This window comes from Loxodonta africana, chromosome 7 (genome assembly GCF_030014295.1).
Source record: "Loxodonta africana isolate mLoxAfr1 chromosome 7, mLoxAfr1.hap2, whole genome shotgun sequence".
NCBI lineage: Eukaryota > Metazoa > Chordata > Mammalia > Proboscidea > Elephantidae > Loxodonta > Loxodonta africana.
Genome location: NC_087348.1, coordinates 6,180,117 through 6,251,058, shown reverse-complemented (window position 1 = coordinate 6,251,058; position 70,942 = coordinate 6,180,117). Strand labels below are relative to the sequence as shown.

At 49.6% G+C, this 70,942-nt stretch overlaps 3 protein-coding genes across 4 annotated transcripts in view; all 3 read right to left on the bottom strand.

The window, feature by feature from the left end:
* Positions 1 to 5,040: 5,040 nt before the first annotated feature.
* Positions 5,041 to 8,419, bottom strand: LOC135231779 (mas-related G-protein coupled receptor member D-like). The gene is made up of 2 exons (XM_064288949.1): positions 7,229 to 8,419; positions 5,041 to 5,271 (listed from the first exon to the last, which is right to left on the bottom strand). The coding sequence occupies exons 1-2, from the start codon at positions 8,186 to 8,188 to the stop codon at positions 5,041 to 5,043; spliced, it is 1,191 nt and encodes a 396-aa protein (XP_064145019.1). The 5' UTR covers positions 8,189 to 8,419.
* A 2,154-nt stretch (positions 8,420 to 10,573) lies between these two features.
* Positions 10,574 to 49,233, bottom strand: LOC100665357 (mas-related G-protein coupled receptor member D). The gene is given in 4 exon segments (XM_064288948.1): positions 10,574 to 10,735; positions 10,837 to 11,007; positions 48,218 to 49,203; positions 49,206 to 49,233. Coding segments are annotated over 4 exon segments (1,347 nt in total).
* Positions 49,234 to 68,938: 19,705 nt separating this feature from the next.
* Positions 68,939 to 70,942, bottom strand: part of MRGPRF (MAS related GPR family member F) — a 10,242-nt gene continuing 8,238 nt past the window's right edge. For both annotated transcript variants that reach the window (XM_010598986.2, XM_010598985.2), the window contains one exon: positions 68,939 to 70,793. In XM_010598986.2, the coding sequence (XP_010597288.2) occupies positions 69,810 to 70,793 (984 nt within the window). In that variant the 3' untranslated portion in view covers positions 68,939 to 69,809. The remainder of the gene's footprint in view (positions 70,794 to 70,942) is intronic.

Below are 70,942 nucleotides of genomic sequence, written 5' to 3'. Positions count from 1 at the left end.
GTCATTCCCAAGAGCCAAAAGTGGAAACAACCCAAGTGTCCATCAACAGACAAATGGATAAACACAGTGTGGTCCATCCATACAATGGGATTTTATTCAGCCATGAAGAGAATGAAGTCCTGATACAAGCTACGAGATGGATGAATCTGGAAAACACGCTGCGTGAAATAAGTTAGACACAAAAGGACAGGGTATGAACCCACGTATATGAAATATTCAGAACAGGCAAATTCATAGAAACAGAAAGTAGAATAGGGGTCATCCCACGAGCTAGGGTCGTGGGGAGAACGGGGAATGAAAAACAAAAAAAAAAGAATTTCACTGATTGTTTAATTGAAAGAAATAAAGATAAAAATGACTCATTATCCACGATCCAGCGCAGCTATTTTAATGGTTTGCAGATTGCCTCCAAATGCTTGCATAATTTCACACAGTTGCTGTTGAAATGCTCACACCGTCATGTGTTCTGTCATTTTTCCCTCAGGGTGTCAATTATTTCCCCCGTTTTCTCGTATTTGTCATGACTGTCATTTTTAGTGGCCTCATGGCATGGCTACTCAGGCTTCCCATACTTCACCAACTCATTTTCGTAATATTTGTTGTTCGGGTCAAAGGTTGGCAAACTATAGCCCAAACCTGGCCGGCTGCCTGTTTTCGTATGGCCTGCAGGTGAAGGGTGGAGCAGTGGTTAGGCACTCAGCTGCTAACCTAAAGGTCGGTGGTTTGAACCCACCAGCCGCTTCCTGGGAGACAGATGTGGTAGTCTGCTTCAGCAAAGATTACAGCCTTGGAAATCCTATGGGAAGTTCTACTGCATCCTATAGATAGGGTCGCGATGAGTCAGAATCGGCTCACCAGCAACGCGCTTTTTTTTGGTTTTGGTGTTGAGAATGGGTTTTGTATTTTTAAATAGTTGAAAAGAAAAATCAAGAGAAGTATATGATTTCGTGACATGACAATTACACGAAATTAAAATGTCAGTGTCATGAAAAAAAACCATACCCGTTTGACTCGTAACGACCCTATAGGACAGATTTCAGCACCTGGTGAATTTGAACTGCTGACCTTTTGGTTAGCAGCCGTAGCTCTCAACCACTGCGCCACCAGGGTTAATGCAGTTTTATTGGTACGTGGCTGTGTCTGCTCTGGCCTCTGTATGGTCTATGGCTGCTTTCTGGCTTAACAGCAGAACTGAGAAGCCGGACAGAGACCCACAAAGTTGAACATATTTACTCTCTGTTCCTTTACGGAAAAAGTTTGCCTACCCCGATTAAGATGGTGTACAATGGCTTGTTTTGGTTCTTTATCTCTCCCGCATGTTTTGTTCAGTGCCAGGCGCCGTGCCAGGCTCCGGCATCCCCTGGGGCATGGGGTGAACTGAGCACGCAGGGACTCTGAACTCCTGCGGCTGGTGTGTTCTAGAGGCGGGTGGGGGGAGAGCGACAGTGAAATAAGGTCTCCTCAGGGAGTGGTGGGGGAAGGTTGTGGGAGTCTGGGAAGGTCTCCGAGGAGGTGATGCCTGAGGTGGTCACCTTGGGACAGAACTGGATGCTGAAGGACGTTCTGGTAGAGAGAAGAGTGAGTCAGGAAGGAGAGGTCTCTGGCTGTTGACAAGGTGAGTGTGTGGGGGCCCAGAGTGAGAGGGAAGGGGGCCGTGCTTTCTTCTGGACTGGTGGGAAAATATTCCTGAGCATGAAAGCCCCCTCTTTCTCCCCAGACTAAAGGACAGCTGCGAGAGATGTCATCATTCTTTGTAGATGTCATCTGCCCAGGCTCTGGTCTGCAGGGAGAGCAGGCGGGAGCTGTGCACCTGGATTGGTCACCCTATCCCTTGCGTGTCCCTGGTCGCTGACGCCTTCCATCGGAGGCCCTGGGATCAGGCCCCCTTCTGCAGTTGGGTGCCCGTCCTGGACAGCGGCGGTCCTAGAGGGCACCAGGGCAGTGGGCGGGCCTAGAACCGGCCTGGCCCCCGGTGAGCGCTGAACAGCTCACGACTGGGTCCGCACACCTCTGGAGTCTATTCTGTCCTGGCACTCGGCTGAGCCCTTTACCTGCAGGACCCCACGTCATCTTCACCGCAACCTCGTGGGGTATCTGTCGTGAAGTCACCGGAAGAGGGCTCTAGTACTGGGTCACTTTAGCGGCTCACCATGGCCGGTTCTCAGTGCAGTGGGGTCGTCACCCAGCGCGGCCCTCCCCTGTGCGCCTGGGGCGGGGCAGGGGACTCAGGGGTCGCTGGGATCCGAGGCCCGGGGGCCACGGAGGGAGCGGGGCAGGGATGGGCCCTGCGCCTGAGGGCGTCCTCAGCTTGGGGCGGAGCTCTTGTGGCTGCTTTTGGGCTGGAGGGCCCCTGCTGAAGTCTCCTTCCGCCCCAGCCAGGCCCTGCTGGCTCCTTTCCCTGGACAGACAGACAGGCCGAGCTGCTGAGCGTCAACCCCAAAGTCCTTCTCACTTCATGGCCAGTCCTCTTTTGGGAGGTGGAGGAGGGGCGAGTGGCCGGGCTGGGGCGAGGGTGAGCGGTGGTGGGTGGGGCGGGAGATGGGGTGGGGCTGGAGGAAGGGGTGGGGTGAGGGCGGGGCTGGAGGTGCTGCGAAGTGGTAGGTGGGGCGGGGCTAAAGGTGGGGCTGGAGGAAGGGGCGGGGGAGGGCAGGGCTGGAGGTGCTGGGAGGTGGTGAGTGGGGCGGGAGATGGGGCGGGACTAGAGGAAGGCGCGGGGTAACGGTGGGGCTGGAGGTGATGGGTGGGGTGGGAGATGGGGTGGGGCTAGAGGAAGGGGTGGGGTGAGGGCGGGTCTGGAGGTGCTGGGAGGTGGAGGATGGGGCAGGAGATGGGCGGGGCTAAAGGTGGGGCTGGAGGAAGGGGTGGGGGGAGGGCGGGGCTGGAGGAAGGGGCAGGGGAGGGCGGGGTTGGAAGTGGTGGTGGAGCAGGAGATGGGGCGGGGCTAAAGTTGGGGTGCGGAGGGGCGGGGTGAGGGCGGGGCTGGAGGTGGGCGGGCGGGCTTGGGGGCGGGGCCTGAGCATGCAGTGGGGGTGGGGTGGAATCGAGAGCTCGGGGGGGCCGGGAGGGTGGAGGGCGATGGGAGGTGATGGACGGGGTGCGGTAAGGTTAGGGTGGTAATTGACGGTGGCCCGGGGGCTGGGCTGGGGTGGGAGGTAGTGGATAGGGCGGGAGGTGGTGCGTGAAATGGGGCCGGGCTGGGGTGGGAGTTGAGGGTGGGCAGGGGCGAGGCCGAGGTGAGCGGTGCTTGCACCTGGTCAGGCTTCACCTCTCTTCACGGTTACAGTGTTGTGTTTACGCGCAAGGGGTGCAGGCCGATTCGTTGGAGCGCCAGCTTCCAACAGCCCGGTCCCCCAAAGTGGTCCCCGCGGGAGGCCCGAGCCCCCTTTCGTGGGTCAGGAGAGCCGCATCTGGCCCCCACTCCTGACTGAGGAGTTTCTGGCCTTTCTCGAGAGGCCCCTGTTCTCAGCCCCTAGATCTCTGCTGATGAGGGAGGAGCGGGGTAGAGGAGGGGGCTGCCTCTGGGATTTGGGCCGCTCCAGCCTCTCTGTGCGAGCCCCTCTTCTGGGCTCCCGGCTCCTCCCACACAGGGAGCTGGCCTGGACCACAGCGACCCGGAGGAGGGGCGGCGGGGCGGCCTGGCTGGAGCAGAGGCTGAGGGCAGCACCGGCCCGGGTCACGGCTCAGGTCACCGCCCAGGTCACTGTCCTGGTTCTCTCTGGCGGGAGCGAACCCAGACTGCCCCAGTTGGAAGTGGAATTCTCGAGAAAAGTGTGGTGTTTGGCTATAACTCGAGAAATGAGGTGTAGTTTGCCAGAGCAGGCCTAGGTGAGGCCTTATTCAGGCAAGAGTTCTTCCTCTGAGAGCCTGCATGTCCCCTGGGAGTTTGACATCTTTTAACTGAACCTTGGGGACCCAGGGACGTTGTGGAGGGGCCAGATGTCTCAGGCAGGGCTGGGCTGATGAGGAACGGGCAGCTCTGGCCTGGTGCTGACCCCTGGGTGTGCACCCAGACAGTACCCCACCACAGGCCTGCAGGGCTGGAAGAGCCCGCATGTCACCTCAGGTGACACTTCTCAGCGCCCAGCGATGGATGGAGGCAGGGACCGTCCCATCTCTTCTTCACACCCCTCTGCACAGCAGAAGGTAGGCTGATTGTCCCCACTTTACAGATGAGAAGACAGAGGCCCCCACCAACGGCACCCAGAGAGGCGATGGTGGAGCCTGGACCCAAACCCAGAGTTGGGCCCCTTCCCTCAATTGCTGTAGCCTCTCAGGTGAGGGCCTGGCCTTCCCACCTGGTAACCTGCAATCCGAGAGAGCTGACGCACACCCAGGTAGCTCTCACCTGACTTGGGGGACTCACGACACACAGGCTCGTTCACTGCAGCGGTGGATTTATTTCTCAGTTTTGCAGCTCAACTCAGTTCTGGGTCATTTTACGAGTGATCCATCTAACACTTGAGGACACAGACATGTTGAAAGTTAAAGGAAGGAGAAGATACCCCATGCAAGCATCAACCAAGAGAAAGCTGGTGGAGTTATGTTTATCTCAGACAAAAGAGACTGTAAGGAAAATAACGTGAACCAGAATTAAGAAGGTAACTTCATAATTTATCACTAAAGGTCCAATTTCCCAGAAAGCTAGAACAATTCTAAATACGTATGCTCCTAATAACATAGCCTTGAAACACGTAAAGCAAATTGCAGCTCATGTACAGCTCGCTTTTCATTCTGGAAGCCGGATCTTGTTGATGGATCGCAGTCTTTGCCATCAGTCTTGGACAGGGTCAAAGAGAGTCAGGCCTTCCTCTGGGGAAGAAAAAAAACACGGACATGAGAAACAGATGGAGACCAGTGGCAGGTACCAGGTGAGGAAGGTGAGAGTCTATATATGTAGATACACACACCCACACCCACAGATGCACACCAACCAGCAGCTCATTCACACCCTTGCTCACTCACGTGCAGGTTCAAGGGGGCCCACATGGAATTGAGCCTTGATGTATTCAGGTGAGAGATGCCTGGGTTTCCACCCCCACTCTACTCCCGTGGCTGCTGTCCCTTCTCCTGCCTGGACTCCCAGGCCTGCTTGCAGAGTGGGTAAGGGCTCCAGAGATGTTCCCAAGCAGCACCCTCCCCCACAGGCTCTGCGTCCCTCTCTGCCCTTCCCTCCACCACTGCATCGGACAGTGGCCCCTCCATGCTGGGGTCCATGTCAGTCTGCTGGTGGGCTATTTCCACCCCCAAGTGCAGGTGGGGGTATTTCCCTTTCTGCAGGCCCCAAGGCTCTGGCGAGGTGGGTCCAGGCCAGGGCTGGGGCAGGAAACCTTGTGTGTTCCCTAGGCAACCTGGGAAACTGGACATTACACCTCCTATGTGCAGGTTACAGATGTCCCCAAGAGACCCAGATTCCTGGGACAACTGGTCCTTGTCCCATGGTGACCATCTGCTTGACCAAGGGTATACATGTGTGCGTGCACATGCGTGTGTGTGCATGTACGTGTTACATTCTTTCATACAAGAGGGTCAGGAAAGGCCTCCTACAGAGGCAGCATTTAGCAGTGACTGGAAGGCAGTGGGGAGAGCTCTGTATATGATGGGGGAAGAGCATTCTGGGTAGAGGGAACAGCATGTGCAAAGGCCCTGAGGCAGGCACATGGTGAAGTGGAGTGAGTGTCGGGGAGTGGCAGGAAAGGATGGCAGGGGGTGGGGAGACTGATAACGTGAGGCTGAAGGCACGACCAGTCCTGCCCAAGGTCCGTGCAGGAGGACGTGGGAAAACTCCCCTGAGAGGAAGAAATGAAGTCACAGTGTGTGTGAAATGTGGTGCTATAAACCGCCAGGCCCAATACAAGGAGAGTTATTCTTACTTGATCAATCACTCATTAAATACCCACTGTATGCGTGGTCTGTGAGCACTCATTAATCACCCACAGCCTTGGAAGCCCTGTGGGCTTGCTATGAGTTAGAATTGACTTGAAGGCAGTGGGCTTGGTTTTTGGTTTGCTATGCATGGTGCCTGCAGGGTACCTGGTGTCCATGGGTTTAGGCTATGGCTAAGCAGAAACCACCCCGTGTCTCCTGGAGGCACTGACCAAGTAGGGCGACAGCAACTTGGAGGACCTTGTGCCCTCAGCTGTCCTGCTCCTGGTGTGCAGGCCTCTGGGTGAGCAGGGCTGGCACAGAAACCTGTAGTCCTGATGGGTCCACGTGGTCCCCGAAAGCCCCCTCCCATTTTTCCTGGCCAGGTCTCCTCACCTATTGCCACGCCCACTGCAGGCTGTTGCTAAGGGACCGAAGCTTCCTGGCCTCCTTCCCCCTACGCTCCCCTCTCAGGCCATCTGTGTAGCTCAGATGGCTGACTGCACTCTGCCAGCTTTCGACTCAGGCGCGTCGCTGGCATTCAGCTGGCGCAGGTACAGGAAAGCTGCAGTTGCTATTACCTGATGCTGAGTGAGCCCCATGCACAACAGAACGAAACACTGTCCTTTCCTGCACCATCCCCACCATCAGTTGTGCACCAGGTCGGACCTTTGCCATCCACAGGCTTTTCATTGGCTGGCTTTTGGAAGGAGATCACCAGGCCTTTCTCCCTAGTTTGTCTTAGTCTGGAAGCTCTGCTGAAACCTGTCCAGCACCCTAGCAACACCCAAGCCTCCACTGACAGACGGGTGGTGGCTGCCCATGAGGTGCACTGGGGGGGAATCGAACCTGGGTCTCCCGCATGGGAGGGGCGAATTCTACCACTGAACCAGCACCGCCTCGGACAGTACGTTGTTGAAGCTGCTAACGCAATGAACCCTCTCTGTACCTGTTGCTAACTGGCCATTGCCCTGAGCCCCTTAGAGCCCCCCCATTGCCCTGGTTGCCCCAGCCTCTCCCCTGGGCCCCTGGACCTCTCTCTCAGTGATCTAGCACCCCAGGGGCTCCTCCCTTCCCCCTTCCCTCTCCCTCCCAGGATATGGAGCATCTGTTCTGAGTACTCAGGGACCATGCTTATGGGTTGTTAATGTTTTCTTTTTTTTTTTTTAACATAAGTGTGTCTTCCTCACTGTGATAGTTCTAGTCCCCGCCCCACCTCAGTGCCTGGCCACATTAGTTGTTTGCCAGTTGATTGACTACTGGGCCCCATGGTTAGGAAGGGCAGGTGGCCAGGCAGGGTCATACATGGCTTGCCTTGGACTTGGGCCTCGGCTGAAGGTAGCTCAGGGCAGGCTCTGAGCCCCACCTTGTCGGTGCCCATGGAGGACGTCTCTCTTCCCTCCTGCCTGGGGTCCTCCTGCAGCACCCTACTGAGCACAGCCCCCAGGGGCTCCTGCAGGCTGTGACACCCCTGACTGCCCACCAGGAAGTAGACGAAGGGGTTGGCACTGCTGTTCACAGACAAGGTGAGGTGTCCAAAGGTACTGAGCAGAGTCTGCGTCCGCTGTGGCAGGGACACCCAGTAGAGGATGAAGCTGGCGATGCTGAGGGGCAGGGTGCAGACCAGAAACACCAGGATCAAGGCCAGGATGCCCACGAGCAGTCTCCAGGGCTGCCGGCGCCACTGTTGGGGGTTTCTGTAGACGTGGACGAGGAAGACACTGGACAGGACCATCCCAGGCGTGAAGCTCATCAGCGTGAGGATATGGAAGATGGTGTCCACCCTGGCACCCTCCTTCGAGTCGGCATTCCAAGGCTCGTTGTAGAAGTACAAGATCAGCGTGGTCAGCAGGAAGGACAGCACCCAGAGCAGGGTGCTAACCAGGGCTGACAGGTGTCGGGGCCGGTGACACCTGTACCAGATGGGGAAGAGGATAGAGAAGCAGTGCTGGGTGGTAAGGGCCACCAGCAGGCTCAGGCTCGCTGTGTACGCCAAGTACTTGGCACTCCTGGTGGCCAGGAGGACCAAGGGGCTCACGAAGGACTTCCAGGCACTAGCACGCAGGACCGTCAGTACCGCCATGCACAGCAAGAAGAGCAGGTCGGCCACTGCCCGGTTGAGGACATAGACACCGACCGGGCCCCTCTGCAGGCAGAAGCTCAAAAGCCAGATGACCACGCCGTTGCCCACCATACCCCACAGGCAGGTGAACGTGGTTAGGGCGCTGACCACTTCCCGGGCCGTGTGTGTAGGGTCCTCCATGGAGCTGGTTGCACTGGGGCCACTACTCTTGTTGCTACTGCCATTGAATGGGGTGTCTGCCATCCCTAAGGGAAGAGGGAGAAAGATGTCAAGTCCTCAGTGGACCACGTCACAGATCTTAGGCTCCCCCCATGTGGCCCACATCCCAGGGCCTCTTTCTAGGAGACTGGACCCAGAGCTGCACCCTTGCTTCAGCCTCCACCCTGCTGCCCACTCCGAAGTCCAGCACAGCCCTGGTTCCCACATGAGTCACTATGCGAGGATAGGAGGGCTTTCAAACACAGCCCTGTACAGCTAATGAACCAGCTATCTAAGTGACTAAGTACTATCTAATGAACAAATGATCTAAGTAACTTATGTATGTGGTTTTTGTCTTGTGATCGGCTTAAATCTTGGTCAGATCCTTTCCCTGGGACTGTCCCCCTTTTTTCTTTGAATCACAAGATGGTGAAAATAACCAAGCAGCCCCTTACCCCGATGCTCTGCTCTGGGCAGCCACTCAGTGTCTTGCTCTAACTAAACCGACCCCACCTCTGAGCATCCTGCCCAGCTGCAGCCTGCTGGACTGGTGCTTGGTTTCCCAAGCACGGCCCTCCTGCCTCTGGGTTGGAAGGTGGAGTGCGCCCCACTCCTCCTTGTGCCTTGCAGAGCACTCTCCAGCTCTGACTTTCAGAGCACCCATTTTACCACCCATCACTCTTTATTGCAGTCACTGGCCACCCCCAGGCCACTTTCCCCATTCCTTGTTCTGGTTACATGCTCAAGGCTTCGGAGTGCTCCCGGGCTGACTTTCCTTCCCGAGCATGGGAGAGAGGGTTTCCTGAGCATCTGCCGCTGACCCAGCCCTGTAGGCCCGGCTGTCAGTGCCTGGTGGAGGCCTGGCCATGTCCTGCAGAGGGCTGGTCCCTCAGAGCTTGGTTTACCCGGCTTTGGGCCCCACAATGGTAGCGTGGATGGGGAGGGTGACCATGAATGATTAGTTACTGTGGGACACCCTCTGTGTGGCTGAGCTGGGTGGTAGACTCTGCCCTCCTTAGCTGGGTGCCCCGAGCCCAGCTCCTTACACCCTGGCTCAGTGTCTCCTCCCTAGGGGAGGCTCACAGTGTCCTCCCACTTCACAGGGTGGTGAGGATAGATGTCACGTGCTTAGCATAGCATCTGGCACTTAGCAAGCTCTCGGCAATGACCCAGTGGGCAACTGGGTCCCCACCCATGTCAGGCACTGTGCGCACCGGTGGGCAGCATGGACCCTGCTGTAGCTACTGCTGGGCTTGCCGCTGCCCCGTTTCCCCAGCCAGTCCAGAAGGCCCTGGGCCATGCTCTGCCATTGCTGCCCACTGACCACTCTGCCTGCTACAGAGCATCCCTTGGGCACAGTTCTGGGCACAGGGAGGGAGCGCCGTGTGGACTAAGTGATGGGCCTGACGTTTGTGGGGCGCTTTGTGGGCCCAGAGTGTCTGTCTACCCACAGCTTGTTTGCTCCGTGTGTGAACTGCCTTCCTGGACTGCCGTCCCTCTCCCCACAGCATCCTGGGGGCTCCAGAGCTCAGGGCCAGAGACTTTGGTGGGGAAGCCCAGGGAAGCCCGGGGCCTGGCTGAGATAGGGGTGGGGGAGCAAGGGGCACTGTTCACCCCTAGATCCCACCTGAAGCGCCCATCTGGAATGGATGCAGTGCCCTCAAGGCAGGTCCCCCCTCCTCTGAGCACCCCTGTTCGGCTCGGGCAACTCAGACACAGCAAGTGCACCCCAGCCCTTTCCCTGCACCCACTTCTCCATGGGCAGAAGAGGCTGGAACCGGGACCTCTTCTCTGGTCCCCTCACAGGCCCTGTGCATGCAGAGGGGACAGGCAGCCCCCATGCAATGGTCCTCCGTTGCGGGGGGGTGGGTAGGGCCCACAACCACTGGGTGCCTCAGGCAGCCTCAGCACCTCAGGGTGTTTCTGGCTGGGCAGCCCAGCTAGTGGGCACCACCATGTGCCTGGTGGGTTAGAGAGAGGGAGCCAGGCCGAGGCTGCCGCCAGGAGTCTCCCTGACCAGGAGCAAGCTTTGCCCTCGCCCTACCTGCCCCTGTGATGCCCCTGTAATTTATGAACAACTGATGGAAACACGGGGAAGGCACCCCAGAAAGGACTGCTCAACTTCATAGCTCAAGGTGCCACTGACCCTGAGAGAAGGGGCAGAAACCCACCTGGATCTGGTTGCCTTTCCCACAGAGAGAACTAGAACATCCCAGGCATCCTGTGTGGGCTATCTCCTGGAGACCCAGGAGGCGCGGCCTCCTAACAGTACGCGCAGCAGCTCTGAGGGAGGCCTCCTTACGCCCATCCTACAGATGCAGAGTAGAGCCCAGAGAGGTCCACCCTGCCCAAGGGCAGAGCAAGCACTGCCCCGTGGCCCCTGTGACAGCTCTTCACAAAGGAACAGCCATCAGTGGCCCTCTTACCTGCCTACTTGCGCCTCTGGTCTCGGAGGATCCGGACTCCCAGGTGTGATAGAGGCCCTGAAGCCGCCCCAGCGTCCAGCCCAGCCCTCGGCTTCTTTTGCTCCGGCCAGGGCATGTACTCTTTGTCTCCGCTCTGGTCCGCAGGGAGATCCATCCCCAGGCTCCACTGAGACGTGGGAGAGGCCCAACCCAAGGACGGGAAGCCCAGCCCATGGGGACCCAGAGGCCCCCACAGGAGGCCGGCTACATTAGCCTCTCCACCCACACCCACCCCTGCAGGATGACGACCAGGCAGGCTAATGGGCTGCCGTGGAGGCCTTCTGGCTCAGCGCCCAGGAGGAGTGGGGCTGGGGTCTGCGAGGAGGGAGGGGGCAGCGCCTGGGCACACACCTGGCCCTGGCTGGGCCCCTCCAAGATGCTGGTCCAGGCACAGCCGTCCTGCAGCCCCCAGCATGAGTGGGCGTCTCCTTGATGAAAACTTCTGGGTTCCGTCCTGCAGCCCCCAGCATGAGTGGGCGTCTCCTTGATGAAAACTTCTGGGTTCCGTCCTGCAGCCCCCAGCATGAGTGGGCGTCTCCTTGATGAAAACTTCTGGGTTCCTGAAGCTACTTCCAGGTGAAGGCGGGGAAGACAGACTCTGAACTGGGAATCCTAAGACCCTGGTTCGGCCTTAGTTGGCTGTGTGTGACTGTTGGGCAGATATCTTAGTCTCCTGGTGCTGCTGTAACAGAAATACCACACGTGGGTGCCTTTAAAGAACAGAAATTTACATTCTCACAGTTCAGGAGGCTGGAAGTTCGAATTCAGGGCACCGACTCCAGGGAAAGGCTCTCTCTGTCGACTCTGCAGGGAGATCCTTGTCTCGGCTTCTACAGGCAATGGCGTCACTAGGGTTGGTGTTGCTCAGTGCGGTAACTCCTGATGTCACCCCCCATCCTAATTACAGCAAGACTGTAGTCAAAACACCAGAAAATTTGACAAGATCAGCGACGATAGGAACACTGGCAGCAAAGAAAACAGCAGCAGCGTGCTTGTGCAGACGAAATCACGTGATTCAAAACGTCGTTGTAATTGGGTCATAATGACAGCTCTGACCGGAGCTCATGAGAAGGTTCAAAAAGTAAATTAGCATGGAGTTTTAGCCCTTGTAAGTATATTGATACATGTAAGCTGGGCATATGAAAAAAAAAAATTTGTTGTTATAACTAACTACAGGGATATTTTTAATAAAAAAATAATAAATTTCTGCTGAAACACTGCACAAAAATTTAACGGACAGTCGTTTTGGTGTCGCCCCCTCTGACAGTGTTAGCCGGTATGGTCCGCACTCCCCATGTGCCCTTACTGATGCCACTGTCTGCAGGTCCAGCGTTCCCGAGTTCCGTGGTGACCTCTATGTGGCATCTATCTTCCCTGTAAAAATCCTGCTTACTACAAGTCAAACAGCATCACGGTCCCCCCTCCAGATCCTTCAGCTTCAAGGACTGTGACTCTCACACAGATATGAGAGAACACATGATTTTAACTCTGGTGGTTGAAAAATCTTCCTAAAATGGCCAGGTCCTCTTTCTTACCTCAACAAATGCAAAATCCTGAATGTAATCGAGTCTTCTCCAGGACAGAGATTGATCCACCCATCCATCTGTCTCTCTGTCCATCTGTCCGTCCACCCATCCACCCACCCACCCATCCATCCATCCATCCATCCATCCATCCATCCATCCATCCATCCATCCATCCATCCATCCATCCATCCACTCATTCATTCAATATACATTTATCATTTATTGAGTACCTATTGTGAGCCAGGGACTCTACTGGGCTTGATGTTGTTAGTTGCCACGAGTCTGCTCCAGCTCATAGTGACCCCATTCACAACAGAACAAAACGTTGCCCAGTCCTACACCATCTTCACGATTGTTAATATGCTTAAGACCATTAAGGCAGCCACTGTGTATTTTGAGTGCCTTCCAGCCTAGAGGGTGCATCTTCCAGCACTATATCGGACAATGTGCTGTTGTGATCCATTGGGTTTTTATTGGCTGATTTTTGGAAGTAGATCATCAGGTCTTTTTCCCTAGTCTGTCTTAGTCTGGAAGCTCGGCTGAAACCTGTCCACCATGGGTGACCCTGCTAGTATTTGAAATAGCCGTGGCATAGCTTCCAGCATCACAGCCAGATGTGAGCCACCATAGGTTGGTGGTGGTACTGTGCTGTGTGCTGGGAATACAGTGGGGTGAGAAAGCTTGTGGACAAGTAACAAGTAAACAACTGAGAAGAGGACCGTGAGTGCTGCCCTGTGGTAATTGGAGAGCACGGGGAAGGCACCACTTAGAGTGCAGGGCAGGGAGAGCCATTCTGAGGCCCAGAGATGAGCTGAGGTCTTAATGGTGCAAGAGAGCCAATTATACCAAGATCTGGGGAACGAGTTCCAGGCAGAGAAGGCAGCAAGTGCAAACACTCCCATCAGAAATGGACTGGGCGTGTGCCAGCAGGGAAGAGGGCCCAGGGGAGGGGACAGAGGACTGCAAAGATTGCAAAGGGTGGGTAGGAGCTTGAATAGTGTTCCAGGAAATTGGGGCAGAGCCTGTTTCTCCTCCTGTGCCCCCTGCTCCCCAGCAGGAGGGCCGGCTTCATGGTCGTGACCAGCACAGGGCTCAGAGGTCTACATGCTTGGATTTTTTTTTGTTGAATCGAGCTATAATTCATATAAAATGAAATGCACCATTATGAAGTGTACAATTCAGGGGTAGGGAGGGAAAAACACTAACTAGATAGTAGATAAGTGGTACCTTTGGTGAAAGGGAAGACAGTACACAATGTTGGGAAAGTCAGCACAGCTTGACCAGGGCAAAGTCATAGAAGCTTCATGGATACATGCAAACACCCTGAGAGATGGAGCTACTGGGCTGAGGGCTGGGGACCATGGTCTCGGGGGACATCTAGCTCAATTGGTATTAACATGACATACTCTATAAAGAAAATGTTCTAAATCTGACTATGGTGAGTAGCTTGTTAAAAGTCTGTGAAGGGCTGTCTAAGATACATCTACTTGTCCCATCCTGGCTGGGGCAAAGGAGAATGAAGAAGACAAAAACACAAGGGAAAGATTAGTTCAAAGGACTAATGGACCACAATTACCACAACCTCCACCAGACTGACTCCAGCAAAACTAGATGGTGCCCAGCTACCACCACCAACTGCTCTGGCAGGGGCCACAATAGAGGATCCTGGACAGAGCAGACGAAAATGTAGAACAAAATTCCAATTCATAAAAACAAACAAACAAACAAAAAAAACCAGGCTTGTTGGTGTGACAGAGACTGGAGAAACCCCAAGACTATGGCCCCTGGACACTCTTTTCAACTCAGGACTGAAGTCACTCCTGAGGTTCGCCCTTCAGCCAAAGATTAGGCAGGTCTACAGGGCCAGCAATAACACACGTGAGGGACGTGCCTCATAGTTCAATGATGTATACGAGACTAATGGGCACACCAGCCCAAAAGTAAAGATGGAAAGGCAGGAAGGGACAGGAAAACTGTACGAGTAGAAACAGGGAATCTGGGGTGAAGGAGAGTTGACACATTGCGGGGTTGGAGGCGAATGTCACAAGGCAATTTGTGTATTAACTGTTTAATGAGAAACTAATTTGCTCTGTAAACTTTCACCTAAATCACAATAAAAAAAAAAAATAAAGTGTACAGTTCAGTGGTTGTTGGTATATTCACAAAGTTGTACAATCATCACCATTATCTAAACTAGCACTCTCTAATCCAGCACTCCCTGATCTAGAACTCTCTATTCTGTTGTTGTTAGGTGCCAGCAAGTCAGTTCCGACTCATAGTGACCCCATGTACAACAGATGGAAACACTGCCCGGTCCTGTACCATCCTCTCAGTCGTTGTTATGCTTGAGCCCATTGTTGTAGCCACTGTGTCAATCCATCTCACTGAGTGTCTTCCTCTTCTTCGCTGACCCTCTACTTTACCAAGCATGATGTCCTTCTCCAGGGACTGATCCCTCCTGACAACCTGTCCAAAGTATGTGAGACATAGTCTCGCCATCCTTGCTTCTAAAGAGCGTTCTGGTTGTACTTCTTCCAAGACAGATTTGTCTATTCTCCTGGCAGTCCATGGTATATTCAGTAGTCTTCGCCAACACCATAATTCAAATGCATCAATTCTTCTTCCTCTTCCTTATTCATTGCGGAGCTTTCACGTGCATATGGGGTGATTGAAAACATCATAGCTTAGGTCAGGTGCATCTTAGTCTTCAAGGTGACATCACTGCTTTTCAACACTTTAAAGAAATCTTTTGCAGGAAATTTGCCCAAAGCAATGGATCTTTTGATTTCTTGACTGCCGCATCCATGGGCGTTGATTGTGGACCCAAGTTAAATGAAATCTTTGACAACTTCAATCTTGTCTCTATTTATCGTGACGTTGCTTATTGGTCCAGTTTTGAGGATTTTTGTTTTCTTTATGTTGAGGTATAATCCATCCTGAAGGCTGTGGTCTTTGATCTTCATTGGTAAGTGCTTCAAGTCCTCTTCACTTTCAGCAAGCATGCTTATGTCATCTGTATAATGCGGGTTGTTAATGGGTCTTCCTCCAATCCTGATGCCCTGTTTTTCTTCATATAGTCCAGCTTCTCGAATTATTTGCTCAGCATACAGATTGAATAAATATGGTGAAAGGGTACGACCTTGATGCACACCTTTCCTGACTTTAAACCATGCAGCATCTCCTTGTCCTTTATGAATGACTGCCTCTTAATCTATGTAGAGGTTCCTCATGAGCACAGTGAGGTGTTCTGGAATTTCCATTCTTCACAGTGTTATCCATAATTTGTTATAATCCACACAGTTGAATACCTTTGTATAGTCAATAAAACACAGGTAAACAGCTTTCTAGTATTCTCTGTTTACAGCCAGGATCCATCTAACATCAGCAATGATATCCCTGGTTCCATGTCCACTTCTGAATATAGTTTGAATTTCTGGCAGCTCCCTGTTGATATACTGCTGCAGCTGCTTTTGAATGATCTTCAGTAAAATTTTACTTACATGTGATATTAATAATATTGTCCAATAATTTCTGTATTTAGTTTGATCACCTTTCTTTGAAATAGGCATAAATATGGATCTCTTCCAGTAGGTTGGCCAGGTAGCTGTCTTCCAAATTTTTTGACATAATGAGTGAGCACTTCTAACACTGCATCCATTTGTTGAAACATCTCAGTTGATATTTTGTCAATTCCTGGAGACTTGTCTGTCGCCAACGCCCTCAGCGTAGCTTGAACCTCTTCCTTCGGTACCATTGGTTCCTGATCATATGCTACCCCCTGAAATGGTTGAACCTTGGCCAGTTCTTTTTGGCATAGCGACTCTGTATATTCCTTCCATCTTCTTTTGATGCTTCCCACGTCATTTAATATTTTCCTAGTAGAATCCCTCAATATTGCAACTTGAGGCTTCAGTTTTTTCTTCAGTTCTTTCAGCTTGGGAAATGCTGAGCGTGTTCTTCCCTTTTGGTTTTCTAACTCCAAGTCTTTGCACGTGTCATTATAATACTTTGTTTCTCGAGCTACCCTTTGAAATCTTCTGTTCAGCTCTTTTACTTCCTTATTTCTTCCATTTTCTTTAGCTACTCAACATTCAGGAGCAAGTTTCAGTGTCTCTTCTGACACCCATTTTGGTCTTTTCTCTCTTTCTTGCCTTTTTAATAACATTTTGCTTTCTTCATTTAAGATGTCCTCGATGTCATCTCACAACTCATCTGGTCTTTGGTCATTAGTGTTCAAAGTGTCAAATCTATTCTTGAGATGGTCTGTAAATTCAAGGTCATACTTTGGCTCTGGTTGACTTGTTCCAATTTTCTTCAGTTTCAACTTGAACTTGCACATGAGTAATTGATGGTTTGTTCCATGATCGACCCCTGGCCTTGTTCTGTCTGATAGTGAGCTTTTCCATTGTCTCTTTCTAAGTATGTAGTTGATATGATTCCTATGTATTCCATCAAGTGAGCTCCGCATGTTGTTGGAAAAAGGTATTTGCAGTGAAGAAGTTGTTGTTCTTGCAAAATTCTACCATGTGATTTTCAGCATGGTTTCTATCACCAAAGCCATATTTTTCAACTGCCTATCCTTCTTTTTTGTTTCCAACTTCTGCATTCCAGTCACCAGTAATCATCAACGTATCCTGACTGCATGTTTGATCAATTTCAGACCTCAGAAGTTGGTAAAAATCTTCAATTTCTTCATCTTTGGCCTTGGTGGTTGGTGTATAAATTTGAATAATAGTGGTATTAACTGGTCTTCCTTGTAGGTGTGTGGATATTATCCTGTCACTGACAACGTTGTACTTCAGGATAGATCTTGCATTGTTCTTTTTGATGATGAATGTAATGCTATTCCTCTTCAATTTGTCATTCCTGGAGTAGTAGATCATATAATTGTTCTGATTCAAAATGGTCAATAGCAGTCCATTTCAGCTCACTAATGCCCAGGATATTGAGATTTACGCATTCTATTTCATTTTTGATGACTTACAATTTTCCTAGATTCATACTTCAGACAGTCCACGTTCTGATTATTAATGGTTGTTTGCAGCTATTTCTTCTCATTTTGAGTCGTGGCACATCAGCAAATGAAGGTCTCAAAACCTTGAGGTCCACTCTACTTTGAGAAGTCAGCTCTTCCCCAGTGGTGTTTTGAGTGCCCTCCAACCTGAGGGGCTCATCTTCCAGCACTATATCAATGTTCCGCTGCTATTCATAAGGTTTTCACTGGCTAATTCTTTTCAGAAGTAGACTGCCAGATCCTTCTTCCTAGTCTGTTTTAGTCTGGAATCTCAGCTGAAACCTGTCCCCCATGGGTGACCCCACTGGCATTTGAATACTGGTGGAGTAGCTTCCAGTATCAAAGTAACACACAAGCCCTCAGAGTAAAACAAACTGACAGACACATGGAAGGTTGTCGATCATCTAGCATTCTCTATTCTCTATTCTAGCACTCTCTAATCCAAAACTTTCTCATCTAGCACTCTCTAATCTAGCGTTCTCAGTTCTAACCCTCTCTAATCTAGTACTCTCTAATAATAGCACTATCTAATCCGGCACTCTCTATTCTAGCACTCTCTAATCTAGTACCATCTCGTCTAGCCCTCTCTAATCCACCATCTAATCTAGCACTCAATCTCACACCCACTGAGCGGTCACTCCCCATTCCCTCCATCTCCCTACCCCCTGGCCCCCGCTAATCTTTATTCTGTCTCTGTGGATTTACCTATTCTGGACATTTCATAGAAGTGGGATCATATGGTATTTGTCTTTTTGTGTCTGGCTTCTTTCACTCAGTGTCATGTTCTCCAGGTTCATCCACACTGTTGCCATGTATCAGAACTTCATTCTTCTTCATGACAGAGTAATAGTCCCTTGTACGGGTGGATCACATTTTATATACCCATTTGTCTGTTGATGGACACAACATTTTTTTGACTGTTGTGAATAGTGCTGCTGTGAACGTCCATATACGAGCACTTGTGTGGACACAGATCTGCATTCCTGTGGGGTGGGAGGGGAATCTTGAGCTGAACTTGACATAGGTGGAGTCTCTCTTGTCTTTCCTCTCCTGTTTCCATTCCCCTTCTGCCTGGCCTTGGGAGCCTCCAGAGAATCTTCTCTGGGAGCTTGGAGTATAAATGCAGGAAGGGCCCCTGTCCTACCTACTCAGAGCAGCTGAAAGTCAGGGTCTTCCCAGCTCATCAGTGCACTCCCCAGGTCTGATGTGGCCCTCTGGGAACACCTAGTATGAGTGCTTATCAAAGGCAGAGAGGACTGGGGTGAAGACGCTTCTTGGAGTCTGGTTTGGCCCCTGGAGCGGTCCCCAGATGGCTGAATGCTCCAACTCCAAGCCAAGCCATCTGAGGTTGGCCAGTCCCCTCCTGCCAGCATCGAGGTGGAGGTGGAAGAAGGGATGAGGACAGGCAGCAGGGAGGGGACATCCCAGCATCCCCAGGCTGCATGGGAAGAGCCTGGCTGCTGGTTGGGAGGCCTGGGCACCAGCCCAGCCCACGCCGCCCTTGGTGTGGCCAGATATGCCCCTGAGCTGCTGTGAGGCTTCGTCCATGATGTGAGGACCCTAACCTTGTCTCCCTGTGAAGGTAAACTGAGGCAGGACATGAGGAAGATCGTAGAGGCTGCTACACTGAGGCTCTGTGTGTGAGAAGGACCATTTCAGTGCTGGCTATTGACAATCTGTGTCTGAGGCCAGAAAGGCATCCAGGGTCCTGCCGGGGAGGGGGAGGTGATGAGACGCTACAGCCAACTTAGCTCCTGCACACAGGGGCCGAGGTCCCCGTGCACATGGCACCTGGGCAGATCAGTGGCCCTGGGGATGGGGCACCTCCTTGGGCACTGGCTGTCTATTCCTGTGTACCCTGCTCACATAGCAGGGCAGACAGAGGCAGTGTTGGTGTGTGTCCTGAACAGGCCCCTTGTCCTGCCCTGGTCCTGGCACAGACTCAGGTGCCCACCGTGTTTGCGGTTTGTCTCTCCACTACTGGGCAGAGTCCTGGGAACAGGCTAAGCACTCTCGGCCTTCCAGATACCTGGCTGGAGCCGGCTGTCACCACCCTGTCAGCCAAGTGAGCCAAGGACGTGCAAGGAGCAAGGGGATGAGCTGTCACTTTGCCAGGGAACTGCCCCCACTGAAGCCATCCTGCCTGGTGACTCAGGTTCCCCAGGCTCTCCTGGGGTACAGCACAGGGAGGCTACCTAGCTGGTATACCTCCAGCCCCTCTCCCAGAGGCCAATAGCTTGAGGGTGAAGTCCCAGCTCTTGGAGCTAGGGGCCTGGGTTCTCCTGGTCCTTTGGTCAGCCACTCTGGGCTCTGGTGGCCATCAACGCTGCCCTGGCCTTCTCCAGGGTTGCAGGGGGTGTCAAGTCCGCCCCTGATGAGGTGGGGTCCCAACGAGGGCTGAATAGATCTCGTTTGTTCAGAAATAAGTGCTGACCAGAAGTTTTACTTATTGAGTTTTACATGTATACATTTATGTTTTTGAGACCCTAGGTGGTGCAAATGATTAAGCACTCGACTACTAGCCAAAAGGTTGGGAGTTCGAACCCACCCAGAGGTGCCTCGGAAAACAGGCCTGGCAAATAAATCTACTTCTGAAAGGTCACAACCGTTGAAAACCCTACGGAGCAGTTCTACTACACACACACAGGGTTGTCATGAGTAGGAATCAAATCCATGGCAACTAACCACAACAGCATAGGTTTCAACTTGTTTTTCTCAACCTCTAGATTTTGCCAACTTTGATACGTTTCAGGTGTATTAGTCAAGGTTCGCCAGAGAAACAGAACTGCTCCCTGGAGGAGGTGGGTTTCAACTAGGCCTCGGGTGACATTGACTGGGCAAGAAGAGCTGGAAACGGACATGTGGGTCAGAGACACCTCCTCCTTCGTTACTGGCCTGAGTCTAACCCTCTCCCACGCAATGACATGGACCCCAGTCCTCGCAGACCAGGGTGGACATTGAGGGTCTCCCTGATGGCAAGTGGCAGAGAGAGTAAGACCAAGGGGGATGAAGACAGAGCCAAAGCTGAGGCCAGACATATGGACACGAGACAAATGTATTTGTAGCGCAGTAATTACAAAAGTGTTTACACAGGTGGACATAAGAACTGTTTTTGGTTTTCAGCCACTAGAATCAATCCACCACGGAAACAACAGAGGCCTTGTCCAGGACCACAACTGTATTTAGTAGGACCCTCTGGGGTTTCAGAATCCCTGAGTGGTGCAAAGGATCAATATGCTTGGCTGCTAACTGAAGGGTTGGAGGTTGAAGCCACCCAGAAGTGCCTCGGAAGAAAGGCTGGGCAATCTCCTTCAAAAAACCAGCCACTGAAAACCTTACGGAGCACAGTTCCACTCTGACACACATGGGGCCACCAAGAGTTGGAGTGGACTCAACAGCACCTGTTTTTTTTTTTTTTCTTTTCTTTTGGAGGCTTCACCTTCTAGGACATGAAAGGTTGATCCCAGGAAGTCAAGCCTCCGCTTTGGAATATCTGGCTAATTTGTGATGGCGAAATACCCAGGGGGACTCTTTCTACTTAGTAGCTCTGTATGGCCCCTAAAGCTGGTCTGTCCTGCAGGTTCTTAGAGCAGTTCCTACATTTCTGGGGGTTTTCAGCTCGCTGAATTCTTTGATGTTTGTCCCCTTTCTAGAGTGTCACAGGGTGAGTAGAACAGTAAACAGACACTTAAGAAAACCAACAAACTCCCTGGTTTGTTAATGCTGCCTCCTTCAAATTAAACACATCACGTGGTATTAAATTTTTTCTTTGGTATTATCACTTCCTCTCCATATCTTTTGATGGTAAAATGTACAAGGAGACACCTACAAGAACATCCGTGGCTTATGAACACACACTTCACTAAAGAAGGTATTCGGGCAGCTAACAGATACATGAGAAAATGCTCTCGATCATTAGCCATTAGAGAAATGCAAATTAAAACTACAATGAGATTCCATCTCACTCCAACAAGGCTGGCATTAATCCAAAAAACACAAGATAATAAATGTTGGAGAGGCTGCGGAGAGATTGGAACTCTCATACACTGCTGGTGGGAATGTAAATGGTACAACCACTTTGGAAATCTATCTGGCGTTATCTTAAACAGTTAGAAATAGAACTACCATACAACCCAGAAATCCCACTCCTCGGAATATACCCTAGAGAAATAAGAGCCTTCACACAAACAGGTGTATGCACACCCATGTTTATTGCAGCTCTGTTTACAATAGCAAAAAGCTGGAAGCAACCAAGGTGTCCATCAACGGATGAATGGTTAAATAAATTGTGGTATATTCACACAATGGAATACTACGCATCGATAAAGAACAGTGACGAATCTGTGAAACATTTCATAACATGGAGGAACCTGGAAGGCATTATGCTGAGCAAAATTAGTCAGAGGCAAAAGGACAAATATTGTATTAGACCACTCTTATAAGGTCTTTAGAAATAGTATAAACTGAGAAGAACACATACTTTTGTGGCTACGAGGCGGGGAGGGAGGGAGGGTGGGAGAGGGTTTTTTACTGATTAGTTAGTAGATAAGAACTGCTTTAGGTGAAGGGAAGGACAATACTCAATACAGGGAAGGTCAGCTCAACTGGACTGGACCAAAAGCAAAGAAGTTTCCGGGATAAAATGAATGCTTCAAAGGTCAGCAGAGCAAGGGCGGGGGTTTGGGAACCATGGTTTAAGGGGACTTCTAAGTCAATTGGCAAAATAATTCTATTATGAAAACATTCTGCATCCCACTTTGAAATGTGGTGTCTGGGGTCTTAAATGCTAATAAGAGCCCAAGAGACAGAAAGGGCCACATGAACCAGAGACCTACATCATCCTGAGACCAGAAGAACTAGTTGGTGCCCGGCCACAATCGATGACTGCCCTGACAGGGAGCACAACAGAGAACCCCTGAGGGAGCAGGAGATCAGTGGGATGCAGACCCCAAATTCTCATAAAAAGACCAGACTTAATGGTCTGACTGAGGCTAGAGGAATCCCAGCAGTCATGGTCCCCAAACCTTCTGTTGGCCCAGGACAGGAACCATTCCCGAAGACAACTCATCAGACATGAAAGGGACTGGACAGTGGGTAGGAGAGAGATGCTGATGAAGAGTGAGCTAATTATAGCAGGTGGACACTTGAGACTGTGTTGGCATCTCCTGTCTGGAGGGGGGATGGGAGGATAGAGAGAGTTGGAAGCTGGCAAAATTGTCACGAAAGGAGAGACTGGAAGGGCTGACTCATTAGGGGGAGAGCAAGTGGGAGTACAGAGTAAGGTGTATATAAACTTATATGTGACAGTCTGACTTGATTTGTAAACGTTCACTTGAAGCTCAATAAAAGATAATAATACAAAAAAGAACATCTGTGGCAGCGTTTTTGAAAATTGGCCCAGGTGTCATAACCTACGTGTTTCCATTAAGAGAAGAAAGGACAAAGCAACCATGAGGTACCCAAACAGTGGGGTGCCACAAGCGATTTAAGCAAATGAACTGGAACACATTGGCCAACGTGGATACACCTTAGAAACAAAACTAGGAGCAAATCGCGGAAAGGTATGTGCAGTGTGACGCCATTATATGTGCTTTGAAAATGAAAAACAGTTCTCTGTATGATTTATGACCACATAATACGCAGGAACAGCAGGAAAGTATGCAGAGGAGTGATAAACCCCAGCTAAGAAGAAGTGGTTAACTCGGGTGAGGAAGGAACGGGGAGGGCTCACGTGCGGGTTATGCTGGAGGTTATAACGGTATCTGTGATGTTTCCTTACTTAAAAACATCTGAAAGTGTCAAGACTTGATAAAGCATCAGTTTCGTGCAACAAAGTGGATTAGTTGACTAAATTAGCCATCCATGTGGAAAAAAAAATCCAAAATATGTATATTGGTTTCCTAGTGCTGCCGTGACAGAATACACAAGAGTTGTTGTTGTTAGGTGCCGTCGAGTCGGTTCCGACTCATAGGGACCCCACGCACAACAGAACGAAACACTGCCTGGTCCTGAGCCATCCTTACGATTGTTGTTATGCTTGAGCTCATTGTTGCAGCCACTGTGTCAATCCACCTCATTGAGGATCTTCCTCTTGTCCACTGACCCCGTACTCTGCCAAGCGTGATGTCCTTCTCCAGAGACTGATCCCTCCTGACAACAGGTCCAAAGTATGTAAGACGCAGTCTCGCCATCTTTGCTTCCGAGGAGCATTCTGGTTGTACGTCTTCCAAGACAGATTTATTCATTCTTCTGGCAGTCCATGGTATATTCAATATTCTTTGCCAACACCGCAATTCAAAGGCATCAATTCTCCTTCGGTCTTTATTCATTGTCCAGCTTTCACATGCATGTGATGTGATTGAAAATACCATGGCTTGGGTCAGGCACACCTTAGTCTTCAAGGTGACATCTTTGCTCTTCAACACTTTAAAGAGGTCCTTTGCAGCAGATTTGCCCAATGCAACACGTCTTTTGATTTCTTGACTGCTGCTTCCATGGCTGTTGATTGTGGATCCAAGTAAAATGAAATCCTCGACAACTTCAATCTTTTCTCCATTTATCATGATGTTGCTCATTGGTCCAGTTGTGAGGATTTTTGTTTTCTTTATGTCAAGGTGCAATCCATACTGAAGGCTGTGGTCTTTGATCTTCATTAGTAAGTGCTTCAAGTCCTCTTCACTTTCAGCAAACAAGGTTGTGTCATCTGCATAACGCAGGTTGTTAATGAGTCTTCCTTCAATCCTGATGCCCCGTTCTTCTTCATATAGTCCAGCTTCTCGGATTATTTGCTCAGCATACAGATTGAATAGGTATGGTGAAAGGATACAACCCTGGCACATACCTTTCCTGACTTTAAACCAATCAGTATCCTCTTGTTCTGTCCGAACAACTGCCTCTTGATCCATGTAAAGGTTCCTCATGAGCACAATTAAGTGTCCTGGAATTCCCATTCTTTGCAGTGTTAGCCATAGTTAGTTATGATCCACACGGTTGAATGCCTTTGCATAGTCAATAAAACACAGGTAAACATCTTTCTGGTATTCTCTGCTTTCAGCCAGGATCCATCTGACGTCAGCAATTATATCCCTGGTTCCACGTCCTCTTCTGAAACTGGCCTGAATTTCTGGCAGTTCCCTGTCGATATACTGCTGCAGCCGTTTTTGAATGATCTTCAGCAAAATTTTGCTTGCGTGTGATATTAATGATATTGTCCTATAATTTCCGCATTCAGTTGGATCACCTTTCTTGGGAATAGGCATAAATATGGATCTCTTCCAGTCAGTTGGCCAGGAAGCTGTCTTCCATATTTCTTGCATTGACGAGTGAGCACCTCCAGCGCTGCATCTGTTCGATGAAACATCTCAGTTGATATTCCATCAATTCCTGGAGCCTTGTTTTTCGCCAATGCCTTCAGAGCAGCTTGGACTTCTTCCTTCAGTACCATCGGTTCCTGATCATATGCCACCTCTTGAAATGGTTGAATATCAACTAATTCTTTTTGGTGTAATGATTCTGTGTATTCCTTCCATCTTCTTTTGATGCTTCCTGCATCATTTAATATTTTCCCCGTAGAATCCTTCACTATTGCAACTCGAGTCTTGAATTTTTTCTTTAGTTCTTTCAGCATGAGAAACACTGAGTGTTCTTCCCCTTTGGTTTTCCGTTTCCAGCTCTTTGCTCATGTCATTATAATACTTTGTGTTCTGGAGAGGCCCTTTGAAATCTTCTGTTCAGTTCTTTTACTTCATCAATTCTTCCTTTTGCTTCAGCTGCTCGACGCTCAAGAGCAAGTTTCAGAGTCTCCTCTGACATCCATCTTGGTCTTTTCTTTCTTTCCTGTCTTTTCAATGACCTCTTGCTTTCTTCATGGATGATGTCCTTGATGTCATTCCACAACTCGTCCAGTCTTCGGTCACCAGTATTCAATGCGTCAAATCTATTCTTCAGATGGTCTCTAAATTCAGGTGGGATATACTCAAGGTCATATTTTGGCTCTCGTGGACTTACTCTGATTTTCTTCAGTTTCAGCTTGAACTCGCATATGAGCAAGTCGGCCCCCAGCCTTGTTCTGACTGATGATGTTGAGCTTTTCCATCATCTCTTTCCAGAGATGTAGTCAATTTGATTTCTCTGTGTTCCATCTGGCGAGGTACATGTATATAGTCGCCATTTATGTTGGTGAAAGAAGGTATTTACAATGAAGAAGTCGTTGGTCTTGCAAAATTCTATCATTCAATCTCCAGCATGGTTTCTATCACCAAGGCCATATTTTCCAACTACCGATCCTTCTTTGTTTCCGACTTTCACATTAAAATCACCAGTAATTATCAATGCATCTTGATTGCATGTTTAATCAATTTCAGACTGCAGCAGCTGATAAAAATCTTCTATTTCTTCATCTTCAGCCCTAGTGGTTGGTGCGTATATTTGAATAATAGTCAAATTAACTGGTCTTCCTTGTAGGCGTATGGATATTATCCTATCACAGACGGTGTTTACTTCAGGACAGATCTTGAAATGTTCTTTTTGATGATGAATGCAACACTATTCCTCTTCAAGTTGTCATTCCTAGCATAGTAGACTATATGATTGTCCAATTCAAAATGGCCAATAACAGTCCATTTCAGTTCACTAATGTCTTAGATATCAATGTTTATGCATTCCATTTCATTTTTGACGATTTCTAATTTTCCTAGATTCATGCTTCATGCATTCCAGGTTCCGATTATTAATGGATGTTTGCAGCTGTTTCTTCTCATTTTGAGTTGTGCCACATCAGCAAATGAAGGTCCTGAAAGCTTTACTCCATCCACGTCATTAAGGTTGACTCTACTTTGAGGAGGCAGCTCTTCCCCAGTCATCCTTTGAGTGCCTTCCAACCTGGGGGGCTCATCTTCCAGCACTATATCAGACAGTGTTCCGCTGCTATTCATAAGGTTTTCACTGCCTAATGCTTTTCAGAAGTAGACTGCCGGGTCCTTCTTCCTAGTTTGTCTTAGTCTGGAAACTCAGCTGAAACCTGTCCTCCATGGGTGACCCTGCTGGTATCTGAATACCGGTAACATAGCTTCCAGCATCACAGCAACACACAAGCCCCCACAGTACGACAAACTGACAGACACCTGGGGGATACACAAAAAGGTGGCTTGTAAAAACAGAAATTTGTTCTCTCACAGTTCTATCGGCCAGAAGTCCAAAATTGGGGTCATGGCAGGCCTGCACTCCCCGGGAAGGCTCTAGGGGTAAATCCTCTTTTGTCTCTTCTAACTTCTAGTAGCCTCAGGTGTTTCTTCACTTGTAGATATTCCTTCAGATGGCTGTCCTCTCTTTGTCTTTCTGTGACTGTTCTTCTCCGTGGAGTGCAGTCGTTAACTGGGCTACCCATCCATCTGAAGAAAAATCCAAAATGTATGTATTGGTTTCCCAGGGCTGCTGTGACAAAATACCACCAAGTAGGTGACTTATAAGAACAGAAATTTATTCTCTCACAGTTCTGGAGACCAGAAGTCAAAATCAGTGTTGGCCAAACCATGCTGTCTCTCTCTGTCAGCTCTAGGTAAAGATCCTGTCTTGTATCTTCCAGCTTCTGGTAGCCCCAGGCATTCTTTGGCTTGTAGATGCTTCTTCACATGGCTGTCCTCTCTCTCTGCCTTTTTGTGTCTGTTCTTCTCTTTTACAAGAATACCACTCATGTTGGGTTAGGATACACTCTACTTCAGTATGACCTCATCTTAACTGATAATGTCTTTGAAGACTCTATCTCCCAACAAGATCATGCTCACAAGTATTGGGTTTAGGAATTCCACATAACTTTTGAGGGGCCACAATTCAAGCCTTTACAATGGGAGATAAAATGTAGAAAATCATTTTGAAGGCATTCATGAGCAGTCAATCAATGCTGGGATGGGGCCAGGGATGTGGTGAAAATGGGGACTAAAGAGGGACACTGAGCGCTGAAGGCTGCTTCATGAACAGCTCAATCTAAATCCCTGTGGTCTCATGAGGACCAGGGCCGCCCAAGGTGGAGGTTCAATAGGAGACCAATGGGCTTAGCATCAGTGTGAGGGTGAGCTAGAAATACCCTCCACGACATACACACAGAGAACAGAGTAAGGAAACTGTCCATCTTGAACTTTGGGATTGAGTATTGGGGAAAAGGTCCCCCTTAGAATTTATCCTATAACCTGGTCCTCAGACACAGCCCAATTCCACACTCCTGGAATGCCTGAAAAGTCTCAAAGCCAAGAATTTAGTGAAAAGTAAACTTTGACTGGCACTGCCTCATGACATTTAGCAGATACAAATATGAGTCATTACTCAAAGAATTTTCCATAGATAAAGATTAAGTAAAATAAGCAGTTCATAGTAATCACAAAACACTCAAGAAAGCAAGGGATCATAAAGGCAAGCCATAAATCAGACCCATAAAAACATTCCATCCTGGGCTGTCCCTGAACTTTGAGTTCTGTGTTCTGAGTCTCACCAGGCCATGGAAAGCGATGCTTGGGTTGATCAAGTTCATGAAACGAATGGACACAGAGTACAAAACAGGCGTGTTTTGTAAGTTTGAAGACATAAAGTAGAGGTTTAAAAATATAAGCAAAGGGAAAGGAGTTTTGTAAAGGCACCAAATAGAACTCTTAGAAATAAAAAAATATAATAATTGAAATAACCCCCTCCCCACCAACAGATGGACTCAATAGCAGATTAGACACAGCTGAAGAGGGAATTTGTAATATGAAATGTAGAACAGAAGAAAATATTGGGAATATAGCCCTGGGAGATAAATAGATAACTTAAAGGGGATTAAGAGACAAGGAAAATAGAGCAAAAGGTCTCATATAATCTAGACAAAATTTAAAAGGAAAGAAGAGAGAGAATGGGGCAGAGACAATGTTTGAAGAGGTAATGGTTGAAAACGTTCCAGAAATATAGAAAACACTAATTTATACCTTCAAAAAACTCATGGCAAATAAAAGGAAATCCTTCCCTAACTATATCAGAGTGAAATTTCAGGACACCAAAGAGAAAGAAAAGGCCTTAAAAGCAGCCAGAGAGAATAAAGTAACTACTTGAAATGAACCAGTTAGACTGACAGCTGATTTCTCAGCAGTAACAGTGGAAGCAAGAAGATGGTGAAATTATGTCTTCAATAAACTGAGATAAAATAGCTGTCAACCTAGAATTCCGTATCCAGAAAAAAAAAAAGAAAATCATGAACAAAATGAAATGAGGATATTTTCCCAAAAATTAAAAGCTGAAACCTTGCCACCAAGGGACCTTCCCTAAAGAAAATTCTGGGTGACATATTTTAGGCCAAGGAAAATAATCTTGGATAGGATGGTCTATCATGCAAGAAGAAATAAATAGAAGAGAAAATGGGAAAATCTAAACAACTAGATTAAACAACAACAATAATAATTATGTTGGGTTTAAAAAAGGTAGAATTGAAACTAGCAACAATAACACACAAGTTGATAGGGGAGTGATTTGAATTAAAATGTTCTGAGGTCCTTGTATTGTTGAGGAGAGGGTAAAAATATTTGGTTAACTCTAGACATTGATAAGTTAAGTATGTTAAAAATTTCTAGGCTAACAACCAAATGAATAGAAATAATGGAACGTCTGGACAAGGAGAGGAATAAAAATGGAATGAAAAAAGAATCAATCCAAAGAAACGAAGAATGGAGACAAAAGAGAGAGTGAGTAGGAGAGAGAGAGAAGACAAAGTACAAAATAAGATGGTAGAAACCAGTCCAAATATATCAATCATTATACATATACCATAATGACAGAATAAAGTAATTGATCTCAATGAATTACCAAAATTGATATCGTACAGGTTGTTTTTCTAACCATATTGTGGTCAGTAATAAATCAATTTTTAAAAACTGGAAAACCCTTACATTTGGAAACTAAGGAACATATTTCTAAATAACTTGTGGGTTGAGAAGAAATTATCAGGAAAATTGGAAAATATCTGGAATCGAGTGGAAAGTTACTACATACATGGAATGCAGCCAAAGCCGTACTCATAGGACAATTGATAATAAGACCCTCGGTAACCCAGCTGCTTGGAATATGTTTCTGCATTTATCAACATGGCTTACACCTCTTTTTCTTCATTCAGGTCTTGCTCAAATCCTCCCTTCTAGAGAGGCCTCCCCTGACCACCTTTCCATGTTGCCGTCTATCCCTTTACTTCACTTTTTTCTTCACATTTCCCAACCCCAGAGAAACCACACAATCGTAGGGCTCAGAGCAAACAGAAAATGCTGGTCTCTTGCTCAAAAAGCAAGAAAAAAAATTGCTGCTGAAGGCACTAAACTGTAAAATGTTTTCTTTTCGTCCGTGACCTCTCTCTTGTCTTGTCATGGTGTTTTTTACTTTTTTTCTTTGCTGTTGGGTCGCTATGAGTTGGAATCGACTTGACGGCCATGGTTTATTTTTATTTTTATTTAACGTTGCACTCTCTCGGAAGCCAAGACACCTGCTGGTCAAATGCAGTCCCTCAAACACACCTGGGAACCCCACGCACGGCCCACCTGCTGCTGTGATCCACCCCCACCAGCTGACTAACCCACTGGCTGTGTCTGGCCAGGGCAGGAAGTCAATCACTTCTTCTCATGTAACCTTCACACTGGGATGCACTTGCTACCTGTATCGGGAAGGGCAAGATGTTTACCCCACTGAGTCACCTGCTGAATGTACCCTGCCCTGACCCTCTGGTGCCCACATCCAGGCACCCTCTAGGGACAGAGGACGGTGGTGGGTGCTGGGTGGTGGTGGGGAGGAAGGGCACCAGGGGCTGGCAGAGCTGGCAGCTGGGAGGCGGCGGGAGCAGGACTGTGAAGGAGCTGAGGCTCCAAGTCTCTGGTGCACCACGGTACTTCCGTTACAAAACACAAGTTCAAAGTCAAAATCACTAGGAATTTCACGATGGGGACTGCAGAGCATTAAACCCCAAGCACCTGGTTCAACTCCTGGCCAATCCACCTCGAGTGCAGCTGCTGCTCATCTGTCAGTGGCAGCTTGGATGTCGCTGTGATCCTGAGCAGGTTTCAGACGACTAGGAAGAAAAGCCTGGTAGTCTAGGTCCAGAACCAGCCAACGAAAGCCCTAGCGGCCAGATCCACGAACTATGTTGGGGATGGTGCAGGACCGGCCAGCATTTTGCTCTGTTGCGCGTGGGGTTGTCATGAACGGGGTGCTGACTCAACAGCTAACAGCAGCAACGCGGGCCCTTCTGAGCCAGGGCCCTAAGGACCGCGCTGGTCCCCATCCATGAAGCTGCCCCCCACCGGCCCTTCCGACCAATAGTCGTCGCAGCAGTGACTCCTTGCACCCGCTTGGTCTGTGTGACTGGTTTTGGGGTACCAGCCCCCCAACATGCAGCTTTTTCAGAGGAAATGGCCCTCAGACCCTCCCATCACCCTGGTCCCTTGGCAAGCTCAGGTGGTCAGAGGTCACGGAGGGTACTTGGCGGGCGATGGGGGAGATTTGGAAGAAGCCACAGACGTCCACGAGCTCCGCCCCCTTGGGGAAGGTTGGGGGAGGGATGGAACTTGTCTCCTGAGTGGGTGAGGGGCCCGGGGTACAGATGGAAGCTTTGGAACGTGCTCCCATGGAGGGAAGATCAGAAGGCTGGGCTCTGACTCGCAAGGGGAGCTCGGAGTGGTGACTCAGGCCTGAGGAATCCAGAAGGCAGAGAAAGCCTGGCCAAGGCTTTGGTGGGGAGCCCAGGAGGCTGCCTGGGGATCGGCTTCCCCGCCCCCACCCCAGCTGACAGCAGCTGTTGGGGCAAGGACCATCCAGATGTGGGCCGTGGGAGGGGGAGTGGCGGCGTGACATCATCTCGGCCCTGTCCAGTGAGGCCGCTTCAGCGGAAGGAGGCTGAAGGCCAGGGAAGGGTCCCGAATGTAGTTGTGCCCCAGAGGCACAGGCCTGTCTGGGAGAGGCTCCGGCTGCAGCCTCGAGTTTGCAGGCTGAGGCCTGGGGGACCCTAGACCCTGCCTGCCCACAGAGCCACCCAGCCTGTCCCCGGCTCTAGTCTCCCCTCCCCGGCCCCCGCAGGGCTCTGCTGTGGAGGGTTAGAACTGATGCTACCATGACTGGGCCGGCCGTTGTAATTCTGAAAACCCCTGTCCAGTGCAGCCAGGCAGGAGTGTGGGTGCACAGGCAGTGAGCGGGTGCCTGGGGAGCGGCGGTTAGGCCAGTCCCACATGCAGGCCTCTGCTCTCCTGGGGCCGCAGGTGCCTTCTCTCATTTATACTGTAACCTCCGTTCCTCCCATCTTTCCCAAGAAAACAGACGACAAGGCAGGTCCTGTTCTGAGGTGGTGACCACTGCCGACCAGGCCCCGCCTCATTCTAGTGAAAACCAGCCAGGCTCCATCCCTTGACTCCATTCAGCTCCAGCCGCTCTATGTTTTGCACCAATCCTTCTGTAATGAGATCCTGGAGTTGATTTATAAAACTTGTAACAAAGTGTTTTTTTCCTTTTTCTTTCTACCACCTTAACCAAAGATTTTCTTTGGGAGTAACCCACATGGGTAAGCAAGGAAGCCTGCTCTCCAGAAGAGAGGCCAATGACTTCAGTTTGGGAAAGAGAGCTGTCTCCTTATGCAAGAAGCTTTGAGGAAGTTAGTTGGGAAAAAAGGAACAGGTTCTGGACAGCTGCCATTTCAGCAAAAACCCAAAACCAAGCTCGTTGTAGTCAGGTCTGTCTCGACTTATAGTGACCCTATATGACAGAGTAGAGCTGTGCCATAGGGTTTCCTAGGCTATAATTTCTGCGAGAACAGATTGCCAAATCTTTCTCCCCTGGAATGGCTGGGCGGGGGTGGGGGGGGGGTGTTGAACTGCTTTTGGTTAGCAGCCCAGCACTTAACCACTGTGCCACCGGGCCTCCTGCATTTGAGCAAAGATGAGTCATTTGGGATGGAGCCATAGGTCTTTTGTTTCTAATTGGCCCAGGGTTTGTGGCTTTACTATGATGAAGTCTCAAGGGAACGAAGGCTTGGAAAATACCAGTTAAGGAAGTTTATAGGTGAAAGCACCTGGGGCTGGTCCAGGCTGACCAGGGTGGTTTCTGGTTGACACTTAGAGCAGAACTCCTCTGACCCATGCTCCCACGACACTCCTTGGCCTTTCTAACTCCTCCAGCTTTCCCCTCTCCCCAGGCCCCTCTGGCCGAGGTCACTGGCCTCCTTGCTTGTGTCCTGCCTGAGTGGTCAGCCGTCCCTGGCCTGGGGGGCTTCCCCTTCACCTTCCTAGACTTTCTTCCTTAATCTCTGCCTCCCCACACTCCCTTTCTCTCCTTATTCCTGTTTTGTCTCCTGTGCTGGCCACCCTCCCTCCCTGGACCCTCTTATCCCGCCCATGCTGGTCACATCCAGATCTCTGCATCCTGTCCTGACTGCCGCCGTGCCCCAGGTCACAGAGCAGACCCTCCTTGTCCTCTCCGCTTGGGTGTGGAGCAGCATTTCCAACTCAGCACTTCAAGATGGAGCTGTAAGTAAACATCCTTCCACCGCTGCCTCCTACAAACCACTCCCAAACAACAAGCAGAATAAAACCAGAAACAGACGTGCGTGCGTTTCCTGGGGCGGCTGTCACGAAGTACCATGAACTGGGTCGCTCAAAACAACAGAATTTCATTCTGTGACTTGGATGCCAGAAATCCGAAATCAAGGTGTCCTCAGGGCCACGCTCCCTCCGAAGGCTCTAGGGGAGGGCCCTTTTTTGTCTCTTCCGCTCCCAGTGTCCCCAGGCATTCCTTGACTTGTGGCCGCATCACTCCCATCCCTGTCTCCGCCTTCACATGGCCTTCTCCGCTTCTCTGTATGCCTCTCCTCCTTCTGTCTCTCATAAGGACCCTTGCCACTGGATTTAGAGCCCGCCAGGATAACCCATGATGATTTCATCTCGAGATCCTTAACTTAATTCCATCTGCAAAGACCCTATTTCCAAATAAGGCCACATTCTATAGTACCGGGGGTTAGGACGTGGACATGTCTATTTAGGGACACTGTTGAACTCATGACACTAAGCACTACCCCTGTGAGCTAGGAATCGGTGAACTTCTGAGCCTCAAGGTACGAAGGGGGGTAGGGGAGGCACCTGTGTCTACCTCCTAATACTGGGTCCCACCACCCCTACTGAACAGATTCGTGATCCAGGGCCCTGGGCCAGCTCAGGCCCTCCTGCCCTCCTTCCTTTCCTCTGTACTCACCACAGTAATGGCGGAACAATTAGCCGTGTGGTTAGTGGGTACCACAGGGATTGTAAATATGAAAGGAGACTTTGATTCTGTAGGAAGGTGTTATGGGGTTGGGAGAGAGGCAGATGCCAGCTGTGTTTGTTAATGTTGTATGTCAACATGGCTGGGCCGTGATCCTCAAGTGGTTTGGCGGTTATGTAGTTGGCAGTCCTATAATGATGTGATCACCTCCATGACGAGATCCGATGTAATGTGATCACCTCCATGATGGGATCCACTGTGAGTAGCCAATCAACTGAAAGGGGGTTTCCTCAGGGGTGTGGCCTACATCCAATATAGGTAGACTTTCTGACAAGGCTCGCTGGCTTTTGCTCGCTCTGGATCTTGCAGCCGGCTCCTGTTCATCTGACCTCCGGTTCTTGGGACTTGAGATAGCAACTTACCTGCTGATCTTGGGATTTTTGGCCTCTGCAGCCTGTGAGCCAGGGGCCTGTTGTCTGACCTGCTGACCTTGGGTTCTCCAGACCTTGCAGCTATGTGAGTCAGGAGAAGCCTGCCTCCAGCCTGGCCCACGAACTTGGGACTTGCCAGCCTCTACAACCATGTCAGCCATTTCCTTGATATAAATCTCTCTCTCTCTTTGTATATAGACACTTCACTATATAGAAGCTTTTGCTTCTCTTGAGAACCCAGTCTAAGACACCAGCCATACCTAGAAGCAGAATCTTTGATGAGGTGAAAAAAATGTGAGCTTGTTCTCTACAGATTAGTAAGTAAGCACAAGTAAGCCCGTGCTTACCTTGCTTACTGGGTTATCTGCCCCTCGGGACCAGCCACGACCCCTAGCAGTGGAGGTGCCACATCTGGTTGGTCTGCACAGCACAGAGCCTATCAAAAGGATGCGGATTGTGGGTCGCCTGCCTGGAGAGCCTCCTCCTACCTGTGAGCCTCGTGGCTGGCATCAGATGAATGTTCTTGGCCCCCGACCTGCGCCTGGCCCTGGGAAGCTGGGCTTCAGGCCTTTCTGTTCCTTTCCAAGATAAACCACCAGCGCAGGATAGCCCGGGGGTGGAAGGAATTTCATGGCCATTGTTTGTGCTAACGAAGCAGCAATGCTGCAGAGGGAGAACAAAAATCACCCACAATCAGCTTTCTTTTTTTTTTTCCTTTCATTTTCCATGAATCTTTTTAAAAAATCTACTTTTATTAAAAGATGAGGGGAAAGTGTTCCACTCTTTTTTTTTTTTTTAATTGTGGTAAAAATCTGCCACGTTAACATTTTTTACGACTGTAATTCGGTGACAGTAATTACATTCTTCATATTGTGCAACCTTCCCCACTATCGGGTTCCAGTTTTTTCCAATATCCTTAGCAGAACTCGGTGCCCTAAGTCATAACTCCTCCTTCCGCCACCCCTGCCTCTGTGACCACTAATGAACTTCGGTCTCTGCGTTTGCCTATTCTGGATATTTCGTATAAGTGGGACCATCCAATATTTGTCCTTTTGTGTCTGACTTACTTCACTCAGCGTCACGTGTTCAAGGTTCATCTGTGTCGTAGCGTGTACCAGGACTTCATTTCTCTTTACGACAGAGTAATACTCCGTTGTATGGATGGACCACGTTGTGTTTGTCCATTCATCTGTTGATGGACGCTCGGCTTGTCTCCACCCTTTGGCTGTTGTGAACAGTGCTGCAGTGAACATGGGTGTCGTTCCAGTCTTTTGATTTGCTTCCTTTTCTTTGAATCGACAACAGACTATCGTGCGCCCAAAGTCCCTGGGTGGTGTGTGCAGTTTGCCCTAGGCTACTAACAGACGGGTTTGCCGTTCGAACCCACCAAGCGGTGCTGTGGAAGAAAGGCCCGGGGATTTGCTTCCGCACAGATGATAGCTGAGACAGCTCCGTGGAGCAGTTCTACCCTGACAGAACACGTGCGGTTGCCAGGAGTTAGAAAAGGCCCAACAGCAACAGGTTTGGTATTTTGGGGATGTTGTGTCCTCAAGATGCAGACCCACGGGACGAAGAGCTGGTCATAACAGTGGTTTGCCTTTTTTTTTTTTTTTTTTTACCTTGGGTACTCACCACACCCTGGGCAACTTAGACCTGTCATTTAGTCCCCAGGGGGATGTCAGGTGGCCCATACGTGGCTACAAAGCTATAGTGATTCTCAGCTCCATTTATTTGGAATTAAAGCTGGCTGTTATATGTCATCTTCCTTCAGTAAATGTTGTCAGCTGCGGCTGAGTCAGCCCCCAACTCACGGCAACCCCACGCACGAAGGAATGAAACGCTGCCCGATCCTGCGCCATCCCGTCGTTGGTTGCAGATCGGACTCTATTGTAATCCGTAGGGTTTTCATTGACTGATTTTCAGAAGTAGATTGCCAGGCCTTTCTTCCTAGCCCATCCTAGTCTGGCAGCTCTGTTGAAACCTGTTTGGCATCATAGCAACACACAGTGCATGTTGGCTGCTCATGAGGTGTGTTGTCTGGGAATAAAACCAGGTCTCTGCATGGAAGATGAGAATTCTATCACCAAACCATCAATGCCTCTTTTAGTAAATGCCGCCGGTATGGACTGAATTGTGTCCCCCAGAAATACGTGTCATTTGGCTAGGCTGTGATTCCCAGTGTTGTGTGGTTGTACTCCATTTTGTGATCTGATGTAATTATCCTATGTATTGTAAATCCTAACCTCTATGATGTTAATGAGGCAATTTTTTTATGTTAATGAGGCAGGACACAGTCTATAGAATTAGATTGTGTCTTGAGTCAATCTCTTTTGAGATACAAAAGAGATTAAACAAGCAAGCAGAGAGATAGACCTCCTACCACCAAGAAAGAAGAGCCAGGAGTGGAGTGCGTCTTTGGGCCCAGTGTCCCTGCGTTGAGAACCTCCTAGACCCAGGGGAAAATTGACGCCAAGACACATGGAGATCTTCAAGGAATGCCAGGCCCACAGATGTTGAAAGAAGATAAGGACCTTCTCCCAGAGCCAACAAAGAGAGAAAGCCTTCCCCTAGAGCTGAATTCAGACTCCTGGCTTCCTAAACTGTGAGACAGTAAATTCCTGTTTGTTAAAGTCATCCACTTGCAGTATTTCTGTTGTAGCAGCACTAGAGAACTAAGACAACACCAAAAAACCAAACTCGTTGCCATGGAGTTAATTCTGACCCATGGTGGCCCCGTGTGTTACAGAGAGAACTGCTCCATAACGTTTTCTTCGCTGTAATCTTAACAGAAGTAGATTGCCAGGCCTTTCTTCCATCCATTTGAACTGTCAACTTTTAGGGTACCAGTCAATCCCAAACCAAACCCACGGCCATCGAGTTGATTCCGACTCATTGCGACCCTACAGAACAGAGTAGAACAGCCTACCAGTCAAGTCCATGGTTATTCCCTGCAGTTACATTAGGTTCACAGTGCTGTTTGGTTCATGGTCATTCTCTATCAGGATCTCCTGCGGTTATCCCTGGCCGCGCGTCTGCTCCACAGTACGTAGGGTTAGTCCCATTCTTTGACATTCCTCAGCAAGGTTAGATTAAGTTCACGTTCTCACAGTGCCCCACCTCAGGATATCGTATGTAGGGCAGACCCGGGGCGCAGACCGTGAAGCCGAGGGCTGGGGACCAGGAGGAGCATCTGGCCGTGGTGTGAATTTAGGAAAGTCGATGTGGCAAGGTTCTGGCTTCAGTTATGAACCGAAGAATGGATGGAATGTGCTTATCCCTCGAGGCAAGCGTGCTCTTAAGGGAGCTGGTGGCCAGCCAAGTCCCAAGCCGGGAGCCAACATGCACGATTCCTCACTTACTGTGATGAGCCCCAGGTGTTTTTCGGCAGGGGACGCTGACCTCACTCCTGGCTCCACTGAGCGTGATCTGCTGCAGACTCAGACAGTCAACATCTTCCATCCCCAGGCTCCAGTGTGGTTTGGGGAGAGGTACATGCTTCTAGCTTCCCCAGTAAGAGTCAGCCCCAGGAGTATTCTGGGAACCACAGGGAAGGGAGATCTCTTCCTTATGGGGTGGGTGGGTGGGAGAATGGAAGTCTGAGGAGGGAGGCCCATTATGCTAGCAAAGGCAGGAGCATACTTGAGAATAAAGTTCACAGCAGATCTCAGAGCTAGTGGAGAGAGAGAAACATGCGCCTGACGACTTGTTGGGGTACCTGGATCCACCCATTCCTGAAGCTGTGATTACTGTTGGAGTTTTTGGTGACAAAAGCCAGTAAATTCTCTCTCTACTCCAGTTTGACTTCGGTTTCTTTCACTTGCTGGCAAAAGCACCTTAACTTATACAATGACCCGAATGATGATAATATTCACAAGCTTAGGCACCTTGTTGAAACAGTAATAATCAACCCTGTCTGACTTAAGGTGGGCAGGGAAAAAAAGAAAGAAAGGATTTCATAGAAGCATGTCAGGGAGCTGCTGGATTGGTTGGGTACCCAGCTTGGAAAAGCACAGGGCCTACTCAAGTGTCAGAGTGGCCAAGGGCTTCTCCTCTCCTGCATTACCTGTTTCAGTTCCCTGGAAGTGAGAGAACAGTTGGGCAGCCTTAGTCCAGGTGTATACTCCTTGGTTGTATGAGGTGATGAGAGGAAGGGTTTGTGGGAAGGGACCCCTTTGGCCTCCATGGAGCAAGGTACCTGAATTTACATTCCCATCAACACTGGGACATCATTCCTCCAAAGGAGGGTCTGAATCTCCAAGAAATGGGGCTGGATGTTGCACACCCCAAGCAACAAACTTACCCACAACACCCTTCTTCCAATACAGATGTTTCCAGAAAGTCCCCCCACTCATGGCCGCGGCATTTCAGATGTCCCTGCACTTCCTTTGGGTCACTTGAGTGAGTGGGTGGGGCTGCCACAACAGGGTCACTCCTTTCTTCCTCTCTTTTAAATATGTGTGAACACGTGTGCACACATGCACACACACACGTGCAGACGCACACATGTGCAGACATACGTATGCACACAATGCAAACACATGTACACACACACGTGCACTCACATGGGCACACACACGCCTCCATCCGCTCTGCTAAATCAGGCTTTCTGAGGTGGACTTAAGAATCTGAATGTTCAGCGTGTTTCCCATGAGATTCCTCACACAGCCAGCCCAGAACAGTCTGTGGATACATGTGTGTATGTGCGCGTGTGTATATACATGTAATAAAAGTAACATGTTATATATATAAACACACATATATAATAATAAATATACACATATAAAATATTCATGTAGGAAACCCTGGTGGCATAGTATAAATTATGTAATAAAATTATACATATTATATGTATGTGTACTGTATATATATTTGTGTGTGTGTGTATATAAAGTGCCTTTAATTTTCTTACTGCCCATTCCCCCTCCTGCAGCCCCGGGTAACTCCTAATCTACTTCTGTCCCTATGTATTTATTTGCCTATTACTGGATATTCCATGTGCGTGGGATCATACAGCACTTGTCCTTTTGAGGTAACTTATTTCACTCAGCATCGGGTTTCTGGTCCATCCACATTGTAGCATGTGTCATGACGCCATTCCTACTGTCCGGACGGGCCACGATTTGTTCATCCATTCCCCTGTGGACCGACATTGCTTTCTGACGTTGGGTTCTGTGCGCATTGCGCCAAGCGGGGGCCCCTGCGCTGAGCCCCCTGGCGGAGGGTTCCGATCCGTGTGTAGCAGCCCTGCGGTCTCAGGGCCTTGTCCCCAGTGGGCTTGGCAATGGCTGTAGGTCTGTGAGCCCAATGCCGACAGGCTCTGCTTGGTCTCCAATCACTGTACGCCTTCTCTGTTCAGCACTCTCAAAGTCCATTTCCACAAAGATCACGGCGTTTTTCCCAGTATCACGTAGGAATTCCTGCATTATCTTCTACCTCCTGGATCAGGTGGAATCTGGGGACTCTGAGGGTGAAGCAGAGAAGTGACAAGCTCCTTTCCTGCAGGGAGCTCCTTTGGGAGCGGCAGTTTTTCAAGGAGGGATGGGAGCAGCTTCCTTGGACCAGTGAGGAGGAAAACCTGCTTCAGACAGGAAAAGCCCATTGGTGGTCCCACAAGGTTTGGCTGTCCAGGGCTGGAGCTGCCCTTTATCTTCTAGAACCTTCTTGATATCTCCTTTCCCATGGACAGATGCACAGCGTCTCATGAGCAGGGCCTGGCTCACAGCAAGTGTGTGTAAAGGTTTGTTAAATGAATAACAGACCCATAAAATGTGACTTCAATGATTGTTTTAATTTAACAACTTTCAGATGTACCTTGTGAGTTTTTCCCCCAAATCAACCTCAGACCCATGACTGTGGGGGGCACATATTGCAGTATCATCCAGCTGAGAACTATCCCTTCCCTGGAGCAAACCCTGTTCATTCTCACATTTTGGGGGACAGGCCCACAGCCATATTTATATTGTGGACACCACTGCTCTGGTCTCAGGTGACTGGATAAACTCCTGGTCCATCTCACCATTCTGATTCTCTCCCCATTGAACCTGGAATGGGGACTGAGGGGCAAATCCAAGTCTTTGTGGGGCTGGACCTGAGGTAGGTGAACGTGGGGGCTTTGGAGACTGTCCAGCCTTGGGGATGGAGAGGCACAGGTGGAGGTGTGAGGCCAAAGAGGATGGAGCACATGTACAGAGAGTCAGGAGGTGAGAGCAGTGTGGGAGCACTCTGGGATCCTCTTGCCCCTGCCAATTCTGGAATATTCTGGTAGCTTCCAGAGGGTAACTCCACAGCAGACCTACCCTTGTTGTTGTTAGGTGCCGTCAAATTGGTTCCAACTCATAGAGACCCCACATATAACAGAATAAAAGACTTCCAGGTCCTGTGCCATCTTCACAATCATTGTTGTACTTAAGCACGTTGTTGCAGCCACTGTGTCAATCCATCTCCTTGAGGGTCTTCCTCTTTTTTTTCTGACCCCACTACTTTACCAAGCATGATGTCCTCCAGGGACTGATCCCTCCTGACATTATGTCCAAAGTATGTGAGACGTAGTCTCGCCATCCTTGCTTCTAAGGAGCATTCTGGTTGTATTTCTTCTGAGGAAGATTTGTTCATTCTTTTGGCCGTCCATGGTATAGTCAGTATTCTTCTCCAACACCACAATTCAAAGGCATCAATTCTTCTTCGGCCTTCCTTACTCATTGTCCGGCTTTTGAATGCATATGAGGCAATTGAAAACACCATGGCTTGGGTCAGTCTCACCTTAGTCTTCAAGGCGACATCTTTGCTTTCCAACACTATAAAGAGGTCTTCTGCAGCAGGTTTGCCCAATGCAGCGCATCTTTTGATGTCTTGACTGCTTCTTCCAGGATGTTGATTGTGGATCCAAGTAAAATGAAATCCTTGACACCTTCAATCTTTTCTCCATTTATCGTGATGTTGCTTATTGGTCCAGTTGTGAGGATATTTGTTTCCTTTATGTTGAGGTGTAATCCACAGTGAGGGCTGTGGCCTTTGATATTCACTGGTAAGTGCTTCAAGTCCTCTTCACTTTTAGCAAGCAAGGCTTTTAATAAGTCTTCCTCCAATCCTGATGCCCCATTCTTCTTCATATAGTTCAGTTTCTCGGATTATTTGCTCAGCATACAGATTGAAAGGATACAACCCTGGCACACACCTTTCCTGACTTTAAACTATGCAGTATCCCCTTGTTCTATCTGAACAACTGCCTCTTGATCCAAGTACAGGTTCCTCATGAGCACAGTTAAGTGTTCTGGAATTCCCATTCTTCACAATGTTATCCATAATTTGTTATGATCCACACAGTCAACAGCCTTTGCGTAGTCAATAAAACACAGGTAAACATCTTTTAGGTGTTCTCTGCTTTCAGCCAGGATCCATCTGGCATTAGCGATGATATCCCTGGTTCCACATCCTCTTCTGAATCTAGCTTGAATTTCTGGAAGTTCCCTGTCAATATATGGCTCCAACGACTTTTGAGTGATTTTCAGCAAAATTTTATATGCTTATGATATTAATGATATTGTTCAATAATTTCCCCATTTGGTGGGATCACATTTCTTGGGAATAGGCATAAATATGGATCTCTTCTAGTCAGTGGGCCAGGTAGCTGTCTTCCAAATTTCTTGGCATAGACGGGTGAACACTTTCAGCGCTGTATCTGTTTGCTGAAACATCTCGATTGGTATTCCTTCAATTCCTGGAGACTTGTTTTTCGCCAATGCCTTCAGTGCAGCTTGGACTTCTTCCTTCAGTACCATTGGTTCCTGATCATATGCTACCTCCTGAAATGGTTGAATGTTGACCAATATTCTTTTTTGGCACAGTGACTCTGTGTATTCCTTCCATCTTCTTTTGATGCTTTCTGCGTTGTTTAATATTTTCTCCATAGAATCTTTCACTATTGCAACTTGAGGCTTCATTTTTTTCTTCAGTTCTTTCAGCTTGAGAAATGCTGAGTGTATTCTTCCCTTTTGGTTTTCCATCTCCATGTCTTTGCACATGTCATTGTAATTCTTTGCTTAGTCTTCTGGAGCTGCCCTTTGAAATCTTCTGTTCAACTCTTTTACTTCATCATTTTTCCTTTTGCTTTTGCTCCTCGACATTCAAGAGCAAGTTTTAGAGTCTTTTCTGACATCCGTGTTGGTCTTTTCTTTCTTTCCTGTCCTTTTAACAACCTCTTACTTTATTCATCTATGACGTCCTTGATGTCATTCCACAACTCATCTGGTCTTCAGTCATTACTGTTCAACTCGTCGAATCTGTTCTTGAGCTGGTCTCTAAATTCATGAGGGATATACTCAAGGTTGTACTTTGTCTTTGTGGACTTGGTCTAATTTTCTTCAGTTTCAACTTGAACTTGCATGTAAGCAATTGACAGTCTGTTCCACCATTGGCCCCTGGCCTTTTTCTGACTGATGATATCGAGCTTTTCCATCATCTCTTTCCACAGATGTAGTCGATTTGATTCCTGTGTATCCCATCTGGTGAGGTCCACATGTATTGTCTACGTTTATGTTGGTGAAAAAAGGTACTTGCAGTGAATAAGCCATTGGTCTTACTCTATCATGGGATCTCCAGCATTATTCCCACCACCAAGACCATATTTTCCAACTAGCAATCCTTCTTCTTTGTTTCCCACTTCCGCATTCCAATCACCAGTTATTATCAATGCATCCTGATTGCATGTTCGATCAATTCCAGACTGAAGAAGTTGGTAACACTCTTCAATTTCTTCACCTTTGGTCCTAGTGGTTGGTGCGTATATTTGGATAATAGTCGTATTAACTGGTCTTCCTTGTAGAAATATAGATATTATCCTATCACTGACAGTGTGGTACTTTAGGATAGATCTTGAAATGCTTTTTTTGATGATGAAGGTAGCACCATTCCTCTTCAAGTTGTTGTTCCCGGCATATATGATTGTCCAATTCAAAATGGCCAATACCAGTCCATTTCAGCTCTCTAAGGCCTAGGATATCCATGTCTATGTGTTCCATTGCATTTTTGATGACTTTCAAGTTTCATAGATTCACACTTCCGTACATTCCACATTCTGATTATTAATGGATGTTTGCAGCTGTTTCTTCTCATTTTGAGTAATGCCACGTCAGCAAATGAAGGTCCCGAAAGCTTGACTCCATCTACATCATTAAAGTCAACTACTTTGAGGAGGCACCTCTTACCCAGTCGTCTTTTGAGCACCTTCCAACCTAATGGGCTCATCTTCTGGCACTATATCAATGTTCTGCTGCTATTCATAAGGTTTTCACTGGCTCTTTCCTTTCAGTAGTAAACTGCCGGGTTCTTCTTTCTGGTCTGGCTTAGTCTGGAAGCTCAGCTGAAACCTGTCCGCCGTGGGTGACCCTGCTGGTATACCCGTGGCATAGCGTCCAGCATCACAGTAACATGCAAGTAACAAACTAACAGACTGTCAAACTGACAGACCTGCCCTGGGAGTCCCTGATTCCCTTGAATTTGGGTTGGGTTCCCTCAACAAGCTCCCCTGTCAGGCCTGCCCTTTTGCTCAGAGTGTATCAGACAAGTCTTTGATGATGACCAATGGGGGACACACAGGGTGATCATGTGGTGGAGGGTGGCCAGTGCTCAGGGAGTGGAAATCAGACCCCCAAAGGAGGTAGTATTTGAGATATGTCTGACTCCACCTAGGTGCCCTCTGCTTCCTCTCTGTCCAGCATAACCTTCTCATGCGTCAGGGTCTGATCAGGGGCACCTCCTCCAGGAAGCCTTCCTTGACCTTCTGGCCCTCACTTCCTCCTCCCTGCTAAGGCTTCCTCATCTTCCCTTTATTTGTTCTGCACCCTAGCTGCACTGTCTTTTTTAGTGTGTTGGTTTGGTCTGTTCACCAGATGGCGAGCTCTTTGGTGGGGCAAGCCATGTGTTATGTGTTTCTCACTTTTGCTGCAGATACAGCGCGTCATCCTCCGTGGAGTGTTCCTCTGCACCTCAGATGGCTTTGTGTGTTTGCATTGTCAGCGTCTTTGAGGCCACTCCTCCTGTGCAGCATTCTGAGTGCACAGCTGAGCAAAAGACTTGCCCTTCCCCCCTGAAACAGGACAGGGAGCTGAAGAAACATAGAAGAATTTGGCTGCAGGGCTAGGTCTGCACTGGCAGGGGTCACTAATCTCTTTGAGCACGTTCCTTCTCTTTATAATGGTTCCCACCTCCCCTATGTGGTTCCTGCAAAAGTGAAATCAGACCATGATGTTCTGTGCCAGGTTCACCGAGGAGAAGAGGAAACCCCAGGTAAAGAACACTGACCTCTGTGTCCCAAAGACGGGGCAGAAAGTAAAGCATAGAAATTTAACGCATGCGTGCCAGTGTTCACAACAGAGACTGGCACATACAGGATGCTCCAGAAAGGTTGTCTAGTAAATGAATGAAACTATGCTACTGTTTCACTAATATCAGAGCTTCAGCTCCTGGGAAGTATCGTGTATGACAAACATGGTTAGGGAGAAAGAATAAAAATGGCATCTATTATATGTAGTTGGACGATGCTTTGAAGGCTTGACTGATGCGTTTCTACAGTTGTTTTCTACCCTTCTTCACCCTTTCAAATAAGGCAGGAGCCACTATGGCAGAGCCAGCTGGAGCTCACTCACGTTCCTCATCATCTCTTCTTCCTGGAAAATGGCCGGACTACATATCCCAGGTTCTTTTGTGATTAGCTGGGGCCATGTGACTGAGCTCCAGCCAATGGAATGCTTTGCTGTGAAATCCCGCCATGTTTGATCCTCCTCTCTCCCCACTTCTGGTTCAATGAAAGGACTTGGAGGAGCTGGCAGAGAGCAGAGCCATAAGGTCGAAGGAGCCTGGACCCTGAATGATGGCGTGCAGCAGAGCCCTCACCTACCCACATTGGACTATGACTCAGCAAGGTAACTATCGTTTTGCTAAGTCACTGAGATTCAGGGGTTCTTTATCATGGGAGTTTGCCTACTCTAATGTAGGCATGTCTCAGGAGAGGGTTGTCACAACAGGTATTTCCCACAAGCCAAGAAACAGTGATCCCAAGCCCTTGGGAAGGAGTGGAGATTCTGGAGCAAGTATGAGGAATTAGGAGTTGTACAATTATGTATAGGAGGACAATCTTCTTTGTAATTGCTCCTTGAGGGTTGAAGTAAGGGAGGGCCGAGTGGGGTGGATTGTTCCCATTACACAGCTGAGTAAGAGGAGGCTGAGAGGGAATTGTGGCCCTAGGGCACTCAGGAAGCAGCGCAGACCTTGGTCTTCTCACTCCCAGAGCCAGGGCCTTCCCCCATCACTGAATGGGTGAGAGATACCCGGCCCCTCCCTTGGAGTCTGCCACCCACCTGATACACTATGTGGCCAAACCGTGGGGTGGAATTAGGGAAATCAGGACTCGACAAGCAAACTTATTTCAGCAAGGCATTTATTTGTCAGACAGAGTGTCTACTAGGACACTGGAACATTATGGTCATTCACAAGGAAACCTTCAGCACTCTAGAGTGCCCGGAGCGCTGGCCACTCTTTGGGACATAGTGCTGAGTTCGTGAGACCAGAAGTTTATACAGTATTGAGAGTCTTTTTAAAGAAAAAAATAAACAAAATTACAAATGAAAAATTAGGTACCACAATGAATATTTATTGAGAATAAGAAAATAAAATATTATTCATTTTAGCAAGGTGACAGATCCTATAAACTTCAGAAAATATCAGCAATACCATGATATTTTTATTAATTAGCTGCTTAATAATCCTTGATAATATTTTTTCTATATTTTTGTCTGCAAGGTATTGATCACCTATTCATATAACTCATTCTGTAGTGTAGAATAATAGGTAATCTGGTACGTCCTTGTTGATTGGATTTATTTTAAAATAGTGGTAGTTGGGATGTAAAAGCATACAACTTCACACACAGATGTTTTTACAGTTTGTAGTCTGCTCCAGGATGTGTCCACAAAAACAGGGAGCCTGATAGGTTGTATTTTGCACATTTCCCATCAAAAATAAGAAATGTCCTGTGGGTTTTATAACTACATGTGCTGCACGTTCCTAACTGTTGAAAACTTTTGTGCTGACTTGGTGTCAGTGAAAGCTAAATCCTCCTCCACTTAGAATTTACACGTCTGAGGACGGGAAGAATTTTCCATAGACTAGCTGCTGGCTCCTCACATTTCCAGTGTTGTTTCTCCTCCACTGCCCACTATCCATATACTTCTGGTGACAAGCACCACAGGACATGTTCATATCTGAATACGACTTCCAGCCCTGTACTTTTTCTCATGTGCCAGGAGAGCTGATCCATTCCTGGAAGCCCCTCCTACACTGAGATGGCTAGCAAGAACCTAACTATACATGGAAGTGACTGTGAACTACATGAATGTGCCCCCACTGAGCCCAGCTACAGGTATCCCCAAATGGACTGCCCCTTAACCAGCTTCCCCAGATACCTGTGGCCACATGAATGCCGCCAGACCCAAGATAGAGTGAGATGGAGGTAAAACTGGAGTAGAAGGAGACAATGGTGTTAACTGGTGAATCATTTTGTAAACTTTATCAAAATGTAGCAGTGTGAACAATTTCTAGGACTCCTCTCATTCTGTATGCAAGTGAGGGGCCCTGCGGTGATCACTTTCCCCCAAGAAGAGAAGTTCCCTTGTCCCCAACTGTCTGCATCAGACGGTCCCTTTTTCACTGCCCAGGGTAGAGAACTGTCATGGTGAATGAGATTTGTAGTCCAAATGATGCAGATTGAATCTTAGAACTTACATTCACTAGCTGTGTGCCCTGGACAAAACATTTGACTTTCCTGAGCCCCAGGACTGTAAGTCATGACACAGGTGTCAGTGATGGTTATTAGCCTAATGAGCGCTTATTAAAAGCTTATGACATGCAAACTCAGTGTTATGGGCTGAATTATGTCCCCCCAAATTATGTGTTGTAAATCCTAACCTCTATGCCTGTGGTTATAATCCCATTTGGGATTGGGCTGTCTTTGTTACATTAAAGAGGCAGGATTAGTATAGAGTCTATTTTGAGTCAATTTCTTTTGAGATATAAGAGAGATTAAACAAGCAAGCAGAGGAGAGATGGGGTAAGATAGATGTCAAGACACATGGAGGTCTCCAGGGAACCAGGAGGCAGAAGCTGTAGAGACAAGGACCTTCCTCCAGAGTTAACAGAGAGAGAAAGTCTTCCCCTGGAGCTGGCACCTTGAATTCAGACTTCTAGACTCCTAACTGTGAGAAAATACATTTCTGTTTGTTTCAGCGATCTACTTTTGGTGTTTCCGTTACAGCAGTGCTAGATAACGAAGACAGCCAGTACTTACTGGGTGTTTCACTAGATACCTGGAAAGGCTGACAAAGAACCCCTCCTCCGCCCCAGTACCTCCCCTGGACACACAGACTGGGTGCCTGAACTCTGGATGGGAAAGCAGGTGATCCAGGAAACTGGGGCAGCTCAGAGCTCACCTTCCCCTTCTAGGGGCCTGCACAGCCCCCAGCTCATGCCAATGGACACCAACGGAAAGGCCCAGGAAAGTGGGTCCCAGGAGACACCAATACCTAATGCCCAGGAATCTCTATTACTGACCACAGCACAAATCCCCAGGCTGTGAGATTTTTTGCAATGGGGTAATATTTTATAAATTATTAATGTGCTTTTCTCTTTCTTTTTGAGTATATGCCTTTGCCTTACTTGGTTTGAAGCCTCCATCTTTCTGGAGGAGTTTGGGGATTGCCTCAGAAGGATGCAGAGGAAAGACCTAGGCGTTTTCAGCTTCTGACTTGCAAAATAGGATCCTTCATGCAGCAGGATGCCAGCCTTGGAGGCCAGGATACAATCTTGAGAGAGGATTTTTCACTTCCCATCTGTATGAGTTTATTGTGGCTGCTGTAACAGAATAGAGTTGCAAGTTGATATCTGGCCTGTAATCAGAAGATGGAATGCCTGGGGGATGCAAAGGGTTAACACGCTCAGCTGCTAACTGAAAGGCTGGAGTTTCAAGTCCACCCAGAGTTGCCTCTGAAGAATGCCTGAACACTTACTTCCCCAAAAATCAGCCAACAAAAACCTTATGGGGCACAGTTCCACCCTGACGCACGTGGGGTCGCCATGAATCAGAGTTGACCTGACACCAACTGATCCTGGAAACCAGAAGATCTGCTCTAAACCAGGAGGCTGCATTTTATCTCCAGGGCTGAGCCGCATGGTGAGGTCCAGGACACATGCCCTGAGGGTGAGCTGGAGGTCATGGTAGGGTCACAACCCCAACATGGCAGGGTGGAAAGTCTTTGGGGCTCCCAACAGCGTTCCACACAGGCAGCATGGCAGGGACAGAAGGAGGTGGCAGCTCGACATGTGCTAATCCCCCAGGCTGGGCTTGCCTGGGCAGAAACTGGGGGTGACTGGCTCTCAGGCCCCACTTTATCGGTGCCTGTGGATGACATCTCCCTACCCTCCAGCTCAGGCTCCTCCTCCTGCAGCACCCTGCTGAGCACAGTCCCCAGGGGCTCCCGCAGGCTCCAGCTCCTCTGTCTGCCCACCAGAAGGTAGATGATGGGGTTGGCACTGCTACCCAGGGACGAGGAGAGGCGGGACATGCTGACATACAGGGTCTCTATCTGAGACTGCAGGTTTACCCAGGAGAGGATGAACCAGTAAATGCCGAGGGGCAGGGAGCAGACCAGGAACACCAGGACCGAGGCCAGGATGACTACAAACAACCTTGAGGGTCGGCGGCGCCACTGCTGGGCACTTCTCCGGACCCGGACAAAGAGGATCATGCTGGACAGCATCATCACAGGTGTGAAGATTCCCAGAATAAGGATGCTCAAAACAATGTCCACCGTTAGGCACCAAGGTTCATCACGGCTCCCAAACCGGCTGCAGAAGAAGGTGGCCAGTGTGTTCATCAACAGGGACAGTGCCCAGAGCAGGGCACACACCACTATCGATAGGCGTCGGGGACTACGACACTTGTACCAGATGGGGAAGAGGACGGAGAGGCAGCGCTGAGTGCTGATAGCCGTCAGCAGGCTCAGGCCTGTCACGTATGCAAAGTACTTCACCCTCCTCATCACCTCTAGGGCCTTGACCTTCTTGTCCTGGAAGATGATTTCTGGACTTATCTTGTCCGGGAGGACGATTTCTAGACTTATCACAGAGGCCATGCAGATGAGGAAGAGGAGGTCAGCCACTGCCAGGTTGAGCACGTAGACACAGAAGGGGGTCCTCTGCATGCGGAAGCTCAGCAGCCAGATGACCAGACTGTTGCCCACCATCCCAAACACACAGGTGAGCGTGGCCAGGGCACTGAACACGAAGTAGGCTGCTTTCAGAGCATTCGTCCTGTTTAGGGTCAGCTGTGGGGGGTTTCGCTGCTGTTCAGAGTCTGGTTCATCCCTATGGAAGGAAGGAGGACCAACATGAGTGTCTGTGTTGCATGGACCAGGCTGTTTCTGGTTATCTACTTTGTGGTTCTCAACCCAGGTTCTTTTAGCAACAGCCCATGACCGGCAGGCCTCACATCTTCCCTGGTGGCACCCAGCCCCCATCTGCCACAGACCCACCATGATAGATCTGAGGTTGTTGGAAATAACCTTCAGCAAGTTAGAAGTTCTCTTCTATTTTGAGTTTTTGATTATTTTTTAAATCATGAAGAAGTGTTGGCTTTTATCAAATGCTTTTTTTTTTTTTTACATTGATTGATATTAATTTTTCTCCTGTAATCTTCACATCCTGTGAATTAATGTTCTCTTCTTTTCTTAAATTGCACTTCAGGCCCATAGAGTAGAATTAATGACATCTGCCAACTTTTGGCACACCTGGATTATCAGCTGTCTTGGTTCTCTAGTGCTGCTGTAACAGAAATTCCACAAGTGGATGGCTTTAAAGAAGAGTTATTCTCTCCCAGTCCAGTAGGCTAGAAGTCCAAATTCAGGGCGCCGGCTCCAGGGGAAGGCTTTCTCTCTCTGTCGGCTCTAGAGGAAGGTCCTTGTGATGCATCAGTCTTCCCTTGGTCTGGGAGCATCTCAGCACAGGGACCTCAGGTCCAAAAGGTGCGCTTTGCTCCCGGCACTGCTTTCTTGGTGGTATGAGGTGCCTATGTCTCTCTGCGCGCTTCTTTTATATCTCGAAAGAGATTGCCTTAAGACGCTATCTAATCTTGTAGATCTCATCGATGTAACTGCCCTGATCCATCTCATTACATCAGAGTGACAGGATTTACAACACATAGGAAGATCACATCAGATGACAAAATGGTAGACAATCATACAATGCTGGGAGTCCTGACCTGGCCAAGTTGACAGATGTTTTGGGGGACATAATTCAATCCATGACATCAGCCCATTTGAACCATTTCATTTAAGTTGTCCCCTTCATCTCTGTCCTAACTTTCTTTCCCCTCCTCCCACTGGCATCTGTTCTAACTTGTCCTTGGACAACCCTTGTTGTTGGTAGTTGCTGTCAAGTCAGCTCCATCGCATAGCGACCTATGTATAAGATCATTTTTGGTAAAGCTGAGCTTCAGGGGGAACCTTTAATGAGGTGGATTGACACAATAACCACAGCAATGGGCTTGAGCACACCCATGATCATGAAGACGGGGCAGGACAGGGCAATGCTTTGCTCCGCTGTGCTTAAGGTCACCATAATTGTCCAGAAATGTTTTTAATTTACATAAGTGTCATGGATTGAATTGTGTCCCCCCAAAAATATGTGTGGACATCCTCCCAGTATTGTGTGGACATCCTCCATTTTGTGATTGTAATTTTATGTTGAGAGGATTAAGGTGGGATTGTAATACCGCCCTTACCAGGTCACCTCCCTGATCCAAAGTAAAGGGAGTTTCCCCGGGGTGTGGCCTGCACCACCTTTTTTTTTTTTTTTTTTATTAACTTTTATTGAGCTTCAAGTGAACGTTTACAAATCAAGTCAGACTGTCACATATAAGTTTATATACACCTTACTCCGTACTCCCATTTGCTCTCCCCCCAATGAGTCAGCCCTTCCAGTCTCTACTTTCGTGACAATTTTGCCAGCTTCCAACTCTCTCTATCCTCCCATCCCCCCTCCAGACAGGAGATGCCAACACAGTCTCAAGTGTCCACCTGCTATAATTAGCTCACTCTTCATCAGCATCTCTCTCCTACCCACTGTCCAGTCCCTTTCATGTCTGATGAGTTGTCTTCGGGAATGGTTCCTGTCCTGTGCCAACAGAAGGTTTGGGGACCATGACCGCCGGGATTCCTCTAGTCTCAGTCAGACCATTAAGTATGGTCTTTTTGTGCAAATTTGGGGTCTGCATCCCACTGATCTCCTGCTCCCTCAGGGGTTCTCTGTTGCCTGCACCTCCTTTTATCTCTTGAGAGATAAAAGGAAAGGGAAAGCAAGCAGAGAGTTGGGAACCTCATACCACCAAGAAAGCAGCACCAGGAGCAGAGCATGCCCTTTGGGCCTGGGGTCCCTGTGCCTGAGAAGCTCCTCGACCAGGGGAAGATTGAGGACTAGGACCTTCTTCCAGAGCCAACAGAGAGAGAAAGCCTTCCCCTGGAGCCTACGCCCTGAATGTGAACTTGTAATGGACTAGACTGTGAGAAAAGAGATTTCTCTTTGTTAAAGCCATCCACTTGTGGTATTTCTATTACGGCAGCACTAGATGACTAGGACGAGTGTTGTTGTGATTTAGAATTTATTCTTTTCTTTTGGCTACTCAATAATATGTTTTTAGGGCATACCCAGGTTGCTGTATGGAAAAGTAGTTTATTGTGGCTTCAATTTTCCTAATGTTCTTTGGTCATGTTTTCCTTATCCATTCCTTCACTGTGGATACCCAAGTTGCTTCAACATTCCCATTGCCATAGAGAGACTGTGTTGAACATTCTCATGATGTCCACATTGGACCTGACTCAGGATATATGCTTGGGGGAAGGACTGCTGGGTCACAGGACACATGCACATTGTGTTTGGATCAATATGGCCCGATCGCGTTTCTGAACGTCTGCTTCAGTTTTCACCTCCACCAGCAGGAGAAATGTTCCCATTTCCCCATCCCCTCACCAACATACAGCGTGATGCACTTTTCTCTTTTTGCCATCTGATGGTTGCAAAGTGTTACCTTGTTAATGCTTTAATTTGCCCTTTTCTCATTACAATGAGCCTGAGCATGCATTTACGTACCGGTTAGCCATTTGGATTTCCCCTTCTGTGAATTGCCGGTTTGTGCCCTTTGCTCATTTTCCGATTGGGTTTCTTTTCTTTTTCCTCTTGACTTGCAGGAGTTGTTTGTATTTCTAGGTTTTGGCATTTACTGAGTGTCATGAATCAAATTGTGTCCGCCCAAAATACCTGTCAACTTGGCTAGGCCATGATTCCCAGTATTGTGTGGTTGTTCACCATTTTGTGATCGGATGTGACTATTCTATGTGTTGTAAACCGTACCTCTATGATATTATTGAGGCAGGATTAGAGCAGTTATGTCAATGAGGCAGGACTTAATCTACAAGATTAGGTTGTGTTTTAAGTCAATCTCTTTTGAGATATAAAAGAGAGAAGGGAGCAGAGAGAAAGGGGAACCTCATACCATCAAGAAACCAGAGCCAGGAGAATAGTGCATCCTTTGGAGACAGGGTCCCTGCACTGAGAAGCTCCTTGACCTGGGGAAGATTGATGACAAGGACTTTCCCCCAGAGCCAACAGAGAGAGACAGCCTTCCCTCTGAAGCTGGCACCCAGAATTCCGACTTCTATCTTCCTAGACTGTGAGGGAATAAATTTCTGTTTGTTAAAACCATCCAGTTGTGGTATTTCTGTTATAGCAGCACTAGATAAATAAGGCACTGGGTTTAGACACTGCAGATATTTCTCTCTGAGAACCCTCTTCAGCCAGGCAACTTAATCTACTGTGCACTTTGGTGGACAGTCATCCTTGATCTTGTTATAAACAAGTCCATCAAATATCCACCCTGAAATGCCGTGCGTTTTGGATCTTAAGTCATTCCACATCATGCGGAGCCTCAGTTGAAAAGAGGCAGCAAGCCTGGCCCTGGGGACAGACATGCAGTATTCCCAGATTCTGAGTCAACCTGAGCTCCATGTAGACTACCTGGTGGTAAGGGAACTGGTGTCTTTCTTCCTCACCCTTATTTTGGTCAATGCGAGGCTCAAAGCATTGGAAGTGGGGTTTGTAAGAGTCTGATCTTCCACTTCTCATCCTGGGGTTTGGAAAGAAACAAAGCTTTGGGAGATGGTGGTGGCCTCCACAAGCTTCCATTAGAAAAACCCAAACCCAGTGCCGTCAAGTCGATTCCGACTCATAGCGACCCTATAGGACACAGTAGAACTGCCCCATAGCGTTTCCAAGGAGCGCCTGGTGGATTCGAACTGCCGACCCTTTGGTTAGCAGCCGCAGCACTTAATCACTACGCCACCAGGGTTAGCTTCCATTATAGGTTTGTGTAATCATGGGAAGGCTTCCAGGCCACGCTGACTTTTAGGATTTTGTTTTATCCACTCTATTGACTTCCTAACGAGACCATTTTGTTTAAAAATTTTTGGTGGTTGCTATTTGCACCTTTCCACCACCAGTCTGTCAGTTTGTCATACTGTGGTGGCTTGCATGTTGCTATAATGCTGGAAGCTATAGTACCGATATTGCAAATACCAGTTAGGTCACCATGGCGGACAGGCTTCAGTGGAGCTTCCAGACTAAGTTAGACTAAGAAGAAAGGACTGGTGACCTACTTCCAAAAATTAGCCAGTGAAAACCCTATGGATCAGGACAGAATATTGTACAACTGGACTCAAACATACCAACAATTGTGAAGATGGCACCGGCCTGGGCAGTGTTTCATTGTGTTATGCATAAAGTTACCATGAGTTGGAGCTGACTCCATGGCAACTCACAACAACTCTTTGCATCTTTAACTGATCACAGTCTATCTTCAAATAATTTCCCACCTCTAAGAACCTTGCACCATTATATCCATTTCTCTTCTGCCATCTTTTGTGCTATTATCGCCATACCTATCACTCTACATATATTATAATCCCCACAAGGCACTGTTATCATTTTGTTCTAAATAGTCAATTATCTTTTAAGAAATGAAAAAAATTAGTAATATATTTAATATTTATCCACACATGTTCTGTGTTCCTTTGTGTGGATCCGAGTTTCTGTCTGGACATTTTTGTTTAGTCAGAAGAACCTCCTTTAACATTTCTTGCAGTGCAGGTCTGCTAGCAACAAATTCTCTCAGCTTTCTTTTAAAATTTTTTTATTTCACCTTCATTTTTGAAGGATATTTTCTCTGGATAAAGAATTCTAGGGTGACAATTATTTTCTTTCAGCATTTTAAATATGTAATTCCATGGTCTTCTGGCTTGTATAGTTTCTGTCAAGAAGTCTGTGATCATTCTTATCCTTCTTCCTCTTTTTTTTTTCCCTCTGTTTTAAAGTTTTCTCTTTATCGCTGATATGGGTATGACAAGGGTCTGATATGGCTTGCTGTAGTTTACTTTGTGTCCAGTAGGCTAATTGTGTATTTTGGATTTGAGGGTTTATAATTTGCATTGAGTCTGGAAAATTTTAGCTGTTTTGTTCTTTTTTTAAAAATTGTGCTTTAAGTGAAAGTTTACAATTCAAATCAGTTTCTCATACAAAAACTTATACACACATTGCTATATGACCCTAGTTGCTCTCCCTATAATGCGACAGCACACTCCTTCTCTCTACCCTGTTTTCCCTGTGTCCGTTCAACCAGCTCCTGTCCCCCTCTGCCTTCTCTCCTCACCAGTATCATTTTCTGTCTTATAGTCCAGTCCAATCCCTGTCTGAAGAGTTGGCTTCAGAAACGGTTCCAGTCTTGGGCCAACAGAGGGTTCAGGGACCATAACCTCTGGGATCCCTCCAGGCTCAGTCAGACCAGTAAGTCTGGTCTTTTTTTTGAGAATTTGAGGTCTGCATTCCACTGTTCTTTTGCTCCATCAGGGATTCTCTGTTGTGTCCCCTGTCAGGGCAGTCCTTAGTGGTAGCCAGGCACCATCTAGTTCTTCCACTCTCAGGCTGATGGAGTCTCTGGCTTATGTGGCCCTTTCTGTCTCCTGGGCTCATATTTACCTTGTGTCTTTGGTCTTCTTCATTCTCCTTGGCTCCAGGGGGGTTGAGACCAATTAATGCATCTTAGATGGCTGCTTGCTAGAGTTTAAGACCACAGATGCCACTCATCAAAGTGGGATGCAGAATGTTTTCTTAATACATTTTGTTATGCCATTTTCTTCAAATACTTTTTCTGCACTGTACTCCATTCTCTTCTTTTTGGAATTCCAATTACACATATGTTAGATTTCTTGATATTTTCCCACAGTTTACTGAGGTTCTATTTATTAAGTCATGTTTCCCCCATGTGCTTCACTTGAATAGTTTCTGTTACCCTTTCTTCAAGTTCGCTAATCTTTTTTTTTGTGTGCGTGTGCTTCAGGTGAAAGTTTACAGCTCAAGTTAATTTCTCATACAAAAACTTATACACATATTGTTATGTGACCCTAGTTGTAATCTCTATAATGTGATAGCACACTCCCTCTTTCCTCCGTGTCCATTCATCCAGCTCCTACCCTTTCTACCTTCTCATCCCACCTCCAGACAGGAACTGCCCATTTAGTTTCGAGTATCTACTTGAACTAAGAAGTGCACTCTTCACAAGTATTATTTTATGTTTTATAGTCCAGTCTAATCTTTGTCTGAAGAGTTGGCTTCATGAATGGCTTTAGTTTTGGGTTAACAGAGAGTCCAGGGGCCATGTCTTCTGGGATTCCTCTAGTCTCAGTCAGACAATTAAGTCTGGTCTTTTTAGGTGAATTTGAGTTCTACACCACACTTTTCTCTTGTTCCATTAGGGACTCTCTGTGTGTTCCCTGTCAGGAGTTATTGGTGGTAGCCAGGCACCATCTAGTTCTTCTGGTCTCAGGCTGATGGAGTCTCTGGTTTATGTGGCCCTTTTGTCTCTTGGGCTAATATTTTCCTTGTGTCTTTGATTTTATCTATATCTAATTTACATTTTTCCTTTTTTTTAAATTGTGCTTTAAGTGGAAGTCTATAGTTCAAGTTAGTTTCTCCTAAAAAATTTATACACACATTTTTATGTGACCCTAGTTGCTCTCCCTATAGTGTGACAGCACACTCATTCTTTCCATCCCAGTTTTCCATTCAACCAGCTCCTGTCCCTTTTTGCCTTCTTGTCTCATCTCTGGACAGGAGCTTCCCATTTAGTCTCATGTATCTACTTGAGTTAAGAAGCACTCTCCTCATGAGTATCATTTTGTGTCTTATAGTCCAGTCTAATCTTTGTCTGAAGAGTTGGCTTCAGGAATGGTTTTAGTTTTGGGCTAACAGAGAGTCTGGGGGCCATGTCTTGTGGGGTATCTCCAGTCTCAGTCAGACTATTAAGTCTGGTCTTTTTACTAGAATTGGAGTTCTGCACCCCACTTTTCTTCTACTCCATCAGGGACTCTCTGTTTTGTTCCCTCTCAGGGCAGTCACTGGTGGTAGCTGGGCACCATTTAGTTCTTCTGGTCTCAGGGTGATGGACTCTCTGGTTTATGTGGCTCTTTCTGTCTCTTGGGCTAATATTTTCCTTGTGTCTTTGGTGTTCTTTATTCTCATTTGCTCCAGGTGGGTTGAGACCAACTGATGCATTTTAGATGGCTGCTTGCCAGCTTTTAAGACCCCAGACACCACTCACCAAAGTGGGATGCAGAACATTTTCTTAATAAACTTTGTTATGCCAATTGACCTAGATGTCCCCCAAAACCGTGGTCCCCAGAATCCCACCCCTGCTACCCTGTCCCTCAAAGTATTTGGTTGTGTTCAGGAAACGTCTTAGCTTTTGGTTTAGTCCAGTTGTGCTGACTTCTCCTGTATTGTGTGTTGTCCTTCCCTTCATCTAAGATAATTCTTGTCTACTATCTAGTTAGTGAATTCCCCTTTCCCTTCCTCCCCACCCTCATAACCATCAAAGAATGTTTTCTTTGTGTTTAAACCTTTTCTTGAGTTTTTATAATAGTGGTCTTATACAATATTTGTCCTTTTGTTACTGACTAAATTCCACTCAGTATAATGCCTTCCAGATTCATCCACGGTGTGAGATATTTTGTGGATTCATCGTTGTTCTTTTTCATTGTGTGGTATTCCATTGTGTGAATATACCATAATTTGTTTATCCATTCGTCTGTTGATGGACAACTAGGTTGTTTCCAAAGATCACTAATCTTTCCTTTGCAGTTTCTAATCTACTGTTAAATTACATTTTTTGTCCCATGTATTATATTTTCAACTCTATAACTTTCATTTGGTTCTTATTTATATCTTCCGTTTTTCTCTGCATTATGTCCATGTTTTCCTTTAAATCCTTGAGCATTTTTTTAAATAATTGTTTAAAATTCCTAGTCTATAAATTCCATCACTGCTGTCATTTCTGGGGCTCTTTCTCTTTATTATGTTTACTTTTGGTTATGGACCCGTTTTGCTGCTTCTTAACATGTCTACTAATATTTGATTAGATTCTGGACATCGTGAATTTTACACTGTTGAATGTCTGGATTTTGTTGTCTTTCTTTGAAGAGTGGTGGGCTTGTAATGGCTGGCATTTGATTTACTTGCAGCTTGTGCAAGTAGGGCGGTCTAGATAGCATTAGAGTTAACTTTACAAGCCCTCTACTGAATGCCCCAGGTGTCCAGTAAGGTCCTTCCAATCTGGCTTATCTGAACTTGAACATCTCCTAGCCTTCTGTGAGCTCTTGGAATTGTTCAGCTGACAGGTGCTCAGTAGTACTTCTTTGCCCAGCCTTATGGAATTTCATTCTAGGAATGCACAGCTTAGTTTTCAAACAAAGACTTAAGAGGACCTCTATGCAGACTTTTGGAGTTCTTTCTTTGAGTAGCATACCTCATTCTCTCTGGCACTCTGTGTCCAAAATTTCAGCCCCTTCAATTTTCTTGAAGTCTGAGTTTTGTCTCCTTAACTTAAAAACACCACCATACTCTGCTTGGCTTCCACTACTTCATGTGCCACCATCCAGAAAAATGCTTGCAGGCAGAAAGCTAGAATAATCATAGACTCACCATCTGAATGGTGTCTTTATAAAAGAGGAGGAGAGACAAGACAGACACAAAGACCACCATGTGAAAATGGATCTACAAGTCAAGGAATGCCTGAGGCTGCCAGAAGCCCAGAGAGACAAGAAAGGATCTTTTCCTAGAGCCTTCAGAGACAGTGTGGCCCTGCTGACATCCTTAATCTGTACTTCTACCCTTCAGACCAGTGAGAAAATAAATTTCTGTTTGTGAAAGTCACTCACTTTGTGGTATTTCCTGACCGTAGCCACTGGAAACTAATGTAGATCCTATGGAGAAAGAGAGACACACTCCCGCCTTCGTGGAGAGAAGACAGAGCCGATAAGCAAGAAGACAAATAAACAATGAGTTCCAGATAGCGATAACTGTGAGAGAGATTGTGACAACTGTGACGTGGAAGCTCCTAGAAATAACTTTTGTAGAAAACAGAGGGAGACAGAGGGAAGGTGGTCCCCAAAGGCTCCTCCAAGGTGGGACCCTCAGCAGAGACCCTTGAATACTCTGAGGAGCCAGCTGTGGTGCTGAAGGTGCCAAGGCTGTGCTGACTGGATTCATTGTGATGAGGACAGGGAAATGAGAATGGAGGCAAGAGGTTTTCTTTCCAAGAACAATATTACTGCATGCTTGTGTGTGATGGGAGAGATTCAGGAGAGAGGGAAAAACTGCAGGAGAGGTTTCCTTGTGGGGAGCGGTGTGGGAGAGGACCCCATGCCCAGCAGGGTATGGCTCAGCAAGAAGCTGGGGGGTCACAGCCGGAGAATCAGGCTATGGATGGGGACAGGTGGGGCCGTGAGGGTGGGCAGAGGACGCTGCCTTTTATAGGCTCCTGCCCTCTCAGTGACAACAGAAAAAACAAGTATTGGACCAAGGAAAGGAAAGGAACAGGGGTTTGGGAGGCCAGAGGAGAGAGGAGCTCCGATCCCACTGAAATGAAATCATGGACTGTGAATATCCCTAACAAAAATTAAGAACACATAGACCATGTAAAGACTGACCACGGTATTACTTATTCCAGGCTGGCTTATCTGAGCTGTGTGGGGGTGGCAGGCAGGGTACAGGTCTCAGACACCCGTAATTCAGGACCTGGAACACAGTGGGTGCTCCATAAATGCTGTGAATGACCTCCAGGCTAAGTGCTCTGCTCTGTGCTCCCCACACACCCGACTTGCCTGCCCACATGGCGCTGCCTGCGCTGCACTTCCCCACTGGGGTGATTACAGGTTAGACTACTTCCGGGTGGGTGCCCCAGCTGTCCTGATTCCCTTCATGCATCACTTTCCCGGGGCGGCTGTAACAAAGTACCACCAAGTGGGCAGCTTTAAGCAATGGAAATTCATTCTCTCACAGTTCTGGGGGCCAGAAGTCCATAATCAAGGTGTTAGCAGGGCCGTGCTGCCTCCAAAGATTCTAGGGGAGGATCCTTCCTTGTGTCTTCCAGCTTCTGGTGGCCCAGATGTTCCTTTGTTTGTGGCCACGTCACTCCAGTCTTTGCCTCCATCTTCACGGGGTCATCTTCCTTCTGTGTCTCTGTGTCTCCTCTCCTCTTCTGTAAGGACCCACTCAGAGGTGATTAGGACCCGCCCTGCTTCAGTGTGACTCATACTAATCCCATCTGCAAAGGCTACTTCCAAATAAGGTCACATTCACAGGTAGGGGTGGGGTTGGGATTTGGACACATCTTTTAGGACAACACTGTTTGCCCCTCATGTTTTCTCTGTCCCTGTCCCAGCTTACTGCCTGTACCGAGTAAGTGTTCAATAAAGCCTCACTGATGCATAAACGAGTGAGCAAGAGACAGATCACACCCGGGCTTAGCCTCGACGTGCCCACTGAGGAGAACAAAGCACCATCAAGGCTCTCCCCCTCAGCTGCCTCAATGGGTGGTGCACACTGGACTCGGCAGAGACAGTGGACACCCACAAAATGCTCTCACTGTCCAGCCCAGACCCAGAGGGGCTGCTGGGAAGTGGTGCTGGGGAATACTCTGATTCATTTTTGAGCCTTCTCTTCCCAAGGGGAGTCCAGGGCGTCAGGGTCCTCCCAGGCCCCTGCCCAGCTGTGATGGTGCTCAGTGTTTATTCGCGGCGTGCCTGAGAGCCTGACATACAGACAGTGGACAGACTGCCCAGCACTGTGGGCCACGCCCTTCTGCGTGCTGGCTGGGACTCTTCGAACCGCTCTGACCTTGAGATTTGCTCCCCCCCACCCCCCCACTGCTGGGAAAAGACCTGACTTGTGCTCAGCTGCCCTCTCAGAGACGGCTCCAGCAGGAAGGGACGTGACTTGCTCAGGCTGTGAAAGGGGCACCCTGGGTCCCAGAAGCTGCTTGCTTCCTGCTCCGTGACGTGGGCAGATGGAAAATGTAATAGTCCCCTCGGTGTTGCTTCTGGGTGAGTCACAGAAGATGAAGACCCGCGGAAGGACAGGCGTTAATAACGGCCCCCCGACCCGGGGCCAGGACTAGGTGGGGCCAACGTGCCCCGCCCAAGGGGGAGGCCTCCTTCAGGTGTGCTCCTGGGGGCCCTGCTGGCCTCACCTCATCCCAGCCATGCTGCCCCCAGGGACAGAGGCTCTCTGTGTGCCAGGTGCCGGACTAGGTGACAAAACTTATCGTCTCTTTAGTATTGGGGAGGAAGTTTTGTCGCCAATGAGGGCTCAGGGAGGTTGGGACACTTGCCCAGGTCCCCAGCTTGTACCTGGCAGAGCAGGGACACTGAGTTGAGTCTAGTAGGACCTCAAGGCACCTGCTGTGACTACGCTGCTTTCCTGCCTCACCCAAGAGAGAAACAGACCTCTTACCTGCTCCTGGGGCACCCCGTCCTCAGGGAGGTGCTGGCGAGCTCCAGCCGCTGCCGGAGGCCTTGAGCTCCGGTGCCCTGGTCCGTCCTGCCTCAGCCCGAGCCCTGCGCGTCTCCCTCCAGGCAGGGATGCCCTGGGCTTCTTCACTAACCCTGAGGCCTCTGGGACCTCTGGGACCTCAGAGAATCTTCGCCCGGCTCCCTCTGCCGAGTGGAAGGGGCACTTGGGGGTATAATTGCAGGGAGGGTGTATAAATGCAGGAGCCTCCCCACGTGGGTGCAGGAATACTAGCCGGCTGGCTGGGGGCTAATGGACCCGACCATACAGCCTGCCCAGGGGACGGTGGAGCTGCCAGGAAATGGAGGAAGAAGCTGGGCCCAGTAATGCCCTCCTTCGTGAGGCCATCTTGGGACAGCCAAGAAGACCTCAGGGCACTAGTGGGCCCACAGTTGGGGAGTTAGGGTGGAGCTGAGGAGAGAAAGGGGTTCTCTCGACCTGGGAAAGGCCATGATGACCACCCCCAGTCACCCACATGGACGGGTGCTCTGTTAATGGACACAATGCTGTGCTAACACTGCTCACTGGGGCTGGGGAGGATGGAGGACTGGTTGGGGAAAAGTCCTAGGGCCACTTGTTAGCTGGGTAACTGCCCAGCTTAGGTGACCTCTCTGAGCCTCAGAGTTCTCACTGAGGTGCTATAGTCCCTCCTGGGCCCCTCAGTCCCCGGGAGGATCAGATGAGATAACACATCAGCCACACGAGGAGGGAGGGAGGGATTAGTTTAGTCTGGTGGATGACCTTTTCCCCAAAATGGCCGTGTCTGCTTTCCTGCCTGGTAATGAAGAGCCCAGGTGTGCCTGAGTCCCCTAGAGTGACTCCATCACTGCTGGGCCTGAGCAGGTGTTGAGTGACTGACCCTCACTGTGCTAACCCTCACTGCCCTCCCCTGGAGGTGAAGATGGGGTAGGAGTGGGAGACGTTGGGCATCAGCCTTTGAAAAAACTGTGAGTGAAGGAAGAAAAGGTGGGACCTCATTGTTGAAAAGATGACAGAGGTGACTTGGGGCCAGAAGGTTCTACACTGCAGCACACACAACCGCAGTGGACGTGGTCCCTCCTGGGTTTACAGGAGCAGCCAAGACTCTCACAGGCTCTTTGTTCTGGGTGTACTGAACTGGGGCTAGGGTGGACCTCTTACCGCCAAGGGGTGAGACCCAGACTGAGAAGGGAGCCAAGAGAAGAACACAAGGCTGTAGACTCCAGAGACCGAGACTGAGTGCCCAAGAGAACACAAGTTCCTGAAGGTAGGGAGTCTGACCTTCTTGTATCTCCTCTGCGTTAAACAGTGCCTTACATTTCTTGACTGATTACTGATTGATTGACAAGGTGTCCAGATGCAGGCACCTGGATCCAGTCGTTCCTGGAATCCATCCGCACATGGGTGTGTCAGTAATGTGAGCCAATTCATTCCCTCTGTGCATGTATGAGTACATACGTGTGTGTTTGTGTGGGGGGTGGGGGGGTGGTGGTGCTCAGCTTCAAACGTGTTTCTGTCACTTGCAACCAAGAGTCCTGACCAGTGGAGGAAGTAGTGCCTGGAAGAGCAGAGAGGTATGCTGCAGACACCAGCCCTCCTCTGTGCTGTGGGCTGGGTCTGGCGGGAGGACAGTGAGGGTTGGAAGACCCCCTTTTTTGCCAGGAAACATTGCAGTGGCACTGTGACTCACTGAGGCCAATTTTTCCATAAGTCTTAATTTCGAGAGCTGTGCCCTGTTGTGTTTCAAGTTTTCCAACTTTTCAAGCCCCTTCTGCCTTAAACATAGTGTTTTTGTCCTTACAGTCTTGGTTGTTTTGATTAGGGAAGCTCTCTGCAAGATGCTTGCAGGGCTCCTTGGTTGTCTTCTTTTAATAGACTTTATTTTTTAGAACAGTTTGAGGTTTACGGAAAAGTTGTGCGGAAAGTACAGAGAGTTCTCATCTGTCCCCTCTGCCGCAGCACACGGTTCTGCCTGTTATTCACATCGGCATTCCTGTGATGCATTTGTTATGATGAGTGAACCAATGTTGATACATCGTTACAGGCAGTCCCCAGGTTACCAATTTCTGATGTTCCGACAACTCCTACTTGCCCTTTAATGATATGTAAATTCGCCCTCACTTTGAAACAATTGAGCCAACCCCTATCAGCGGTAAATTCTTCATCACAATAACTTTCATTTGCTGCGCACACAGCTTTTAAATCATTGAAAAGGGTTCCAGCCTTTTCTTGCACTAACCAAAAAAAACAAAACAGAAACAAAAAACCAAACCCATTGCCATTGCTTCAGTTGGACCCAGAGTAGACCCTATAGGACAGAGTAGAATGCCCTACAGGGTTTCCAAGGAGCAGCTGGTGGAGTCAAATAGCCGACCATTCGGTTAGCAGCCGAGTTCTTACCCACCACTATTCCACCAGGGCTCCTTCTTGCACTAAAACCAAAAACCCAGTGCCATCGAGTCGATTCCGACTCATAGCGACCCTGTAAGACAGAGTTGAACTGCCCCGTGGAGTTTCCAAGGAGCGCCTGGCGGATTCGAACTGCCAGCCTTTTGGTTAGCAGCCGTAGCACTTAACCACTACGCCACCAGGGTTTCCACTTGTGCTAAAGCAAGGCTAAGTGAGAACTGTATCTCTCTGTCCCTACTTACCTTCAAATCTGACTTAAAGACAGTTAAGAACAGCTCTTGCTTGTAACCCAGGAACTACCTATATTAATTAAAGCCCGCATTTTACGTGATGGTTCACTCCTTGTGTCGCATAGTCCTGTGGGTGTTGGCAAATGTCTGCTCTCGTGTGTCCCCCGTTACAGTATTGTACAGAAGAGTTGCACTGCTCTAAAAATGCTCCGTGAGCCACCTGTTCATCTCTCCACCTCCACCCCTGACCACTGGCCACCACTCACATGTTTGTCGCTCCGCCTCCTCACCCGACTACTGGCCACCACCCACCTGTTCTTCTCTCCGCCTTCTCCCCCTGACCTTTGGCCACCACCTACCTGTTCATCTCTCCCGCCTCTGCCCCCTGACCACTGGTTACCACCCACCTGTTCAACTCTCCGCTTCCTCCCCCTGACCGCTGGCCACCACCCTCCTGTTCATCTCTCTGCCTCCTCCCCTGACTGCTGGCCACCACCTACCTATTCATCTGTCCGTCTCCTCCCCCTGACCGCTGGCCACCACCTACTTGTTCAATTCTCCGCCTCCTCCCCCTGACCGCTGGCCACCACCCACCTGTTCATCTCTCCGCCTCCTCCCCCGACCGCTGGCCACCACCCACCTGTTCATCTCTCCGCCTCCTCCCCCTGACCGCTGGCCACCACCCACCTGTTCATCTCTCCGCCTCCTCCCCCTGACCGCTGGCCACCATCCACCTGTTCATCTCTCTGCCTCCTCCCCTGACTGCTGGCCACCACCCACCTATTCATCTGTCCGTCTCCTCCCCCTGACCGCTGGCCACCACCTACTTGTTCAATTCTCCGCCTCCTCCCCCTGACCGCTGGCCACCACCCTCCTGTTCTCTCTGCCTCCTCCCCCTGACCGCTGGCCACCACCCACCTGTTCATCTCTCCGCCTCCTCCCCCTGACCGCTGGCCACCACCCACCTGTTCATCTCTCCGCCTCCTCCCCCTGACCGCTGGCCACCACCCACCTGTTCATCTCTCTGCCTCCTCCCCTGACTGCTGGCCACCACCCACCTATTCATCTGTCCGTCTCCTCCCCCTGACCGCTGGCCACCACCTACTTGTTCAATTCTCCGCCTCCTCCCCCTGACCGCTGGCCACCACCCTCCTGTTCTCTCTGCCTCCTCCCCCTGACCGCTGGCCACCACCCACCTGTTCATCTCTCTGCCTCCTCCCCCTGACCGCTGGCCACCATCCACTTGTTCATCTTTCTGCCTCCTCCCCTGACCACTGGCCACCACCCACCTGTTCATCTCTCCGCCTCCTCCCCTGACCGCTGGCCACCACACACCTGTTCATCTCTTCGCCTCCGCCCCCTGACCTCTGGCCACCACCCATCTGTTCTCTCCATAGTTTTGCCTTTTCCAGAATATGGTGATGTTGGAATCACATGGCATACCACGTTTGGGGCTAGCTTCTTCCACCTGACAACATGCAGCTTCCTGGCCTTTTCACCAAAATGTTTAAGAGTATATTTCCCCGGGCCTGGTCTTCTCCCCAGATATTGAGAGGGTGGGCTGCGATGGACCCCATCTCTCTGCTCCGCCTTCCAGACAAGGCCATGGTTCCTGGGCAGGAGGAATCGTCTTGGCTGATCTCATTCGAAGGGCTCTGACCAAGCTGCACAGGTGGGGAAACATCTTGGGCTTAAAAATTCTGGCATAAAATATAAAACCAAGTTATGTCAAAACCACACCCGACAAGGGATGGATTTAGGAGAGCTGGACTGACTCCAGAGAGGCGTCCATCCCCCTCTATTGACGGAAGGTTAGGGCAGGAATTGGCAAAGCTCTCAGGCCGCTTTGCGGTGCCGTGTGTTGGAGATGGAGACCTGGTGTCTCAGTGGTTAAGAACTCAGCTGCTAACCAAAAGGTGTGCAGTTTGAATCCACCAGCCACTCCTTGGAAACCCTATGGGGCAGTTCTACTCTATCCTATAAGGTCGCTACGAGTCAGAATCAACCGGACGGCAACAGGTTGGTTTGTTGACTGGTGTTGGATGTGCCCTCTCTGCCACTCCCTGCCTTGTTTCAGATGCCCATGGCTGGAAACTGAGCTGTCCTTTCACTTGGCCATGACAGACTGTGGAAACCAACAAGGCTGTTGTTGTCTGGGTTGTCCTCTGGCTGTGATGGGCGGATCCCGTCTGTCCCCGTATCACCCTGGGATCCCCAAAAAAGTCAGAGGCCTGAGGTTCCAGGGAACAAGACAGCCACTGTGCTGGGAGCCTTTGGGTGGTGACCAGTGCTGTCCATAGGAGCTTGGTGTGACTGACTGTGGACAAGAAGCCCTTTGTCAGCCCCAGCACCCAGAACCGATGATAAGCATATGCACCCTGACACAGTGGTGTGAACAGGAAATGAGATATGCACATGAACCTCTTAACCCAGGGCCCACATCGTAGTCTACCAGGTACCAGTTGCCGTCAGCTCCGACTCATGGCGCCCCCATGTGTGCTAGCATAGAACTGTGCTCCGTAGGGTTTTCAGTGGCTGGTTTTTGGGAAGGAGATTGCCAGGCCTTTCTTCCCAGGCACCTCTGGGTGGTCTTGAACCGCCAGTCTTTCACTGAACGCCAAGCACGTTAACTGTTTGCGGACCCCAGGAACCCCCAGCACACAGGAGGTTCTCAGTGAATGGCAGCTGTTGCCCTGACCACCAGTGTTTGGAACTGGCTGCTCGCACGTAACTGTCCCTCCTTCACTGACCACTTGCCCAGATGCCTGGCCAGGCCACTTGGGGTGTGCCAGGCAGTGCCTCAGGTGCTTTACTCCAACTCCTCGAGGTTGCTGTAGAATCTGGGGAAACTGAGGCACAGCCAGACTGAGGTCCTGCAGCTGTGCCGTCAGTCGCCCTTGCCTTCTTGATGCTTGCTGTTGAGTTTCCAAGCTCGGCCAGCTTATCCCTTGCATCATCAGAAGCAGATTGCCAGGCCTTTTTTCCAAGGTGCCCCTGGTTGGGTTGGAACTGCCAACCTTTTGGTTAGTAGTTGAGTGCTTAACCCTTTGTACCACCCAGGGAGCCTATCTAAAAGAGTGTCTTTCTCCAGTTGCAGATTTTTGTAATGATAATGAATGGCAGGAAGAGTGAGAAAGCCTGGAGCCCAGTCCTGCCCCATGGGGCCTCCTCCTGCCCCTCCCCCCTCCCCCCGTCCCTCCCCTTTCCCCCTTCCCACACATCACATGATGGTAGAAAGTCCAGCTTAGTGATAAACAGAGCAGCTGGGAGCAGGGAGACTGTACATCCAGTCTTTGTCCAGTTACCCAGAAGCCCTTTGATAGGAATAGCGATACCCATTCTGTCGTTTTGTTGTCAGGGCAGAAAAGCCAGATTCCTTGTCAGGATCGAAATCTTCTGGGGCCCTCAGCTTCCTGGACTTTACCCTACACCCAGGGGAGGGAGGCTTGAAAAGGCGCTGCTGTCTGGGGCGGCCTGGAGACCCCCAGCTCCCCCGCTGCAGCCTGGCTCCACCTAGTGCTTTAATAATTAAAGACCAAAGGCAGGGGAGGAGAGTGGTCAGGGCTGTGGTTTCTGGTCATTTGGCCATGGGTGGGGCCACCACCTCTGCATTAGCACAGGAAATGTGGCAGTCCAGGGCGTGAGGGGGTCCTGGGCGGTACAAACAGTTAACGTGCTTGCCTGCTAACCCAAAGGTTGGAGGTTTGAGTCCACCCAGAGGTGCCTTGGAGGAAAGGCCTGGTGATCTGCCACTGCAAACCCCATGGAGTGCAGTTCGACTGTGACACACGTGGGGTCACCATGAGTTGGAATAGACTCGATGGCAACTGGTTTGGAGTTTTTCAGGGCGTGATAGCTGGTGCAGGCAGGAAATCCTATTGGGGCTGGGGTGAGGTGAGGGGAAGGCCCGGGTGGGGGGCAAGAGGGCCCTCCAAGGAAGGACCTGGGAATCCTCGGCCTTCCTTTCTACTCCCTAGCAAGGCTATATCACAAATTTCTGAAATCATTGAGCATGAGAAGGACCCAGAGGTTGGGGGATTTTGACCTCACGTGGGCAGACTTTCTGGTCTGAGCGTGGCCGGCGTGTCCTTCAGGGGTCAGACTGAGCCGACCTGCGTGGTACAGCTGCTCAGTCCATAGGGGCAAGTGGGCAGGCAGCTCACACCCACTCCCAGGACCAAGGCCACCGAGTGCAAAGGAGCACACCTCTGTCCTTAGCAGGAGGGGCCTGTGCTGGTGGAAGCTTTCTGCAGCTGCAGGAACCCCTGCCAAGCCCCTGCCTACCCTCTCTGTGCTTTCTCAGTGACCCATCTGGCTTCTCTGAGTCCCCTGTGTGGTGTTGGTGGCAATGGCCCCACCTCTGCTCCTCCGAGATTCGCTCATGTGTTGGGGCAAGAGGGGAGGGTGTGAGGGCTCACTCTACAATGGGAGGGGGCAGGTGGGCCCCCTGGAGCGCCCGACTCCCGATGCACACCAGGTCCCAGCGTTGCAGAGAGAAGTGACCTTGCTGGGCTCTTAGTCGGGGAGCCTGTGGGAGAGTGGGGGTGGAGGTGGGGGAGGTGGTTAGGAGTGGACAGGAGGTACAAGTTGGATTATGTGGGGTCAGCCCCCAGGGCTGGTGCAGCAGGGGTAAAGTGGGGTGAGCTCCAGGTCTATGGGCAAGGATGCCAGCGTGGTAAGAGAGAGGGGGGCAGGGCAGGAGGCCCTTGATAGGTGGCCCACTACTTTATCCGTCTTCTCCCTATCAAGGACAGCTGTCTCCCCCACCTTCCGAGGCTCTCTGCAGAGAGGGGCCCGAGCTCCATCAGCCATGTGTCCTAATACCAGCAGCTCTGCCCTGCTTTCTCCTTGGGCTCATGGTATGAACAGGCTGCCCCCAAGGGGGCTGGGCCTCGCAGGGGCTGGTGGAGGCAGGGGGCAGCCAGGAACCCTCCAGCCCTGGCGCTGGCTGAGACTGTCTCCTGGAAGGCCCCCCAGCCACTGCTGGGGAGTAGGGCAGGCTGGGCACAGGGAGGCCCGTCCCCGCAGGCGGTCCAGGTCCAGGGTCTTGCAGAGCAGAAAGGGTATTCTGGAGGGGGAAACACTAGAAGGAGGTGCAGCTACCCTGCTCCCAGGGCCTCTGGGTGGACCAGATGTATGGTCCTCACTGCAGGACCTGAGCAGCCATTGATGGCCCGGTGAGGAGAAGGCAGGACAGCAAATCAGGTTCTGGGGGAGGGAGGCACCTGGGAAGGGTGGAAAGGGCATTGGCGTGAACCCACAGGGGCTAGATTAACCGGCCACCCCTCCTGCTGGCTGAGGTGGGGATGGACCCCACCAGGACGGGGGGCAACATCAAGGGGGTGGATGGACCTGCCCAGATGGCCCCAGAAAGAGAACTGTGCCAAGGAGTGGACGGACTCTGCTGAGGGCCGCACATCGGATGGAGGCCAAAGACAGAAGCACAGGCTGGCCACCCTGGGGCACCCTCCCTGTGGGACACAGAGATACCAAAGACAGGACAGGGCCCTGCCTGCTGCCAGATATAAAATGTTTATTAATATACATTTGATTGTCTTTTATAAAACTTCCTTTGGCTGCACTGGGCCGTCGTGCTTGGTGGAGGGCTCCACAGTGCCCATCCCGAGGGGTGGCTTTCGGGTGGGACCTGGAGCCCAGAGGCTCAGCTGAGGAGCTGCCTGGAAGGTCCGAGGGGCACTGTGAACCAGGTGGATGCCAGGTCGGACACATCGCATCCTTGGAGGCTGACCCAGGGGGGTTCAGCTCAAAGTCAGAGTCAGAAGGGCAAGGCCACCTTCTCAGGGGGGCTGGCATTCCCCCCTACTAAGGGATTACCCAGGGGTTTTCCGACAGACTTAGCTAGGAGACAGGCTCAGTGGAACCCTTTCCAGATAGACTGGGCCGCTCAGGTTTGCTCAGGTGTTGCCTCGAGACGATGGAATTAGGGCAGGGGTCCTAACAGTGGGGACAAGGCTCTTGTCCGATGAAGGCAGAGCTGGCTGTGCCATGTCCAAGGAGGGCTGTCGAAAGGGGCAGCAGGTGGACGGGCGGGGTGGCCCCACCTCCTTCCATTGCCCATCCTGGGGCCCAGAGGAGGCCTGCTGCTTGGGGTAGCTTCTGTGCAATGGGTCACTGGTGGAGGAGAATGGCTGGGGGCAGCCTGCCAGGGCCATGGAGTCTGTTCACTGTAACCGCACAGTTCTCAGCCACCCCTGGAGCCTCCAGCCCAGGGGGAGGGAGGCACAGGGGGCGAAAACAGAACTTTCTCCTCCCAGGTGGGCTTCGAGGCAGTGTCCCTGTTCCTGTCCAGTGGTGAGGGGTCTCAGGGGCCCCCAGACTCGCCCTGCCCCTGCCTCCGTCCAGGTGCTGCCTCTCAGGAGGGGTACCCAGCGGGGGCCTGCATCTCCAGGGTGACGGTGTTTGGCGTGCCACCTCCTGCCTCGCTCAGCTCTGCCCCGTCTCGCAGGGCCCGCTGGAAGACCACCCTAAGCGGCTCCCACAGCCTCTGCGACTTGTCCCTCCCAGCCAGGAAGTAGACGACCGGCTTGGCGCTGCTGTTGAGGCAGATACACAGGTCGGTGACATACTCGGGGAAGGGCGCCGGGATCAGGAAGACCCAGAAGAGGAACCAGTCGATGCCCAAGTAGATGGAGGACACCAGGAAGACAGCCACCACGGCCAGCACGACGTGGTTGAGCTTGGCAGAGCGCTGGCGCCGCCGTGCCCGGCACTCCATGTGCAGGACCAGTGCCAGGCAGGGAAGTGCCATGAGCGGGCAGCAGACCAGGAAGACCAGGATACCTAGGAAGATGTCCATGTGCGTGCAGGCCGCCCCTGAGGCTTCTCGGCCCCGGAACACGCAGAAGTAGTTGTGGATGCTGGTGACCAGGAGTGACAGGATCCAGAGCAGGGCCGCCACCACGGCCGACAGGCGCTTGGGCCGCCGGTGCCAGTACCAGGTGGGGAAGATGACAGACAAGCAGCGCTCCGTGCTGATGGCGGGCAGGAGGCTCACCCCGGCCAGGAACGTGAGGAGCCCCAGGACCCTGCACACGGCGCGGACGTAGTCGGCAAAGGCGCCCAGGAAGCCCCCCATGTTCAGGGTGGAGAGCACGGCCTTGCTGAGGAGGTAGCCCACGTCGGCGCCGGCCAGGTGCAGGAAGTAGATGGAGAAGGGGCTGCTCTTGATGGAGAAGCCGAAGAACCAGAGCACCAGCCCGTTGCCCACCAGGCCGCACAGGCAGAGCAGCAGGAAGATGTAGTTCATGACAGCCGGGGGCGGCAGCGCTGCTATCTGCTCGATGGTCAGGAAGCCACGGCTGTAGAGTTCCGGGGCCTCGCTCATGCCGGGACACACCTGTGCAGGTGCAGAAGCGAGATACCTGGTGACGCTGGCTGGGCCCCACCCACAGACCCCCTCCTGGGTCCAGGTGTGAGGGTCCTGAGTGGAGACTTGGGGTGGGATGGAGTGGATTCTGTAGGGTCACTGGCTCTGGAGCAGTTAAT

Bases quoted from the DNA above. Each gene is read 5' to 3' on its own strand.
- LOC135231779 (XM_064288949.1), bottom strand. From the start codon at position 8,188: ATGGCAGACACCCCATTCAATGGCAGTAGCAACAAGAGTAGTGGCCCC. The intron at 5,272-7,228 runs GTGGGGCTCAGA...TGGGGCCTGCAG, and splicing joins CCTCCATGGGCACCGACAAG to AAAGGGAAATACCCCCACCT.